This window comes from Carcharhinus amblyrhynchos, chromosome 16 (assembly GCF_965287045.1).
Source record: "Carcharhinus amblyrhynchos chromosome 16, sCarAmb.v2.hapA, whole genome shotgun sequence".
Taxonomy (NCBI): Eukaryota; Metazoa; Chordata; class Chondrichthyes; order Carcharhiniformes; family Carcharhinidae; genus Carcharhinus; species Carcharhinus amblyrhynchos.
In genome coordinates this window covers 23,295,791-23,356,738 of record NC_137339.1, presented here as the reverse complement: position 1 = coordinate 23,356,738, position 60,948 = coordinate 23,295,791, and the positions used below count along the sequence as shown (strand labels likewise).

At 40.6% G+C, this 60,948-nt stretch overlaps 1 protein-coding gene across 2 annotated transcripts; it reads right to left on the bottom strand.

The window, feature by feature from the left end:
* Window positions 1–219: 219 nt before the first annotated feature.
* On the bottom strand, window positions 220–56,730 carry LOC145353891 (transcription elongation factor A protein 1-like). Of its 2 annotated transcripts, none has more exons than XR_013888770.1 (10): window positions 56,488–56,730; window positions 55,109–55,171; window positions 47,571–47,676; window positions 35,750–35,837; window positions 34,345–34,475; window positions 20,414–20,470; window positions 17,991–18,145; window positions 9,928–12,457; window positions 9,757–9,828; window positions 220–2,967 (listed from the first exon to the last, which is right to left on the bottom strand). XR_013888770.1 is itself a non-coding variant. In XM_080204833.1 (10 exons), exons 1-10 carry the CDS (start codon window positions 56,554–56,556, stop codon window positions 2,959–2,961), a joined length of 897 nt encoding a protein of 298 aa, XP_080060959.1. In that variant the 5' UTR covers window positions 56,557–56,730; the 3' UTR covers window positions 220–2,958. The 2 variants fall into 2 exon arrangements, 1 of the variants encoding a protein (XP_080060959.1); XM_080204833.1 differs by having other exon boundaries at window positions 12,311–12,457.
* Window positions 56,731–60,948: the final 4,218 nt, after the last annotated feature.

The following is a 60,948-nucleotide window of genomic DNA, read 5'->3' as shown; positions in this document are numbered from 1 at the left end:
GATATTCATCTCTGGGAAGTCAGTATTATTTCTTGTATGTTGAGACTAACAGCTCAAATGGCTTCTTGCCACATTTGGGAACTCCTGATGCCCTCAGAAAAAACATCCTCACAAAGAACACAACCAACAGACAGCCAGCAAACCATTCCCATTGTCAAAGAGCCTCAAAAGAAGAGGTTGCATTTCATTGACGGTGTTGTAAAGTTGAAATAATCTTTATTCACAACAATTTAACAGAGAATTGTCATTTTGGGAAGATCAAGACGATACATAGTTTTCTGCCTTATCATGTCTCACACACAGCTTTAAATGTTTCATTAAAAAGATATGAATAATTGAAACTTCATTCAAAAAGGAATGCATCTACAGAGCAATTTGCTCTTAGTTACCTTCACATACACACCAAGTTTCATAATCCTAGGAGAGCATTCCAGGAGAACAGATTCACAGCTGGAGCAGGTGTTAAACGGTCAAACACCAAGCCACTTTAATCGCTATCTCAAAACAAATGTTTGTTTATCTGGCTGCTTTTACAAATAGGTTTTAAGATTACAATCCACAGATGTACTTGCCTTTAAATTTTAGCAAGAGCATTTCCAATTATCTGGTAACACCACCAAATCCATTCTACTGTTTTTTGTAAGTTTAGGGTATTTGCATAGGTTGGAGTCTGCTTGCAATCTCTCCCAAATTGTCATATGTTCATATTCCTGCATTTTTTTTCTTTCCATGGACACAATTTTAGGTGCATGATGAGTTGTTCATCTTTTGGAAACCACAAACCATTGGCCTTGCAACAGATTGGATATATAACAGTCTCAGCTTCTTGCTAGTAAGTTGTCTTCTCAGTATTAGGAACCTTTGGATAAATCCTCACAGATGCTAGTAGTCAGCATGGTCTTTGTTCGAAAGCACTAAGGGTCATCCAGACTTGAAGCGTTGGCTCTATTCTCTCCACACAGATGCTGTCAGATGTGCTGAGATTTTCCAGCAAGTTCTATTTCAGATTCCAGCATCTGCAGTTTTTTTTTATTATAATGGCCTTTGTTCATTAGTCTCCAAACCAGATTAGTTACTATCTTTTGTGGAATAGTAAAAATATTGGCACAAGTGGATTGCATGCAATCCCATATCAGAAAACTGCCAGTTATACTCTGGTGAGAATAGCTTTTTCAGTTAAAAGCAGAAACTTTGAACAGGATGAATAATAAAAAGTTGCTTCTACTGATTGCACGATCAGTAACAAATTGCTATAAAGATTTTCCTTTGGAAGATGGATGTTAGAAGAAATCTTTTTACACAAGGGGGCTCTCAGAACATGGAGTGCTTTACCACAAACTGACAACTGAAGGTCAGAATATTACTTAAAATGAAATTCAGTAAGTAGCTGAAAATATGAAAGAATACCAAGAAAGGGAAGTAAGTAGGGCCAGGTGAAAAGTTAGCACTGGTACAACCAGCCAAATCTTTTATGCTTTCATTTGTAATTTTATAAGATCTTTATGAATTTGAGGCAGCATCCTTGCTAATTAGGGTAGCAGTGGTTAGCACTGCTGCTTCATAGCACCAGAGACCCAAATTCAACTCTGGCCTTGGGTGACTCTGGAGTTTGCATGTTTTCCCCATGTCCATGTTGAGTTTCTTCTGGGTGCTCTGGTTTTCTCTAACAGTCCACAGGTTAGGTGGATTGGCCATGCTAAATGTGTGGAGTTATGGGGATGGGGCTTGGGTAAGATCCTCTTTTGGAGAATTAGTGCATAGTCAATGGGTAAAATGGCCTTGTTCTGCACTGCAGGGATTCTATGGGTTTTACGTATGTAACCAAATGGAATGCTTTCACAATCAGCTCTTAATCAAAGTAGCAAAGGATTCTTTTTCACCAAAGAGCACTCAGTTTGGCTTCCTCATGGAAGGACATCAGAGACACTAAGGTAGGAACTTGTATCATCCACCCCCCACCAATACAATCAACCTCTCTCAATGCACCAGTCTCATTAGTGCTCAGGAATGAAAGAATTCAGATTGTATCATATATATTTTAAAAATTTATAAATCTCAATCATCTGCAGACTTGAATATGGGATTGCATGCAACCATCAAGAGGTTGTGCAGATATTCTGTAGTAGAGATAATTCATTTCTATGCCACTTGATCTACTCTCCTGTTTGATCATTCCAAACTTTATAGATTGCAACAAAATCATTCAGTTGCAGTTTTTGGAATCAACAATTGTAATCGCCAAAGGAAACGTCTCAATAAAAAGGGAAGACTTGGACATATGAATTCAAAGTCAAAAGCCAAAAATACAGTTCTGACAGTAATGCCTTTTGCACAAGAATTAATTGCAAATATTTAATAATGTGATCAGTTCAGGCTTTGGAATACATGGAGGCAACCCATCATATATCAAATATTCTTGCTGAAAGATAGTTTTAATAATTATGGCATATGGAGAACTGAAGAAAATTAAACAGTTTCAACTACACTAAAGGCGACTGTGGCGACTACTGATTTTCTGAAACAAAATATTTTTTATTTAGAGGTTTTCACAACTTTAGTACGAAATGTAAAAAGAAACAAAATTTTACACAAATGGAAGCAACGGGTTGCTGTGCACAAGTATTACACTTTAATTAAAAATGATCTCAATATATTCAATCCATATTAGCAATAGCATTTTATTGTCGAAACCTAAATTATATAAAGAGGTCTTAAAATACATTGAAGTAAAATGTAACCTATCGTACCAGACAATGCATTAATTAATAGACTCTTAATTAGGATATGATTTTAGATTACCTCAACTGAGTTTTAGAGGAGAGTACTTGCAAAGATTATTTACTTTACAATAAGATGTGTAACAAAATGTGAGATTTAATATACATGATGATCCTTTATAATTTAGATACTTCATATTGGTCCAGCTGCATCTACGAACAGTGGTTGTCTGAGTATTTATTAACAGAACTGAAAAAAAAACAAGATCTTTGTTAGGTACTGCTTCGCACAATCAATAACTTTAATAAACTGATTACATGCAAAACCAGATTAACCTATTTAGGTTGATGTAGTCTTGTACACAATGCAGATTTCTTGTAACGTATCAGTTTAACTCTTCTCCATCATGCTTCACTAGACTTAAATTTATTCTACTGCACACTGTTTTTTTTGCTTAGCTGATCCTAACAATCAAACCTCCAGATCCAAATCCCACTTGGTCCCACTCAATGAAACAATCTCATATTTTGAATAATAAATGCTATGCCCTTCAGTGCTGTTTTCATTTCCAAGAGCTGGTTAAAAATAATGAAATGGAGTGCTCAAATAAACGAGTAAATATTCAGTCTGACTACTCACCTCTATTCTAAGTATTTGTCTCAATATAAAATCAGCCTTATTCAGAGATCCCCACGTTGACCTGAAAGCTGGCTTCCAGCTCTTTAATGCACTTATTTCAACTTTTCGTTGTGAATCAAATCCAGCTGCCACCAAAAGCAGGGTCTTCTGGTGTGGGGAAGTCAGAGTTGCAGGCCGGTGCATGGTATTAGACGGGAGTTCTGGTTCAAATGGAAGAGTAAAAAGTCTCACAACACCAGGTTTAAGTCCAACAGGTTTATTTGGTAGTAAATGCCACTAGCTTTCGGAACGCTGTTCCTCCATCAGGTGAGCGGAGAGTTCTGATCACAAACAGGGCATAAAAAGGCACATACAGTTCACAGAATACTGATTAGAATGTGAATCTTTACAGCTAATTTGCTATTCAAGTCTTAAAAGGTGCAGACAATGTGAGTGGAGATAGCATTAAGCATGGGTTAAAGAGATGTGTATTATCTCCACACAGGGAAGTAAGTGAGATGTTGCAAGTTCAGGCAAGTCACGGGGGTTACAGATACTGTGACATGAACCCAAGATCCCAAGATCCCAGTTAAGGCCATCCTCTTGTGTGCGGAACTTGACTAACAGTTTCTCCTCAGCGACTCTGCACTATTGTATGTCCTGAAAGCTGCCTTGCAGAATGTTTACCCAAAGATTAGAGGCCAAAAGTCCGTGACCGCTGAAGTGTTCGCCAACAGGAATTTTACAACTCATCCGCTTCATCCTGAACCACAATGTCTTCACCTTCAACAACCAGTTCTTCATCCAGATACACGGAACAGCCATGGGGACCAAACTCGCACCTCAATATGCCAACATCTTCATGCACAGGCTCAAACAAGACTTCTTCACCGCACAGGACCATCAACCACTGCTATACACTAGATACATCAATGACATTTTCTTCTTTTGGACTCATGGTGAACAATCACTGAAACAACTATATGATGACATCAACAAGGTCCATCCCACCATTAGACTCACCATTGACTATTCTCCGGAATCGGTTGCATTCTTGGACACACGCATCCCCATTAAGGACGGTCACCTCAGCACCTCACTGTACCACAAGCCCACAGATAACCTCACAATGCTCCACTTCTCCAGCTTCCACCCTAAACACATTAAAGAAGCCATCCTCTACGGACAAACCCTCTGTATACACAGGATCTGCTCAGATGAGGAGGATCGCAACAGACACCTCCAGATGCTGAAAGATGCCCTCATAAGAACAGGATATGGCGCTCGACTCATCGATCGACAGTTCCGACACCACAGCAAAAACTGTACCGACCTCCTCAGAAGACAAACATGGGACATGGTGGACAGAGAGCCCTTCTTTGTCCAGTACTTCCCCGGAGCGGAGAAGCTACGACATTTTTCCAGAGTCTTCATTGAAGATGAACATCTCGCCAGGGCCATCTCCATACTTCCACTTCTTGCCTTCAAACAATCGCACAACCTCAAACAGACCACTGTCTGCAGCAAACTATCCAGTCTTCAGGAGAACAGTGACCACAACATCACTCAACCCTGCCACAGCAACCTCTGCAAGACATGCCAGCTCATCAACATGGATGCCATCATCTCACGTGAGAACACTATTCACCTGGTACACGGCACATACTCTTGCAACTCGGCCAGTGTTGTCTACCTAATACACTGCAGGAAAGTACGCCCCAAGGCATGGTACATTGGGGAACCATGCAGATGCTATAACAATGGATGAATGAACACTGCTCAACAATCACAGGCAAGACTGTTCCCTTCCCGTTGGCGAACACTTCAGCGGTCATGGACATTTGGCCTCTAATCTTTCGGGTAAACGTTCTCCAAGGTGGCCTTCATGACATACGACAGCGCAGAGTCGCTGAGCAGAAATTGATAGCCAAGTTCCGCACACGAGGATGGCATCAACTGGGATCTTGGGTTCATGTCACATTATCTATAATCCCCATGACTTGCCTGAACTTACAACATCTCACTTACTGTCCTGTCTGGAGACAATACACATCTCTTTAATCTATGCTTAATGCTATCTCCACTCACATTGTCTGCACCTTTAAGACTTGAATAGCAGATTCAAGTCTCACAGTAAAGACTCGCATTCTAATCAGTATTCTATAAACTGTATGTGCCTTTATATGCCCTGTTTGTGATCAGAACTCTCCACTCACCTGACGAAGGAACGGCATTCCGAAAGCTAGTGGCATTTACTACCAAATAAACCTGTTGGACTTTAACCTGATGTTGTGAGACTTCTTACTGTGTTTATCCCAGTCCAACGTGGCATCTCCACATCAGATGGAAGAATATCAGCGAAATATCACTCAAGCATAGCATTAGAAATAATACTGATGCCAAACTTTTGCTTGTGACCTGACAGCCATTTTAAAAATACTTCTCACACTCTCTATCCTTCCCAGTGACAAAACCCAAAATCAGTTCTTATCACAATCACATTTCTATGGCTACATTCAAATTGCCAGTTTTCTCTGTTGCTTTTTGACCTGTCACTGGCCTCTTGCACTTCTAACTTCTAGCCAACACCAAAATGCGTCTCTCTCCCTGCGAGGTTGGGTGGATTAGCCATTCTAAATTGCCCCTTGGTGTCATGGGGATTAATGGGGTAAATACCTACAGAGATAGGGCGTGGGTGGGATTGTTGTTAGTGCAGATTTGATGGGCTGAATGGTCTCCTTCCGTGCTGTAGGAATTCTTTGATTCATTCCTGCTTTCCCCACAGGCCTTAGCACTTTTTGTCATTCATTGCTAAATGGCCAACAGCCTTACCAAGAACCCTAGCTGATCATACAATTAAAAATAAATCCTACGACATGATCTCAGCCTGCATCACTGTGCTAGCCACTGCTAGCCCACAGTTACAAAGGAAACTGTTCAGTTCTAATCCCACCACACTGCTGCCCACTGTACTCTCCCCACACTACTACACCTCAAATCTGTCCCCGAACTCCAAAATGATTTCAGTCCTCAACATTAATCTATCAATTTTGTAAACATTCAAATAATATTCCCCAAATTTAAAGTAAAGCTGCAATGACTTCTTTCTTCACCAAGTGCACATTTAACAAACTTCAAGCCTCCAATATTTATGACAATATAGGGAGTTTGTAGAGAAAGTGGGGAAGCCAGGAACACTGAAAACATATTGAATTTAACGATGAGAGCTGACCATAACACTTATGAACACTTTGTTTCTGATTTCAGTCCAGCAGCCAGCTAAACCAGCTGGCAAGTGAGAAAGCCAAAGATAGGGTGTGGGGAACCTTGGAGATGGGGTTATTGATCACAGGTGAGAATAATAGGGATTGAATTTGCCAACAAGGCGGTAGGTCATGATCAGCAGCAGATGGAGCAGAAGATTCCCAAGTACCTTCCTGAGCCTGCAGTTCTCAGTCCTTATCAACTACACGGCATATCTAAAATCAGGCTCCTAAACACATGGCGTTCTGCTTGTCGAGGGTGGGACACTGACAACGCAAAATCCATCTTTGTGAAAATGGTTACAAGTGCTACATTGGTGGGGATACAATCATGGTTTTAAAATTTTTTCTCTGTGCCCCCACTCCTCTTCCATCCATTGTGGGAGAATTAAAAAGGGGGCAAAAGCTGTGAAAATTGTACAACCCATCTGCATCCTAACATTCAAGTTCCATAATTTAAACTATTCATAAAGATGTCACAGCCAAGAATGGGAGCATCCAATATTTGGCATTCAGGGTTGAATCTCTTCCCCATCCTCCCACTGCTTTTTGGTCCTCACCCCAGTTCTTATCTGGCTGACTGTGTGAAATCGCTGCCCAAATTTACATGGCAGCATGAGCTACAGCCACAAAACTCACAGCTCAATGTCCAAATATTGATGAAGCCTGAATTAGGCTTTGAATATCTCCTCAGCCCTCTCAAATTCCACATTGGGTTGATATCATACCCAACCCCAACACATCCCCCACCCCAGCACAACTAGTGAAGCTGGAATATTAGAGGCATCTCAACAGACCCTGGTGCAAAGCCCACTAACTTTATTTCCTGGATGTTATAACCTTAAAAGGACAACATTGACACTTCAGCAGCAATAATAACTTGTATTTATATAGTGTCTTTCAACATAAAACATTCCAAGATATTTCTTGGGATCACTGTAAAACAAACCTCAAACTACATAAAGATATCTGAGGTCAGTTGGCCAAAGTGGTAGTTTTTAAGGTGTGTCTTAAGAGGAGAAAGATGCAATCAAGGGGAAGGGAGATATTCCAGAGCTCAACGCCCAGACAACTGGAGGCACAGCAATCAATGATGGAGCAGTTTGAGAAGCAGAGATATCTTGGAGGGTTGTAGGGTTCTAGAATATTCTAAAGATAGGAAGGTTCAAAGCCACAAAAGGATTTGAAAACAAGGAGGACCAAAATGTTGCTTGTCCAGGAGCTGATGTAAGCACAGGATTAACAGGTGACTGGAACTTGTTGAGAATTACGATATGGACAGCAGAGTTTTGGATACCCTCAAGTTTATGGAGGTTAGAATGTGGGAGATCAGCAAGGAACATGTTGGAATAGTTAGATCTAGAGGTAACAAAGGCATGAATAAGGGCTTCAGCAGTAAGTGAATGGAGATAGGGATGAAATCAGGCAACGTTATGGAGTTGGAAATGGCCATTTTAGAGATGGCACAAATAGATCAGAAGCTCATCTCAGAATCAAATGTGACACCAATAGTATGAACAGACTGACTTCGTCTCAGGCTGTCGTCAGAGAGATGGATGGCATTAGTAGCTAGGGGGCAAAGTTTGGAACAGGATTGAGAACAATGGCCCGAGTCTTTCGAATATTTAATCGGAGGAAATGTCTGCTCTTCTAGACCTGGATGTCTGATAAGCAATCTGACAATTTAGCAACAATGGGCATGGTGAAGTAGAGCTGGAAATTGTCAATATACATGTGAAACTGATGCTGTGCCTTTGGGTTACATAACTGAGGAGAAGTGTGTAGATGAGAAATTGGACAGGGACAGCGATCAGTCCTTTGGGGCAGGATCATATATACATATATAGCTCAGCCTTAATTGCCGAATATCTTCACTGTATATTACATTCCATACTTCGTGAGAAACACTATGGGAAGGTTTGTTTCATTTTTCGTAATGTTGTAAGCAGTCCACATCCAAAACATTTTCTAAATCTAAGAATATCGCTCATTAATAAGAGTCACCAAACAACACAAATGGTATGAGAACATTGTTTGGGGTCACCTTGATCTGAACCGAAAGTAGCATAAATGGCTTTACACTTGCAAAATATGCCAACATCATCTTCCATACTTTCTTTGAAAATTCTGGGGGTGATTTTCAGATCGAGCTGAGCCAGGCTGACCCTGGAAAACAGCTTGCTGGCCCAAAGATCGGCTCTGTGCTCAGTGCCAAACAGTTTGAGATTGCCCCGGTCCCTTTCTAATGGCACAAGCCAGATTGTGCCCTTATTAGTATATTTAAAGTAGCATCTAAATATGCTTAGCCTGTTCGACACCAGATTCTCCCAGCTCCAGAGATCTTCTGATCTCCGTGAGACTGGCGAGAATCACTACAGGTGTTGACCAGTGGAGACCAGGTGCAATAGCCACGCCACAAGGCTGAGGCCATTGAAGCTCCAGGATGGTCAGAGATATGGCCAAATATTGTTCATTAGGCAGCACCCACCTGGTACCTAGGGGTCAGTGTTAATGGGGGCCATGAAGGGGGATCCATCTGCAGGGCCCCAATGCCACTGACCCGTGTTAGCGAGACGATGGGCAAACATGCTGCTGATGATAGGAAAGATCCAGATATATGTAGGGGGGATGCAGTGGGTCTCCCAACACACCAAGAGATTGTGGTGCCCTTGCAAAACTGCACCTGATACCTCTGCAGCCGGGCTTACCAGGGTATTTGGTTGTCCTCTTTCTCCCTCTCCACCACCCCATCTCATTTCTCACCTCTTGATAACAGCAGCATTTGTTTAAGGTACAAAACCATGGGGCATCATCAGACCTCTGGTACCCATCCAAATAACTTAATCTTCAGCTTGAAGAGTAACTGTGTGCCAGCAGCTACTCCGCTCAGAAGGACAACAAAACTCTATGTAGTCAGCACTTACTAAATGTGTGCTTTCCTTGGATAGCAGGCATTTTCAGTGAACTTTTTAGCTCGCGATTCTAAAATCAATTTTAGTGTCCAGCCAGCTGAGATCAGCTAATTCAGTGAATATAGTCTTTGAGTCCTTCTCAGTATGGTGTAATAGGTGTAAATCAATTACTCATAGGGCCCTAATAAAATGTTAATTACTGTACCACATAGTTTACAAAATTACTTGACAACATGAAAACATACCTTCCATCTGTTACCACACTCATTGCAAAAGACAAATGTTGTCATGGGCTCATCAGCACTCCGTGTTTGAACCTGGAGAAAGATGAGAGATGGTTACATCGTAAAATGGTCTACTGGGCAACACTTCAATTCTTGTAAGCTGTAATACTCAACAATCAAGTCAGTTGTTACTTGCTAAAGGTGTGAATTGCAATCCCTGCATGTTACTTCTACATCATTGGAAAGAAAACATAAAAGCAATGCTCTGTTGGGACCTTGCCTTCTTCACAGCAAGGCCTGCCCTACATAGACAAGAACGAACTGAAAGAGAGAATACATGTTGAAACGTATCAAAGAATGGCAGCTTATTTATGGGGTGTTATCTACAAAAGCCAACTGAGAATAAACTAGTAAATCTACCACTGCTTCTCCATAAAAACATTTCAATATGTTTGTTTCTTCTTTAAATATTTTAATAGTAAGATATTGGTTTTGTTTAAGATATTGATTAGAACGTATTTAAAATAAATTACAAACTAAATAAAGCATGGCTCACGTGATCGGTCAAGGATTTACTAAGTGTCATTGTTTAGTCTCCATTGTCCAAATTGTATTTACTCACGCTGGTCTTAACATTCTTTCATGTTGAGTGCCATGCTGAAGTTTTGGTTACAACTGAAACAATATTAGGGCATAATTACCTTTGATATGTATGGAATTGGATCAGTAAGTTTTCAATTGTGTAACAGGTATAGAAAACTGTAAAAAAAATACATATTCGAATATACTGGACATCAATGCCACCACTCCTGTTATTACAGTTACATACTCACTTGATTCATTCAGTCGGGAAGGTATTTTTGTGTTGATTTAGTGATCCCAGCTAAAAATCACTGGAACCACTATATAAGTCTTACCCTGAGTAATGACGCAAAGCCAGCTTGAGGATCTTGTTTAAATGTACTTCTGGAAAGCTTGGCGCTTGCACAGGATATACAAGGAAGCAGGCCGCAAAGAGCACTGGAAGCTCACTGTCCACAAAGACTTATTGCTCAAAATTAAAGGCAAGCAGCTAAATTTAAATACATAACTACATCCACAAGGATAAAGTGTTGACAGGTTCAGACTTTTCAAAGGCATGGTGCAAGAAATGCAGAATACGGCCAAAATGGTGGTTGACAAGAAAGTACAAGAAGACTGGACGAATGTCAGAGCAAAGTCACTGATGAATCCATTCGATGGCTGGCAAAATGAATGTGCTGCAGAAAGAGGCAGCTCTGGTTTTTTGATATTCCGCCAGGACAACAACTCACCTGCTGGCAGCTAGCACCCCATCTCAGTACTAGCAACAGTATCTGGGATGCACGAGACGAGGAAATGCTTAGTGTCTTCCTGGAAACTAACTCTATTACTAACACATGAACACAACTCCAAGGCTGCAGTTTTGTTACAATCTTCTCTTTCATGTGCTATCTGAACTTTGACCCCCAGGTTCAGTGACCCCATAAAGTACAATGTGTACTAATGCAGAAGTTTACTACTGCAGTTACCCTATTATCATGACACTTAGCAAAGATAAACCAATCAAACATACTGTATAACAGATAAATGACCCGAAACTTCAAGCCACATCTATGTTAAGTCCTTACAGAACTCTAGAATTCTCTCAGTTGCCTCAGTAAAGCACAAAGTGAAACACATAGTTGAAAGCTTTGTCATAGCTTCCAATGGCTTCATGTTTATAATGCAGTGCATGGTCATTAACACCTAGGCTGAACATATGACAACTATCACTAACGCACCTTACTTAGGAAATACATCAGTGCAGTGCCACTAGATAGTTGAACTACATTATTCAAGAAATGCAATGGAATTGTTGGCTTTGATGAACAACAATAGATGACATTGGTCATCTATTCAATCTTTGTCAATACTTAATATTGTAGTGCTGACCGAATGCAACAGTCCACATCCTTGCTGAACTCGTTATTTCTTACACTGCAAGTTGACTGAAGGTATATATGAAACAGTAATAATGCACTGCCTGCTGATTCAATGAGGCAAGCTAAGGCAATTGTTGAAGGTATTTAGTCAGCAGGTCAGGAGCCTGTTTATCCTTTGATTTCCTTCATCATGCGCTCTCTCAAATGTGAAATAACGCATGAAAATGTTTCAACAAGCTAAACAAAATGTCAAATTGTTGGTGGGGGAATAATACAAAATGTAGCTAACAAAGAAAATTGCTTGACAAAAAAAAACTCTGCTAAAAGACAATGCAAAAACTTACAGAAGTAAACTAACTTTCTTCATCAAGTTTCAGTTAGTTCTGATATAAACGAACAATACGAAGGGAGAAGGCAAACTTAGCAAAGAGACCACAAAATTGTTTGCGTTACCAAAATTATTAAATCAAAAGGTGCCAATTAAGTTTGTGTGCTATTATAGCTCACAAAAAAACAGTAGTTGTCCGAAATAAATTGGTTTCAGTTCTACTCTGCCGATTTAATAGTCCCTCTGTGCAACTTCTGCAACAGGACTAACTAATTGATCTTCATTATGCCAACATTACTCTTACCTGTGTATATGTACAGTTCTTCTTCTTGCATTTCCCACAAGTGAACAGCGCAGTTTCAGTGCCACCAGTCTTGGCCATTTGGTGTTCCCTGATGGCTTCATTTGTTAAGGCCTTCCGAATCTCTCTCAGTTCATCACTTGCCATTTCCTTTAGTTTTATTGAAAAAAATCATCAGAAGATGAAATATATTGCATAAAAACCTTTGACCCCAGGTTACATGGATTTCAAATATCTCAAAAGACGACTCAAATTGAGTTTTCTTTTAAAACATTCTTCCAATATAAAAGCTCATATCAGAATTCTCCCAAAAAAATTCTGAGTGTCGAATTCGCATGAAAATGGAGTTAATTCACGCTGTTTTTTTTTAAGTGGTAATTCAGAGAAGAATCTCCCACACTTGTGCACTGCAGAGGCCACCAGCGTGAATATCATTAAATTTCAGGAGGTGGGGTCTATTCCCACTGGAGGCGCTGAAATCAACGCACTGAGCAGACTACTGCGCATGCGGCGATTTATCAATGCTGAGATCGGCACACGCGCAGTGGGCCCACACTGCCGGTCTCCTGACTGCTGACAAGCCCCGCGATCCCTGCAATGCCAGCTCTCCGCCACTCCCACGTCCCAATCGCTGGCCCCCCGACCTGACCACACACGCCCCAACCCGTGATCTACAGTTTCCCCTCCCCGCCTGACAGTAACCCACCCCACCCGCATGCAGGGCAGAAGCCCCCCCCCCCCCCCCCGCCCCAGCTCACCTCAATTACTGGCCTCCCTCCCAATCCCTATGCAGAGCGACAGCAGGATTCCTCCACCCAACACCCCCTAGACCCTGCCCAATGGGGAGAGTGCCAAGATGCCCCCCAGGCAGTGCCAGGGTCACAGGCTGGCACTGCCAGAGTGCCAATGCCCAGGCATCAAACCCCACTGTCCAACCCTCTGGGGCCCCAAATTACTCCCCCTTCATTCCAGAGGGGTTAAGTTGCTAGTTCCCCTTTAATGGGGAGCTATAGTGTAATCTCCACTGGAGTGAGACTTGCTGGCAGACCCAGAGACTTCAGTCCCAGCCCCGCTAATCGTATTTAAATTGTATTACAATGACCACGTAAACGGTCTTTGTGCCTCCCTGCCGATTTCCAGCATGGAGCAGATGCCACCAGAAATCCGGAACTGGGAGACGGAAGCGGGCACGAATACTCGCGTGAACCTCATGAATCGGCCAACATGAGAATCTCCTGGATGGGAGAATTGTGGCCTTTACATCCCTCCAATAGACAAGACACCAAAATGTGCTTTTGTTAAAATTCCTGGTAAAAACGTCTTAATTTCACTGCCGATTTTCTGCCCTGCTGAGACCTACCAATTCAGGTGTCTGTTCATACTAAGAAGAATGTTGGTTAAAAGCACATCAAGGAGCAATTCTGTGTGGTTCAGCTTCCAGCCGATCCAAGAACTGCAACTATTGTCCATCTCCTGCTGTTAATGATCAAGAAATGCTTCCCTTCAATACTGCTAGGTAATTGCCATTTCATACATGAGCACGCACTGTAAACTGGCCAGCACATATATAACTTTAAAACAGCTGCCAAGTTACACTATTCCAAAATAATTAACAGGTTTTCAGGCTCATCGCATTTCAGATGTGAGATGACCCAGTACATTTTATCCATTTTGATAAGGTTGTAAAAGCCAGGGTGATGATGATCAGAGATAAGTCATTTTGAAGGGAGATATGCTGCTAGTACAACTGGCTGAATAAATGGAGATTTAACCTGCAGCTTTGAGATGCAGAAAGGGAGGAAAATGAATTTCTGGTCAGATTTTCACAAGATGTGATCAGTATACAAATTGTATCATCAAATCCTAGCAAGATCCAAACCGCTTAAAGATTTCAATACTTTTAACCATCCCCCCCAACTCAATGTGAGCTCACTGAAATTAAATTTACATATTAGTATAGAACAAGAAACACTTTTCCAAACTGTATCCCCTTCTATTCTAATTCCCACATGAAATTTACCAAAATGAAAACAAATTCCTGTAAAGAATTCCACTGTCTTGGAAGAGCAGGGATATAATTTAACCTTTCTATACCTATTCAAGATAAATTAAATCTTAATTATATTTCTACTTCACCTTAATCACACGGCAGCCACCTTTTAAACCACAATGAGGTCAGGGATGCAAAATTCAAAATGGTGTCACCTCCAACATGCGTAGTGGGATCACTATATCTTTTGATTGTCACAGCCGATTTTCGAAGGAAAAACACATAGAAGAATTGAAATATTGGTTAAGTATTTAGTGTATTGCAAATTTCTTGCAGCAAGTGTTTTCAATCCCAAATCATCCTTTATGTATGTCATTTCCCGTTTAGATGTGACAGCCATCTAGATCCATAATTTAGAACGCAATGGTTAGATTCATCCTAGTTGGCAATAATGAAGTAATCAGGACCCCCCCACACCCCCCGGCCCCACGACCCTGTCCAAAGGGCAAAGTTCCAATGCCCAGGCATGGGGCAGGACCCTACAGTCACTCTGTAATCAGGATCAGTGGGGAAGGGGGGAGTCCCATGATCGGGGTGGGCTGAGAGGTTGTGATACAGGGGTCATAAGGCTAGCCAGCAATCAGGAGGTCACCAGACAGGGACTACTGCGCATGTGCCGATTTCAGCGCTGACAAATTGACACATGTGCAGTGATCTGCTCAGTGCTACGCTGCTGGTCTCCTGGATGGAAAGAGGCTCTGCCCATTTTTCTTTAGTGATATACACACTAGTGATCTCTGCAGTACACAGAGTGTGGGAGATTCTTTGCTGAAAAAAAAAAGCGCAAATTACTCTAGCTTACACGCGAATTTAACACTTCGAATTTTTCTGGGAGAATTCTGGCCGACATCAGAAATAACTCCAAAATGTTTGTTTCGGGTACAGGACAGAACCATATGAAAATGGTGGTTTTTGCTCCAACTACTTCCTCCACCTTGACACTAACTGCCTCACATTCAGCACCTGAAAAAAGGGTATGACAAATATTGCTTGCATGTGGCAATGGATTAATCTGCAAACAAATATAGCTTGCAAGGAGCGAACAGGCTAAATAGTTGGAATATGGACAAATTCAACACTTCAAATCACATCTAAGGAACAAGCAGCATGGTGAACTATAATAAAAGTGATGTGATAACACAAAAGGGCACAAAATAGGGAAACTCAGTAGGAACTAAAAATATAGAAAACAAGGTAGAGAGGGTGGACTGTAATACATGGAACAGATTCAGGATGGGAGCATTGAAGTCTCATTCTTAATGAGAAAAATAATTTTTGCGCACATTTTGGGGGCGGGGGGGAAAACAAGGAAGTTTATTTAACTGTAATTGCAAATAAAGTACAAAAAAAAAGGAAAGGACTTGAATTTATAATTCATCCCAAAGGGCTTTACAGCCTGTAACATGTTTTGCAGCATGGATAATTGTTGTAAAATGAGGAAACGTAGCAGCCAATTAGCGGACAATAACGTTCCAAAGCAGCAAGGAGATACATGCCCAGCTAAGTGTAGCGAGGGATAAATATTGGCTGGGACAATTGGGAGATCTCCCTCTCAACCTTTCTGAATAGCGTCGTGGGATCTTCTACGTCAACTCTGAGGGGGAAAACAGGACTTCTGTTTTACGTCTCATTTAAAAAATGGTATCTCCAACAGTAGTCATGATGTGGATGTGCCGGCATTGGACTGGGGTAAACACAGTAAAAAGTCTGACAACACCAGGTTTTAGTCCAACCGATTTATTTGATAGTAAACTCACAAGGTTGAGGGGACTCCCTCTTCGTCAGGTGAATGGAGAGTTCTGGCCTCGGACAGAGCATATAAAGCACAGACAGTTTAGAGATTACTGATCAGAATGCGAATCTTTACACCTAACCTGCTGTTCGAGTCCTAAAGTGGCTGACAATGTGTGTGGAAGGAGCACTGATCCCAGGTTAAAGAGATGTGTATTGTCTCCACGGAGTAAAGATTCGCATTCTGATCAGTAATCTCTAAACTGTCTGTGCTTTATATGCTCTGTCCGAGGCCAGAACTCTCCATTCACCTGACGAAGAGGGAGTCCCCTCGAAAGCTTGTGAGTTTACTATCAAATAAATCGGTTGGACTAAAACCTGGTGTTGTCAGACTTTTTACTGTATCTCCAACAGCACAGTCCTTCCGCAATGCTGCATTGTAAGCTTGCAGTTGTGCTCAAAAACTTGGAGTGGAGGGCTTAGTGACTTAGACTCGGGTGTAGACCATTCAGCCCTTCAAACCTGCTCCACTGTTCAATAAGATCACGGCTGATCTGATGGCCGACTTAGTTCTACTTTCCTGTCCGCACCCCATAACGCACAGGAACTCAACTATTTTACTATCAAAAATATTTCAGATGACACCAAGTTATTATGAATATCTAATAATGTAGGCTGTGATCTCTGTGGATTTGGATGCCTGACAAGTTACATCTAAAAACTTTTCAATGGTGTAATACATAATCACCAATATTGTTCTTTGTTTAAGAATGGTTTAGGAGAGTTTAATTATGCATGTTTATCCAATGACAAAGTATTTAAAAAAAACTCCAATTTGTAAAAGGTCTATCCCATTCTAGTAAATTTAGCTACATAAAAGGCAACACTACATGTCAATATGAAAACATTAGAAGGTATTTTAGTACATCATTTATAATGTGACAGCAAATTTTATTGGCAGACGATTCACAGAGGATTAAATTCTAATTCATCTGGTTTCCACAAATTAGTTGAATGGCATCTTTTATTATCTGATATTTGATGATTAGAAAAGCAAATTCATTAAAAATGTCTTTGACTATATTATGGTTCATGAACTGTCAACTCTTTCAATATCTTCTATAATAAGAAAAACTGTTTGGTATTTTCAGTAAAACTTATATTGGTAGTTGTTTTTGCATTATTATAAGGAATGGGCCTAATTTTTTTTTGCCTGTTGGGCATATGCATTCAGTGGGCCCCGAATTGGATGCGAATGCTCTTCTGTCCATGACTGGCTCCAGAGCGCAATTTCACACTGGCTAGCCAATTAACAAAAAGACTGAGCACTGCCTGCTAGGTTGGCACCAAGTCAGGAGACGATGCAGGCGATCATTTCCTACGAGCTCCCTGAAGGCTAACAGCTGCCACAGGGAGCTGCAGTGTTGATCCAATTACATTTGCACAAACCAAATGCTGTAAACTCTCTCTTTATAACATAAATTCGAGCTTTTATTACTTTGCATTACTTTGATTCAACTGGCAGTATAACTCAAAACACCTCAAAATGCAAAAATTTATTTTATTTCATCCTGCTTTGGATAGGGAATGGTGAAAACCGAGAACGCTGCCTGGCCCATGCAACAAGTGTAAAAGTGCATGGCTAATGTAAAATTACAGATAATTACACATTCAATAGGCTTCGTTGCTCTTTCAAATATTGGCGGGTGCACTTCAACTGTCATGCATGCCCACCAACCAAAAATATTGCACGAGGACACCATGACATCAGGACACATATCCGATGTCTTCTCACACAATTTCACTTGAGTTCAGGTTGAGTGCACACCCCCTAAAGCTCCATAAAATACTGGGTATGATCTTAATGGGAAAGAAAACATTACAGTAATATCACTGCCTTACCTCAGCAGTCATTCTTGCAATCTGTTCTGCTGAAATATTTCCACAAAGAACATTCTTCCTCAAGTTGGGGTTCTTTGTATCTTTTAGGTTAGCTATCCTGCTTCTCACTCGGTTTTTATATTTCATATCTGTATTGCCCATCTCTTGGAATACAAGTACCAATTAAATTAAGGAGTCATAGCCAAAGTCCAGACGCGACAACTATTGAATGAATATATTCATTTTAATTTAACTTGACAGCAAACATGTCAAATTCCAAAGAACATTGGCCCATGATGGAATCAGTCACAGAAACCATTAAATCTCAGTTTATTCAATTTTTTTTGGCTTACTAGATAACCCACGTGTGACAATTCTTTCTGCTCTCTTTGCAGCTATCCCTTTATGAGATCCTCCGGTGTTAACAAAGTTAATGTTTTCAGAGGGGATAAAAGCTAGAAATCAGTATTTCTCCAAATAAAAAGATTTATAATATCTGTGGGCCAAATCTTTGCATTCAACATATTTCCTGTAAATTTCTAATGTTACATTACCATTCTCATCTACAACACTCACCTCTAACTTTGCAAAGGTGAACATAAAAGGCTGTTTTTCTACTATTGATCTTGAATTTGCATAGCAATCAAATTAAAGGATCTGATCTATAATCCTTACATTTGCAGACGAGAGACTACTATCAACAGTCTGTTAGGAGTTTCTATAGTGTATGGGCTGGAGTTCACATGTCTATGCTGGATGCTTTCTCGAAAGCGTGCCATTAAAATAGATTAGGTGGTCAGTCCACCACCTTCCTGCGCATCTTTATAACAGGCTAGGTGGGCAAGCTGCTCCCTGCCAAATGTAAATAGATCAGGGTCATAGAACATAGAACATAGAACACTACAGCACAAACAGGCCCTTCGGCCCACAAGTTGCGCCGACCACATCACCTACCAACCTACAGACCTATCTATAACCCTCAATCTCATTAAACCCCATATACTCATCCAGAAGTCTTTTAAAAGACCCCAGCGAGTTCACCTCCACCACCACTGACGGCAGCCGATTCCATTCACTCACCACCCTCTGAGTGAAAAACTTACCCCTAACATCACTTCTGAACCTCCCTCCCCGCACCTTAAATCTGTGTCCTCTCGTAGCGACCATTTCAAACCGGGGAAATAGCCTCTGAGAGTCCACCCTATCTATTCCTCTCAACATTTTGTAAACTTCTATCAGGTCGCCTCTCAACCTTCGTCTCTCCAGGGAAAAGAGTCCCAGCTCCCTCAACCTAACTTCATAAGGCATGCCTCCCAGTCCAGGCAACATCCTTGTAAATAATTGTCATATAATTTTGTTACAAACTTACTAATTTAATAAACAAACAAAACAAAGAACAACCCAGCACGGGAAACAGGCCCTTCGGCCCAACGAGCCCGGGCCGCCACATCCTCCTACACCTACCCTGCCCTGTGTGTATGCGAGTGGAACCCCTAACTTAGCCAGATAATAGTACAATTGGCGTGGGCAGTCAGACAGGACATTTTAAAGGCCTACCTGAACAAAGGTGGGAAGTGGGGAGGGTGGTCCTAATTTTGAAGATGTAGGTGGGGGTGCCCTGCTCTCATCAGGAGTATCCGTACCACCAGGATGTCACCTCGTCACTTACTTCTGGCTCCCATATCCTTCTCTGCCTAGACTGGTATCCTTCTTAGCCCTATAATTACAGGACTTACCTGTCCGGACAGCCATATTCCTCTTCATCCTTCTTCCTGAAGTCCCAACCGTACTCACTACTTGAGCTCTGATGCCGCCAACCAGTAACAATTGTTGGCAGTTCCCAAGAGTGGGACTTCCTCCCAAGCGAGAGGCTGATCAGTATATTATGACTGCCTGATGGGCAGCACAGAGTCATTTCTGGTTAAACTTTACATCCAGGGTCATCCCCTGCAAAATGCAGCCCTATAGCTCTGTTGAATGAACACATTATCGCTGCTAAAGAAACGAAAATCTCTCATCATTAGTTTTAACACAAATTTCCGTTAGGTATATAATTTTATATTTGTGTTTATTAAGAGGAGCAAAACTAGCACTGGGAATGGAGAAATGTTACACTTTGAACTCCCAATATTAACTCCCAAGGTCAAGTACACAATGGCAATACAGAAAAGCCCTCTCTTGTACTTTAACAAAGTAATTTAGTCATCACTTCAAAAAACAAATTCACTTCATCGCTCCACTTCCTACACCAGTGACCTTACTAGTTTGTTGAATGAGATTGTGTATGTATTTCAACTCATGCTGAATTATGGCGAATTCGGAACTGTGATTCCATGGTAGCTACAGAAAGAACAGAGTGTTATCCTACATCACTGAAACATCTAGCAAATGATTGGGCAGTTTATGAACATCTGTACAGAAGCTATACGTATAAAAAAGGATATTTTCTTCAATTTGCGCTGCCAAATGGTCACAATCGGTTCCTATTGCAACATAATCATCTGCAATCAAGATGCAATTAAAGTCAGAGGGAACGTCTGGATTTGTCCTGTTCAGCAGTAAATACAGAATCAAGCAGTACAAGCAAGACAAATTAGTAATTTCAAATGGTCCTGCATCCAGATTAGATAATATGCTCACGTTGAGAGAAGATACCGGCTTATTTCATGCTCAGTAATCCTCTCAGTTAACATCTCTAACCAAAATATTCTTAAAAATGATATAACTGCTTTTTAATACTAGACTATTTCACTACAATAATACACTTTGTTGTTGCAAGCCATATTGCTAATAGGAGTATTGATTCAGAATATCTGTTTTCAATTCAATTCGTGTTCCAGTCTTTCTGGGAAGCAGTGGGGCCTAGTTAAAATTTCCAGCAGCTAACAAAGATTTCATGGCCTTGGAAAGGAATTTGCATATATGATTCTCAAAGCTCTATCAACAAATTATATAAATGACATTATTTCAGATTTTTAGCATCTGCAGTATTTTGCCTTTGCTTCCCAAAGTGGAATATTTTAATATTAAATCCCCTTTCAATATATTTTCAATTTCAGTTTCAAATATTTCAAAATTTGTAAAATACTGGTTTCCATCAAAATTCCGTTAACAGTATTTTTACATACAAATCATTTTGCTAGAATGCAGAACTACTAATAATAAATACATTTTGCTTTCTTCCAAATTCAAATAGAATAATTGCTTTTTTGGGGTTCTAACCTGTTATATTATCTGCACCAAGTAAAACAATTGTAATGTTATGTTCAGAACAAAAACTTCTATTTGTTCTTTTCCTCTACTTTATGCTAACTTCAATTGGAAGGGGATGTACAATGCTAGGTTTACAGAATTTCCCAACAATATGAAAGAAAACAATATCAAAAGAACGGCTTTCAGCTTGTATCTCTGTATTCAGATACAAGGAATGTAAAGGTATTCTCACAAACATATTGTCACTGAAACGCAATGCAGATGGAGAAGGTAGTCAAGATGACATATAGCATGCTTGCCTTCATTGGCCAGAGCACTGAGTTTAAAAATTGGCAAGTCATATTGCAGTTTTATAGAACCTAAGTTAGGCTGCCCATGGAATACAGTATTCAATTCTGCTCTCCACACTACCAAAAGGATGAGGACGCTGTGGAGAGGATATAAAAAACATTTACCAGGATGTTGCCTGGTATGGAGGGCATCAGTTATGAGGAGAGGTTGGAGAAACTTGGTTTGTTCTCACTGGAACGACGGAGGTTGAGGAGCGACCTGATAGAAGTCTACAAGATTATGAGGGGCATGAACAGAGTGGATAGTCAGAAGCGTTTTCCCAGGGTGGAAGAGTCAATTACTAGGTGGCATAGCTTTAGGGTGTAAGGGGCAAGGTTTAAAGGAGATGTACGAGGCAAGTTTTTTTTAAACACAGAGGGCAATGGGTACCTGGAACTCATTGCTGGGGAAGTAGTGGAAGCAGATACAATAGTGACTTTTAAGGGCATCTTGACAAATACATGAATAGGATGGAAATAGAGGGATATAGTCCCCGGAGGGGTAGGGGCTTTTAGTTCAGTCGGGCAGCATGGTCAGTGCACGCTTGGCGGACCAAAGGTCCTGTTCCTGTGCTGTAATTTTCTTTGTTTAGTAACTGAAACTTCATTTTCCTGGTTTCTATCGAACATTGCAGTAATCTATAAATAACTGGTACTTAATGGTTTCGAGAGCCTACGTAAACATCAGATCCCAGGGTGGAACCCGGCTTGATACAGTCTAACTTTTGATAAAAGAAGAGTGTCCAGATTTAAAGGAAAACAAAGAATATTGAATCCAGTTTATCAGATGCATTAGACGAGAGAATTCCTTTGATACACACCTTCCAGTACAGGAATAGTCAAGTCTTTAACATGAATGAGAGGTTAGAAGCAGTAGAGGCAAGGTGAAGTTGGGAGCAAGAAGAATGTGATGGAATGTGATGGAAAAAAAAACAGATCAGAACTTCTGCTCAGGCTCAAATAAAATGCTGAGGTTGTGAGCATTCCATAGCCAGGGGTGCAGGAAAATGAAACTGGTGGCTAGGGAATAGACTGAAGGATCAGCCTTCTCAATGTTTAATGGGAGAAAACTGCAGCTTATCAAGGATTTGATACTGGACAAATTGCTTGACAACAGGGAAGTAGTGGAGGAGCTCTAAAAGGTGTTGAGGGGTTACAGCTGGATGCCATCATCATACTTGTGGACATGATACCATTTTTTGGATGAGATCAAGCAACTTGCAGACGACGCATTGGAGGGAGTCATGAATAGAATGTTGGGATATTTCAGCGGTAACAACTGTGGGACAAACAGAGAAGTGATTGTAGAAGATTCTTTGGCTATAAATGGATAGGTAAGAAGGGAACCAGGCAAGGACAGTTCCTTTCAGCTGAACAACCCGGGAGAATGATTGGAGAAGGAACATTCTGGTCAACTATGTCAGTAACTCATTAAACATTTCTGGATCTGACATTGTCTTATCCACAGCTGCAATAAGTTATGAGTTAGTTGTGTTTTTGTACAGGTTGAAATCTATTACAGTACCATCTCTGGGAATCAAAACAGAAATGAGAAATGAAAATCAAGAAGTTACATAAGCTGGGAACTGTTGAGGCAACAGTGCAGTTCTGGTCATCACACTACCAGGAAGCTTTGCAGAGAGTGCAAACAATGACTGTCCATTGATAATTCAATTGATTACCCTACTTGATGACAACACTGTTACTGGCTGCCTAGAGGTCTCTTTGACTTAACGCTAGATTCAAATTAACAGCAGGAAAGATGAAATCCACATGACATAAATCACTTGATCTTTGTAGGAAGCTTTAAGATTAGCAGCAAGAGCCTTCGCTCCATCACTGACCACAAATCTGGGCCATTAACTTGTTTGTTCTGTACTCAGATTCTGCCTGCCTGACCTGTTGTGCTATTTTAAAAAATAATCAATTTTGTTTGAGAATACAGCGCCATTTTGTGGAGAAACTAAGGATAGCAGGCATTGCAGCGTTATCCATTTGACTCAATATACTGAGAATATTAGCATTATTAACTCAAGAATCTGTAAGTTATACATACACATTACCCAACATATTGCAGGTTACTAACCCTCAGCCTAACTGCTATCCCAATTCATGGGGCTTAAAGGGTAAGAGCCCAGGAAACATGAAAAGTGGAACCAGAACAAATAGACTGAATGTGTTTAAGATTTGATACTGGGAAAGGAGATAATTACAGCAGTGATGGAAATCCATGGAAAACCTGGCTTACTTTAAACATCTCTTACATTAAGAAAGCAACTATTCTGGAGTGGGCCCTGCACAAAATCTGTTTAATTCATTTGTTTTAGCTAATCTCAAGATATCTAAAAAACCTTGCACCTGCACACACTTACACTTTTGGCACTTTTTTCCTCCCAAATTTCTTCCACTAATTTCTCATGCCCACATTTAACATCTTCACCTGTACAGACTGGTCACATTGATAGCATGGACCGAGTTCTGCCCATATCCATTTTCAAAATGTTGAATTTTCCCCAATTGCTTTTTTTAAGCCTTATAAATTTTATAGATTTATTGAACATATATCTTGATATTTTACATTCCTATCCTTCTCATTGTTTTATCCGGTGAAAAGTATAGAAGTCACCACTCTTCCTTCCATTCTACGTTCACTGAGTGCCCTCTCATTTCCCCCTGCTCCCCAAAACTATGCCAAACTCATACCCTCACTTTCCCAGATCAACTTAACAACTAATTCACAGCTACTTCTGGGCCATTATTTACTCCAAATGTGGAGTCTTGACACCATCCATTGCTCAAAGCCATTATCCTTTAATACTGGCCTGCTGGCTGAAAATAAAATGGCAACTACGGTCAAGAAGTCCATTCTAGCCTGTTCTTCAACTCGGTGGTCAATTTGTGTGTCTGCGCATCCAATGTTCAGAGTTCTGGTTCTCACTGATCAATTCTCAGGACACACAATGCAAATACATATGTATTAGCCAATCCAGCCTCTCTACAGGCTATGATATGGAAGTTCCTGATAGGGTGATGGAAACATTCAGTAGATGCTTCCAAAAAATACTGGCTAAACACTTGAAAAGAATGAAGAATTGGAGACAAACTGGACTTCCCTTCAAAAAGGGCCATTACAGACTTGATGAATCTCCCTTTGTGCTGTACTATTAATTTTGGTAGGAATAACAGCAAAATGGACTATTATTTAAACGGTAAAAGATTGCAGAATGCTGCTGTGCAGAAGAACCTGGGTGTCCTTGTGTAGGAATCGCAAGGAGTTGGCTTGCAGATGCAGCAAGTAAGTAGGAAGGCAAATGGAATTTTGTACTTCATTGCTAGAGATATGGAGCTTAAAAACAGCTAGGTTATGTTGCAGCTGTGTAAGGTGTGGTGAGGCAACACCTGGAACACCGTACAGTTTTGGTCTCCTTACTGGAGAAAGAATATATTGGCATTGGAAGGGGTGCAGAGGAGATTGACAAGGTTGATTGCGGAGTTGAGGAAAGGCTGATTAGACTGAGGCTATACTCATTGGAATTCAGAAGAATGAGGGGAGATCTTATAGAAACATAAGATTATAAAAGGGAATAGATAATATAGAAGCAGGGAAGTTGTTTCCACTGGCGGGCGAAACTAGAACTAGGGGCCATAGCCTCAAAATAAGTGGAAGCAGATTTAGGATTGTGTTGAGGAGGAACTTCTTCACACAAAGGGCTGTGAATCTGTGGAATTCCCTGCCCAGTGAAGCAGTTGAGTCCACCTCATTGAATGTTTTTAAAGCAAGGATACATAAATTCCTGAACAGTAAAGGAATTAAGGGTTATGGTGAACGGGTGGGTAAGTGGAGCTGAGTCTACAAAAAGATTAGCCGTGATCTTATTGAATGGTGGAGCAGGCTCAAAGGGGCCAGATGGCCAACTCCTGCTCCTAGTTCTTGAGTTCTTATTCAATATCAACACAATTTCGAAAATCCAACACTCAGGTAAAATATGCTTATTGATGTAACTCTGGAAGTATTAAAATGAAATGGAATAACAACATAATATTTATTCTCTTATACTTTGTAAATAAGCGAAAGTAGGGGAACATTTCTAGGCAATAGTGATGTCATAGTAACTATAATATAGTTTGCTTTGATGAAAACAAAATTAATAGTTTGAAGAGAAACTGATTTTGTGAGCTGAGAACAGAATTTGGTAAATAAACAGCGCATCTCTATTGGCAAATAACAATGCAAAAGAGAAATATTTAAAACGGGGTGTTCGGAGTGCAGGGAAAGTATATTTCACTGAAATGAAAGAGGAAACAAATCTCAAGTAGGCCTCGGTGGGTGAATAAAAATATAAAGGATTAACTGAGGGTTCGGAAGAGACATATATCAAGTACATCAGCAGCAGAGTAGCACATGTTAAGCAGAATTTTTAAAACAGAGTAGCTTTGAGACTAAATTAACAGGGATCATAAAGCAAAGCTAAAATATTTTGCAGACACATCAATTAAAAAGACTGTTGGAAATGAATTTTTTGAGTAGGTAATAAAGAGTGCAGAAAACGATAATCCACTAGAAGTGATTTTTCTGGATCTTCATAACAGACTGATAAGACCAGAAAATGCTGAGCCAGGAGATAAGTGTCAGAATGGATTGCTAGTTGGTTTCAGGAGAACAGAGGGAGGAAATAAAGGTAAATTATTCAGAGCGATAGAAGTTGGGAAGTTGTGTGCCACAAAAAACTATGTGGGGACCACTGCTGTTCACAACTTCCAACAACAATTTAAACTTTGGAATCAGAAACATAATTTTGAAATATGCACCTGACAATTTTTTGGGGGTGATAGAAAGAGTCAATATTGAGGGGGACAGCAACAAATAGGCAAGTCAAGTTCAAGAGAAAAATGTGAGGTAGTACATTTTATTAGGAAGGGCAGGGAGATTACATTACATAGAAAGTGCAAATCTAGATGAGGTGAAGAAGCAAACTGATACGAGAATACAAATATACCAATTGCTAAATTTAAAATAACAAGCACGAGGCTTTATTTGTAGAGGGATACAATTAAAACGTAGGAAAATTATGATAAATTTGTATAGAATCAGACCACACAAAGGACTGTCTGTAGTTCTGATTGCCATATTATATTAAAGAAACAGATGAAGATTTACAAATCTTATACCAGAAAATTGTGGCCATCAGGAAAGGTCTAACAAGTTGGGAATCTTTCAAAAAAAATGGCTTGGGTGATCTGGTCGAGGTCTTTAAAAATTATGAAAGGTTTTAATAACGTGGACACAAAGAATGTTTACAGGGAAGAGTATAACCAGAGACCAGAAATCTTTATATAGTCATCAAGAAATCCGACAGGGAATTCAGAGGAAATACTTTTACCCCCAAAAATAGTAAGAATGTAGAACTTGTTACAACAGAGAATGATTGAATGAACTGGACTGACATTTATTAACCAGAAGCTGGAGAATCATTTGAGGGAGAAGAGAACAAACAGTCAAAATGTGGATTTAGAGAAGAAGGGAGGAATGTCAAGTGAAACATAAACAATGCCATGGGCTGGTCAGGCTAAATAAAGGCTGTTTGAGTGCTGTAAATCCTACGTAACGTTTGCATTTTTTAAGCAGATGCCAAAGCCAAAAATTATTTAGGTGCTGACTGTGATTCATTTCATTACAAGCTCATATATTTGGGGTTTGCATCTGCATTGTCAACCTCCAGTGACATTTCAGGTGGCGGGGTGGTGTGTGTCTGGAGAAACCCTCAGGAGTGACTGTGCAACAGCAGGGCTGCATTTCCCTGTCATGATTTGGGCACTTTTCTCCCAGTGTGTTGGGTTAATATATTAGCATGGAATAAAGGATTGGCTAACTAATAGAACAGAGCATTGAGATAACAAGAGCATCAGGGTGGCAACTCCAACTAGTGGAGTGCCACAAGGATCAGTGGTGAGGCCACAATTATTTACAATATACATGAATTACTTGGACAAGGGAAGTGAATGTGTGATTTCCAAGTTTGTGGATCACAAAAATAAGCAGGAAGGCAAATGGATGACACAAAGGATTTGGACAGGTTAAGTGAACTTAGCAGATTGAATATAAATGTAGAAAAATGTGAAATTATGCACTTTGCTAGGAAGGATAAAGGAGCTGAACATTATTTAAATGGAGAAAGGCTGCAGAGAAGTTTTATGGTCCTTGTTCATAAATCACAAAATGCTAGTTTGCAAGTTCAGCAAGTAATAAGGAAGGCAAATGGAATGGAGTACAAAAATTGGGAAGTTTTGCTTAAATAGATCACACTTGGAATTCTGTGAACAAGTTTTGGTCCCCTTAACTAAGGAAAGATATCCTAGCATTGGAGGGAAGAAGGTTCACTAGGTTGGTCCAGGTATGGAAGGGTCTTCTGAAAAGGAGAGGTTGGGCCTTGACACAATGGAGTTCAGGAGAGGTGACCTTATTGAGACGTATAGGATTCTCAGGTAGCTGCTGAGAGTTTGCTTCCCCTTGTGGGAGAGTCTAGGGTCAGAGGGCATAATCTCAGAGTAAGGGTTGGCCAATTTAAGACAGAGATGAGGAGAAATTTCTTTGAGATAGTAGTGAATCAGTGGAATTCTTTACTAGAGGGCTGGGTCGTTAAGTATGTTCAAGGTGGAAATAGAGATTTTTTAAAATCTGAATGGGAATCAGGAGGTATAGGGCTAAGGCAGGAAAGTGAAGTTGAGGATTATATCAGATCAATCATGATCTTATTGAATGGCAGAGCAGGTCTAAGGGGCCAAATGGCCTTTTGCTGCATCTACGTGTTACAGTCTAGTGAATAAACACTCAAAGGAGTTGGAATTCTACCCAAGGCTCATATTTGTGCCATAAATGCTGAGTGGCCTGTCTAGTAAATTTGGGAGATCGATTTTTTTTTAACGTTATTTGATCTATAACTTACAGTTTACATTGCCTGTTTAATCTTTGATACATGTTGACCCTGGTTTGATTTTTAAAGTAAAAGTTGTAAAGTGAAATCTTGTTCCTTGGTTTCTCATTGGGGTTGAACAGTAAATTTGGTTTGTTTGTCTCCATGGGGAACAAAAAAAGCTTCAAAAACGGGGGCTAAATTATGTCCAAATGCTAGATCCAATTATCATTCACCCTGCAGTTGTGCTTCACTGGAAGTTCATGTTTTGCCTTTACTCACCCTATGCAATGCCAAGGATGAACAATTCTATCTAGTCAAAATCTGAATCTTCCAGCATACTATTAACCTTTGTTATTATAAATTCCTATGTCCAAAACTGTAGAGAATGCAAACCTGTTGGGCTTTAACTAAATCCCCCTGGCAATAGGGGAACTGAAAATGATATCACTGACAGGTGGAGCAAATGCATGGTGATAAACAGTTTTCATTATAAATGCTAACATGAGAATTTATATCAACGTAAAATAAGGACAGAATGATGGACTTTAAAATCACATCAGTGGATCCAGTCCAATCACAGTCTATCCTCACTAGTGTTACTTAACCTGAAGATTACACTTGGTTTGGAGTTGCAGTTTGCAATGCCAGAGGGGATGATCTAATTCTAACATTAAATATATTTAGATGTGCATAGTTGAGCTGAATAATAGATGATTTTAGCAGATGTTTGATCAATATAAAGGAAAAGGAATAGAAAGCTATTGAGATGGTTTGGGAAACAAGGGAAGCCTCAAGCACCAGCATGGACCAATCGGGCTTGTTTCTATTTAATTTTTTGTAACATTACTCCATTCACGTAACTATTACTATCTGTTACATTTGGAAAAACATAAGAATTTGTACCAGAAGTAATGTTAAAATATACTTCAGAAGGTCAGACAACAGAATGACACCAGTATAGAATTATTGAATAAATTCTGGCAAAGTATCTATAGGCCAAGTTATTTGTTCCTCACTGCTGAGTTGCTTATGACAGCAGTGGCACCATTTGACACTTGCTAATTTAAGCAAATGCAATTGAAAATACATTCACAACAAGTCCTATAAATGGAAATGAGTAGGATGTCCAGTTTGTGCGTTTTAGGCATTTTGAGGGAAGAACATTGACAGAACACCAAGAGCACTGCTGCTCCTCTTTTTTGGAGGAAAAGAAATTGCATTTATATAGCACTTTTCACATCCTCAAAATTTTCCAAGTATTTCTCAAAAAATAAGTACTTTTGAAATGCAATCATGTTATAACGCAAGGAAAGACAAATAGCCAATTGGTATTTAGTGAGATCTTGCGAACAGAAATGAGATAAGTGACTACCGCTTTTTTATAAGCGGAGTTAAATGTTTGGCAGGATACAGAACTTTCCTGCCTTTTTTTTTGAATAGTGACGTAGAACATCATGGATGGGATTCTCCTGCTTTTAGACGGAAGTGCCCCTGCTAGCAGGAGAACCGAAGTGTTTCCTGCTGGCACTGCAATGTCTGTCAGATGGGATTCACCTATCTGATGGATGTAAATTTAGACATCCTGTGAAATACACTGACCAGCCCAACTTTTCAGAGAAAGTAGTGCCCTTTTTAAATGGCAGGTCCCCCTCCCCACCAAAACAGAATTCAATTCTATAAGGACTGTAGTGAAATTGAATTGGGTCAAAGATTTTTAAAGGAATAGAGAGGGTTTCAAAGGATTTCAGCTTTCTAGGAAGGCTCAGACTTCAACTGAAAGCTGTCTGAATAGAACGGGACTGAGCGAACAACTGCAGAGAGAACCCTTCTTATGGTGAGGGTTACATCTCTCTGTCAAAGGACTTCAAAGGGGGCTGCTCACAGCTGCAACTTTAGAGAGGAGGGAAAATTGCTGATTCAGAATGGAGTTCCACTGCAATTTAAAAGCCTGCCAGATGATCAAGAAGCATTGAGATTAAAGTGACCAGGCTACAACAAAAAAAGTTTTCACAGATGACAAGCAGGAATGAAGTTGTTGAGCAGACAGCTGCCTGAAATCACCATGCCAGGAGCGATCTTCAGATCTGCCAGGGTAGAAGGGGCATTTCAGCCATGGAATCCCCCACCCTAAGAGACATGCTGAGATCAACCCCTTGACCCAGCCTGAGCCCATCCAACCCCAGGACTCTTGGGGGGACCCTCTCTCTACAGTCTGGCATAGGGCAAATAACCACTGCACCAATCTCTTTGGCCTGTTCAGGGTCCAGCATGCCAGGTTCACACTGTCATTACCAGCAGCAAAGCCCGCCCACTGGGGAGACAGGTGCTTGGCGGGAGGCCACTGAATGGGCTATTCAGCCCACTAATAGTCTTACAATCAGATTTGCATAATGCGGTCCTATGAATCCTGATTGCCTTTACGCCTGGCAGGAATTCTAATTTTTGACCGATGTCCTACTCAGCAGGACACTGGGATTCCTGCAAGCTGTTGGACAAGGCTGGAGAATCCTCCCCCACATGTCCACATGGGAAAAGGATACGGGCCCTTGGTTTAACTTCCCATTTAAAAGACATTTCAGATAGCACAGTACTCCCTTGGTGCTAAAATGATTATGTTGTTACAGACAGAGAGAGAGGGAGCACTGCTGAAATCCCAGTTTCTTTTCTAACTCTCTGCAATCAACAAGTTTATGAGAGAGAGATTTGTATTTTTTAACCATGGAGTGTGTAGACAATTTCAGTAACCAGCAAAAAAGCCTATGTAGATTTAAATAAAGAGAATTGTTTATTTATGCACTCACCCCAAAATCTAATGCTGAGGCATTCAGAGTCTCTCCCACAAACACACTCAAAGGAAGTATAGTTGAAGAGAATAGTATCCATTTACAGGTGATGAGCAAAAAAAAGTTCCTGATTCAGGTGATTATCTTGTTCTGGAAAACACATGTAGCAGGCCTGGTGAAGATGTCTTCAATCTTGAAGGGTAATTTACATGAATTCCAGGGTCAAAGTCATTTCAGGATTTTCTCTAAGGGGTGGACTTTCTGCAGGTCACAAAGTTAGTTGCCTATAGTCTCATTATGAGGAGGTCAGCTTGCTGTATTAATGGACCTACATAAGAACATAAGAAATAGGAGCAGGAGTAGGCCATCTAGCCCTTCAAGCCTGACCCGCCATTCAATAAGATCATGGCTGATCTGTCATGGCTCAGTTCCACTTTCCCGCCCTCTCCCCATAACCCTTAATCCCCTCGCTTATCAAAAACCCATCAACCCGCATCTTAAAAATATTTAGCGAGGCAGCCTCCACCACATCAACAGGCAGAGAATTCCAGAGATTCACCACCCTTTGAGTGAAGAAGTTCCTCCTCAACTCCGTTCTAAACCCCCCCCCCCCCCTTTATCTTGAGGCTGTGCCCCCTAGTCCTACTGTCCTTTCTGAGCGGGAAGAGTCTCTCCACCTCTATCCTATCCATCCCATTCATCATCTTATATGTCTCAATGAGATCTCCCCTCATTCTTCTAAACTCTAACGAGTACAAGCCTAGTTTATTCAGCCTCTCCTCATAGCTCAACCCCCTCAACTCCGGTATCAGCCTAGTAAACCTCCTCTGCACTCCCTCCAAGGCCAAAATATCCTTGCGTAAGTGCGGCGACCAAAACTGCACACAGTACTCCAGCTGCGGCCTCACCAATGCCCTATACAGCTGCAGCAAGACCTCCCTACTTTTATATTCAATCCCCCTCGCTATGAAGGCCAGCATCCCATTAGCCTTCCTGACTACCTGCTGCACCTGCAGGCTGGGTTTTTGCGACTCATGCACAAGGACCCCGAGGTCCTTCTGCACCGTCGCATGCTGCAGTTTTTCGCCACGTAAGTAATAGTCCTTCCTACCAAAGTGGACCACCTCGCACTTGCCAACATTAAATTCCATTTGCCAGTTCCTGGCCCATTTGCCCAGCCTATCTAGATTCCTCTGCAGACTCTCCACACCCTGCACGCAATTTGCCGTTCCACCAATCTTGGTGTCATCAGCAAATTTCGACACCATACACTCGGTTCCCTCCTCCAGATCATCTGGCATCATAAATCATAAATCGTAAATAGCTGAGGCCCCAGCACCGATCCCCACTCTCTGCCTCCTATTTGACAACCAATCCTCTATCCACGCTAACACCCTACCCCCAACTCCATGCCCCCTTACCTTCTGCAATAACCTCTTGTGAGGTACCTTGTCAAACGCCTTCTGAAAATCAAGACGGACCACGTCCACCGGCTCTCCTCTATCCACCGCCCTAGACACAACCTCATAGAACTCCAATAAATTTGTCAGACACGACTTCCCCTGAACGAAACCGTGCTGCGTCTGCCCTATCAAGCAATTCCCCTCAAGATGCCTCGCTATTTCCTCCTTGATGACGGATTCTAACATTTTACCTACAACAGACGTTAAACTAACCGGCCTATAATTCCCTGCCTTTTGCCTGCCACCCTTCTTAAACAAAGGCGTAACATTAGCCGTTTTCCAATCTTCTGGCACTTTCCCGGAATCCAGCGACGTTTGGAAAATAACCACCAAGGCATCCACTATCACCTCCGCCATTTCTTTCAGAACCCTCGGATGCATTCCATCCGGTCCTGGGGACTTGTCCACAATCAGTCCCTCCAGTCTGTTGAGCACCGCCTCTCTAGTAACAATGTCATTGAGACCCTCCAGACCTACCACCTGAATAAGAAAACACTTGGAGACCTTACGTTGTTACAGCTTCTGGTTCTTTTAAGGCAAAAAGTGTTACTGCCTTTCCTACTGCTGTGTGACTTCTTTCTGCATTCAGTATTTAAAATTACAAATAGACAAACATGGCTTTATTATCATGTGATTTCTTACAACTGTAGTTCCTTTTGTCAATATAAGTTGCCGCTGCTGCTAGCCCTGTATCCCTCTTACACACTGCCCCCTCTCTCTGGCTGAGTAGCCATGTCCTGATTTATTGCTAGAAGACATTTATCCTGAAGGGGTGAAGACTTCTTTGTTCCAAAAAAAAAACATTCAATTTCGCAATGTAGGTGGTGTATAATGAACACTTTTTAGTTTGGAATAAAAGCAAATACTGCGGTTGCTGGAAATCTGAGAGAGTCAAACTGACTCTGAAGAAGAGTGATACGAACTTGAAATATTAATTGTATTGCTCCTCAAAGATACTACCAGACCATATTCTGTTTTTATTTCAATTTGAACTACCAGCTTGTCAGTCTTTAAAATATAGCTGCACTGAGACAGTTGTGAATGTATAGATTATCTGGCTTCTGGCAACCAATCTTTGCCACACATATTGTTCATTTTAAAAGAAAGATCAGTTTCAAAAGATTCTAGACTGAGTAAAGTTTATGTTGTAAAATTAATATTTTAAAAGATAGGAATAGGACATGCCTTTACTGGATGTGACAATGTTCTCAAGTCTCTGGACTGGAGTTCAACTCTTAGATGAGAGTGCTACTGCTGAGCCATACTGACACCTAGCCTGAGCCAGTAGAAACGGAAGACAGTGGGGAGGAAAGTAATTTCATTGTTTTAAGGTTGAGGGACTGAATGATTTAGAAAACTGCAATCTTTTAATTTCAAAGTAGCTGAGACATTAAAAGCTATATTCATAATAAAGACAGGATGGTTCAATAGAATAAGAGGTAAGAAAAAGCTTTTGTTGGAAAAAATGATTGGACCAGAATGGGACTTTTTTTTTTTAATCATTTGACAACATTTTTTCTATATCCTTGCCAAGATCTTGAACAGCCTCCTCAATTACAGGAACATTTGAGGACAAAAGAAATGTTGAAACAACAGCTTTACTAATGAAGGAGACTGTAATAACTTCATTTGAAGTATTAGAACAACAGATTATTATCGTGCATTTCACTCACTGTCGGTTTGGAGAGCAGCCGACAACATTTCTCTACACTTATTGCGGACAGTATCACTTGTAACAGGAATTGGTGGAAATGTGGTCATCTTTGGAGTAGTGGGTGTCCTCGGTTCTTGCCTCTTACTAGAGCTAGAAGAAATGGAGGTTTCATTAATTGTGTTGTTTATGCAGTAAAAGCATTCATCTTCAAAGGATGTGTCATCGGTACTGATCTGATTTATAGGATACCATCGTCTTTCCATGCAAATATCTAAAACAAAAATATTAAGAATTTTCATATTTACTAACATAATCTATAAAACAGAGTATTCATATTACTGCAGGTACAAGTTTAACTAATCCCCTTCATAATCACATCTAAATTATTAAATACTAAGTTTCAGTAACTGCCAATGGTTTGCTATTCTAACCAAAAATAAATTCCAACTTGTCTATTTTTTCTTGTACAAAGTCACCACTGGCATGAACTACCAAATGACAACCATTATTTCAGTTCATTAATTTAAATTAGCTCCAATTTTTTTCAAATATGCTTAGTTAAATGTATTACTTAGTCTCATTGCTCAACATCACCAAGAGGCAATGCATTAATGTTTTTTGCATCTCAAAATTTCTCAATAATCAATTAAAATTATTCTGAATGTAAAAACCTGGTATTTGGATTTTTTTTAAAAAAAGCTTACAGATGAGACAAGACCGCTATTATCAACACCTGCACCGTCACCACTAATATCACCAATCCCTCCACTTCTACCAATCACTCCAGCACCACTGCCACCAACTCCACTATTAAGTTTACATAGTGCCTTTATTGCAGTAATAAGTACCAAAGCACTTAAAATCAGAATCAACAAAATTAGACATCAATTTATTTCAATTTCAGAAAATATTAGAGCATGTGATTAAAAGCTTGGACAAAGAGGTAGATTTAAAAAACACCTGAAAGGAGCACAATTAGGGAAAGGTTGGGGGAAGTAATATCAAATCCTAGAACCCAGACAGCTGACGATGAAGTGGTCAAAATCCAGGATCTTCAAGAGGCCAGAATCAGAGCAGCATTGATATTTCCGAGGGTTAAAGGGCTGGAAGGGATTACAGAGCTGGTAGGTGTGAGTGCAAGACCAGATCTGACAACAAGGATGCGAATTTTAAAATGAGGCATTGCTTAATTGGGAGCCAAACGTAGGTCCAGCAGCATTGCTTTGATAGGTAACAGAACCTAATGCAAATTAGAGCATGGCAAGCAGAATTTTGGGTGATGTCAAGTTTACACAGGATAAGCAAGTCAGGGAACTTATCTGGAGGGAGTCAGAAGTAAGATAGATAAGTAAATGTTCCATCTAAATGAAACTGCATATATTATAGAAAGTAATTAATGCAATGTTAAAAAGCTCCAAAATGACCTTTGCTCTGTTGAATCTAAACTGTTCTTGGAGGAAGTTGAACATTCCTTTTTCTTGTCTTCTGTGTCTTTGTCTCCTGCTGGGCTATCTGCAAAGAATTAGTTTAGACAACATTAATTAAAATGCTTTAAAATTAACATAATATCTGCTTAAAACAGTTATTACTACTAAGCTCAGATGATCACAGTCATGTATTCGAAGTGTCAAAAAGTTAAATCTTCTTCAACGACATCTGTGCCCTTATCATATGTAAATCAAAGTTGACAACTAAAGCCATAAAATTCAAAGACATCTGCTGCCTATTAATCTCTAAATAATTTTAGTGTGTCGATTTCTGTTACAGAAGAAAACCTAGGGAATGGATTTGTTTTCAAACATATAGCAATTCCCATGTGTCTTAATTAAAAACTTAGATATATTGTCAGCCAAATAAATAATTACTTCTGTCTCATGTATTTGCAGATCAAAACTCAAGCTAGCACAAGTTATTGGAGTTCCAAATTAATGAAAACGCACACAAACCAGGCCCATATTTTCTATAAAAATAGCAGCTTTGATTGTAAAAGCCCACAAAATTACATGCCTTACTGATAAATTGAAACTGTCAAATTCCTTTATTAAATTATATAAGCACAAAATTATACAGAGTTATTCAAAATCGTGAGGAGTCTAGCAAAATAGAGAGAGAAAAACGGTTTCAATTGGTGGAAAAATCGAGAACCACAGGACCACATTAAAAGGTGCTTAACAAAAGAGGCAACAACAACATGACGAAAAACTTCTTCACGCAACAGGTCATGAGGATCTGGATTGCGCGTGTTGGGAGTTGGATCATTATTTGAAAAGGAAAAAATTCCAGGGCTACGGCAAAAAGATAATGAATTGTTCTTGCAATGGGCATGACTTGCTAAATGGAAATCCTTAGTGCCATAACCATACCATGAGAGGGTTATTTAACACTGTAGTGACTTGAGACCACAAATAAGGTCAACAAATGTGTTGTTTAAAAAGGACTTCTTTTTATAAATAAGAGTTTAACACTAATAGGAACTTAGCAGAACAGAAAAAGCGATGAAAACAGAGGCACTGGTAAAAAAGATCTTCCTCTTGCAGGTGTCAGGGACCAGAGCAGAAACTCCAAGGTATATTACGATGTTGGCCTAGATACCAACTATTTTTGAGTTTTGCATTACTGTGAGCGTAAGGTGTGTAATTCCACTGACCCACTGGGAAGCTTTTATTAAAACAATTTTATTTAACACAGTTAAAATGCAGTAAAACGAATTAACATAACTTTTACCAATTGAAATACTTAAAACATGAACATAAGAACATAAGAAATAGGAGTAGGAGTAGGCCATCTAGCCCTTCGAGCCTGCCCCGCCATTCAATAAGATCACGGCTGATCTGTCGTGGCTCAGTTCCACTTTCCCGCCCTCTCCCCATAACCCTTAATCCCCTCTCTTATCAAGAACCCATCAACCCGCTTCTTAAAAATATTTAGCGAGGCAGCCTCCACCACTTCAACGGGCAGAGAATTCCAGAGATTCACCACCCTTTGAGTGAAGAAGTTCCTCCTCAACTCCGTTCTAAACCGCCTCCCCTTTATCTTGAGGCTGTGCCCCCTAGTCCTACTGTCTTTTTTGAGCGGGAAGAGTCTCTCCACCTCTATCCTATCCATCCCATTCATCATCTTATACGTCTCAATGAGATCTCTCAATGACAAGATATAATTCTTACTTCTATTGGTTCCAATCTAAGCAATATTCCCATATACATAAATTCCTCTTCAAAATCAGTTAGCAAGACAGAGGTTTATGTGAATTCCCACTCTTCTAGCCTTTTGACCTGTGGGCTGAGACAGAGAGATACCCATCATCTGATAGAGATGGCTAGCTATTAAGAATTACTTTGTCATGTTTTGTATTTTAATAGGTAAAAGTTTTGCTAATTCCCTTTGTTATATTCTACCTGTGTTCTTAAAAAGTTTGTTTTGGTGAAACCTTCCTAGTGGGTTACTTGAATCATACCTGGAGTGTAAAAGTCTTAATCTCACCCAAATGCCAAAATCAAATGTAAAAGTTCAGGCCTAGACTAACATTGTAAAATACCATGGGAGTTTCCGATCTGGTTCTTAACAATTCTCATTTAATCATTTCTTTAAAGGTTCTAATACCACAATATGGAGATGCCGGTGTGGGACTGGGGTAAGCACAGTAAGAAGTCTCACAACACCAGGTTAAAGTCCAACAGGTTTATTTGGCAGCACTAGCTTTTGGAGTCTCAAGCTCCTTCATCAAGTGAGTGAGGACTTGTGTTCACAAACAGGACATGTAAAGACGCAAATTTAATTTACAGGATAATGGTTGGAATGCGAGTCTTTAGAGGTAATCAAGTCTTAAAGGCACAGACAATGTGAGATTTCGCAAGCCCAGGCACGTCGTAGGAGTTACAGATAGTGTGACATGAACCCAAAATCTCTTTTGAGGCCGTCCTCACGTGTGTGGAACTTGGCAATCAGTTTCTGCTCAGCAATTCTGCGTTGTCGTGCGTCATGAAGGCCGCCCTGGAGAACGCTTGGAAATCTCACTAACTGTCCTGGCTGAAGAGAATACACACTTCTTTAACCTGTGCTTGGCCCTCTCTCCACTCACATTATCTGTATCTGTAAATCTTGATTACCTGTAAAGACTTGCATTCCAACCATTATCTTGTAAATTGAGTTTCTGTCTTCGTATGCCCTGTTTGTGAACACAAGTCCTCACTCACTTGATGAAGGAGCTTGAGACTCCAAAAGCTGGTGCTGCCAAATAAACCAGTTGGACTTTAACCTGGTGTTGAGAGACTTCTTACTGTGTCTAATATCACACACACACAGAAGGCTGAAAGTAAAACAACGTTACCATTTTACGCATTTTGAATATCAGTATTATTGAATATTATACAAACGTCAGCAGAATGACCAAACATTTACTCAGTTTTGGTTAATAATCTACTTTTCTTTTGTAGTTTAGTGCTCATAAAAAAGAAAATTTAAAATAACTGATTCACTTATTTTTGAAATGTTTCAACTGGTCAATCAGAAATCAAACATGCAATTTAACTACAGTGAAGGAGAGTACAAGGACTGTGCATTCTAATTAGAAAGGTGGGGAAGTACGAAGTATAACTATCAAGAGATAATATCAAGGTTGACACACCAGATGGGGAAATATATGGTCCTTGTCACCAATCTTAGCACTGCATGAAAGTCTGAGCCAAATGTTCTAAAGTATTTAGTTTTTATGGCTTAATTCACATTCACAGTTAAAGGTGACCTGTCAATAACATATTTTAGTAAAAGCCATCCCCATACATAAACCAAGTTCAATTCCGGTATCTAGAAGGCATACTGGAAGGATACAAGCTGCTTTAAGGATAGCTGTAAACGTAGTGATAACGATAATACACGCACATCAAGTGAAGGGGAACAAATTTGGTTATACATTTTTTTTTAACCTCTGACTTTGGTTTCATTCCGGTTCGTAGAAGGACTTTTATGCCATCTGCTAACTTCAACAGTGATATAAACTAACTTTTGGCAATCCGTGTGCAGGCAATACTGAGCATTGGCACTGAGCTCTGAAGAAACTATACAGACTTGAAAAGTTAACTGTTTCTCTCTCCAAGGATGTTGCCAGACTTAGACTTTTTCCAACATTACCTTTTTATTTCAGATTTCCAGAATCCACAGTAATTTGCTTTCATTATACTGAGCATCATAACCCATTGATTTGACAACTGCCAATGTCCATCACAACGGAAGATAAAACTTTAAATGTCTGTCAGTCAGTAAAACACTGCAGATATTCTAATTCTAAGACAAAAACACCTTGAAGCATTAGGTTGGTCAGCGTCAGCGAAATGAGGTGTAGCCTTCTTCAGAAAGTGAATAAATTGCAAATGGATAGTACTGATAAAAGGACCTCAAAAGGATACAAGAAATATGGCATACGGTTCGTTCCTGTTTTTGTGTTGCTTTTACAAATGTTATCTGTAATTTCTGATGTAAGCTCTTATCTTTTCTGATCTTTCCACAGATTCCAGCTGTCCAACTAAGTGCTACAAGCATTATACTTTTATCCTCAATACAGTGGGTAGTGTCCTTGCCTCAGACAGAAGCATCAGGTTCAAATCCCATCCCAAGGCTTGAAGGTGCATTCATAACACAGCCAAAAACATTGAGGATCAACCTGCAACTTTTTCCAACACAGACCGATAGCAGACTACAAGAGGAGAGATTTCTGGTCAACCAAGTTTTGGAAAGAAGAACTCTGACTCAATGAATGCAACACAACACCAAATCCTCAATACTGTACAATGGAGATGCCACAAGTATCATTTTGCGGCCTCCCAGCACAACATCCAGTAAAAATTGCTCCACAAGGGAATTCTACATGTGGTTACATTAAAAAAAAAGACAAAATTTCTTATCAAGTCTGCCATACAGCCTGTGACAGGTCCAACCACTTTCAGAGTTCCCAAAAAAACATAGAGAGTTATTCTCTAGTCACAATGGCAGTACCAACATGGCTCGTAAAAATACACCAAGATTTTCTAGTGGTAATGATGGCAAAACTGTCAAAGTTCATCATTACACCAATGAAAATCAAAGCAACTTACCAAGGCACCACTCAGGTTGCAAATCAATGGGCAAGTCTATAAATTGATAGGAACTTCCACTGTCTACACTGCTAGTTCCCTGTGAAAATCCTTGAAGTTATACTACGTTAATTAGGGACTTTTAAAAAATGTATTAGTGTAACAAGTTGGCTTACATTAACACTAATGAAGTTACTGTGAAAAGCCCCTGGTTGCCACATTCCAGCACCTGTTCGGGTACACCAAGGGAGAATTCAGAATGGCCAATGCACTATAACCAGCACATCTTTTAGGCTATTTTTTGAATTATGTACTGACTTCCTAAGTACTATGAAATACCTCAACTGGCCTGAAAAACTAGTTTTACATTAATGTAATGTCAAATTTCTCCATTATGATTTTTACACTAGCTTTGATCTTTATTTTGATTTCAGAAATTTTAATTGAAAAGTGAAAGATGTTTGTTAGACTGTTTGCCATGTGAATACTTCAATGTCATTGTTTCCTTACCTTCTTGCTGACTAGGAAAAAGATTCTCTTGGCTCTCACCTCATTTAAAAGAGATAACACCACAGAGATCATTAGATCTTTGTGGACAGCTTGCTTTGAGGTCAACGATGAATGCTGACTGTAAACTCCAGCCCATAAACACTGCAAACAGTAGTGCCAACCCAGTCTTTCCCAGTATGGCAGCCAAAAGCCAAAATGAAAATCACATGGTCGGTTATAACTAATGTTGTTGAATTCATTCACCCAATGTAAATAGGGCAGAGTCCAAATCACTGCAATACCCAGGATACCATGGACATGTTTCTACTTGAGGTGGCTCTGTAACACAAAAGGGTGCGAGATTAGGAAAGTTATTTGTGCTCTTAACCTGTTTCTACCTTTCTGTCCAATATAATGTTCAGAAATAAAACTCTTATAGTAGAGTTCTGTAGAGCTGCAGAATTCATTAAAAAGGATCAACAGCTTTATAGCAGATCTTACTATGTTACCTATCTACATTTTTTCTGATTGGCAGCAATTAACAATTATTGTGTTGTTAAAGGGGCATTGATGCTCAAAATTATAAGGCTTAATTTTCTGTGGCAAGTGTAGTTCCTTCTACTACAGCACTTCATGCCATTCAATGCATGCAAATGAGACAAAATAGTAAAGTGCAATTTGTTCAAAGCTTACAGCAGAATGGAGCAACTCGGACAGCAACATTTGAATATTGAACATTAAACTATGCACTTACTCACCACCTGAAGTTGAACCTGCATTACTATTTATTCAAAAACAACAACAAACTACAAATGCTTGGACAACAAAGTCTGTCCCAAATTTTTTTAAATGTTACGTCTGCCATGATTCTGTTCATCAGATCATATTAGGCTCCACCCAAATGTAATTGATTTAGAAATTAACTTAAACACCAGCAAATCCAATACCTGTTTAATGAAACTGCTTAAGTTGTTAATTCCAAAGGCCAATGGATTATGGTTTGAGACTGACATTCCACTTACTTCAACAAGTACCACGTTCCAATTAACTGCTGAATCTACCTTTGGACTACACTTGCTTTACGAGACCACTGACACAAACTCTATTCATTGTTCCAAAAACACTAATTACCAGATGCCTTGCAGTTTTTTTGGAGGGGATTTAGACTAAAAGCTCTAAAGTCCTAAAAGTTTTGATCAGCAAACTGACCTGATTAGAACTTTGCACAACATTTAAATTCTATCAAGGACTTTTTAAAAAATTAAGTCTGAATTTAAAAATCTTCTGCACATTCACAGAAATGTTCACAAGGAGGCCATTTAGCCCATCATATCAACACTGGTTCTCAAAATAATCAATTCACCTAATGCTATTATCTTGCTTCTCCTTGTAATCCTGCACATTCTTCCCTTTCAGTTAACAATACAATCTTAAATTAGTTATATAAAACATAATATCCATATGTTTCAATAGATTCAGAATCATTGAATCCCTATACTGCAGAAGGAGACCATTTGGCCCATCGAGTGCACTTACTTTCTGAAAGAGCATCTTACCCAGCCCAACCTGTCCCTGTAACTTCACACATTTTCCATGGCTAATCCACCTAACCTGCACATCTTGGACTGTGGGAGGAAACCAGAGTACCCAGAGGAAACCCATGTAGACACAGGGAAAACATGCAAACTCTACACAGGAAGTTACCTAACGTTGGAATCAAATCTAGGTCCCTTGTGCTGTAAGGCAGCTGTGCTAACCTGTGCCACTGCCGATCTGACCATCTCTTGGCAATTTAACAAGTTGATGGTAATTAAAAATTATGTGAGCACCTGAGTTTGCTGATGATTGCCACTGGGAATGATCCAGTGATTTTTAAGATGCCATTTTTGGAAGCAAGATTGGCCTTACCCACTCTATCCATAACAAACATCACATAGCTGCTGGAGTTTGATAGCATCTGAAATCAGTCCAAGGAAATGTCAAGCCTTCCCACAAAATGAAAAATAAAAAAGATGGGTCCAACTTCCAAGCAGAATGTAGTGCAATTTGTTCTTCGCACCCCCATCAGTCATCCTCTTCTGAAAGGCATCAACTTATGTTGCAGCACCAGGAGTAACAGTACTCCAATCCTAGCCACATTGGGCCATTATTCATGTCAGAGACTGGGCAAGTATCTGGAGACTATTAAATGAGAAGTCATCATAGGCACACTTATTATCTGCCCCATCATAGGTGTTAATGGTTAGCAATCTGTAGAGGGAGCGCTGGCTTAATTTTTTCACCCAAAACCAATTTTATATCTTCAGAGTTCAGAAACTGAAAGTAGAATTAGCAGCTCAACAGGAAAGGCACATCCAATTTATTTGTTAAAAAAAACTAGACCGCCTAATTGCAGAGATGAGCCAAATGTGCAACCTTTACTTCAATGTTCAATTAATAAACTTGTTTCCAAAGAAATACAAAATATACAATTTACTAAACTATAAAATGATCACTAAATGAAATTCAATGTTAATAAATGTGCTTACAAAAGCAATGATGCAGAAAGATTTGGGCATCAGGAAAAGAATAACATTTTTATAACAGTTCCAAATACTGGCCCAAATTTTGAGCAAATGATTGAACTGATAGGCAAATCCACTCATCGCAGAAATTTGTGTCATTGATGCTTCTGTTCTCCATTGGGTATGCTGTTGAATTTGCTGCAGACTAGAATCAAATATTGCAACACAACTGGCTTGGTGAGGAGGCTGCCATTTGGCTCATCTTGTCTGCATCAGCTCTCCAAATGAACATCATGAGTTTGGGACATTGCCCTGCCCTTTCCTTTACTCCAAGCAATTCAAGCAATCTAATGCCCTCCTGAATGTCTCATTGAACCTGCCTCCACCATTCCCAGGCCGTACATTCCAGACTCAAATTGGTATGCTTACATCAGGTTTTGCAGAACACTTTAAATCAGTGTTACCTTGTTCTTTTCTCTTTTATGACCAGGAACAGTTTCACCCTATCTCCTCTTGTCCAGTCCCCTCATGATTTTGAAAATCTCTATCAAGCCTCCTCTTACCCTTCTTCTCTGCGAGGAGAACAGTCCCAATCTCTTCATAACTGAAGTTTCTCATTCCTGGAAGCATTCTTGTAAACCTCATCTGTTCACTCTCCAATAGTGCAGCGCTCAGAATTATACACAATATTGCACCTGAGGTCTAATTGGTGTTGTTTACAAGTTCAGCATAACCTTCTTGTGCTTGTATGCTATGTTCCGTTAGTGCAACTCAAAATACTAAGTGCTTTATTAACTGCTCTCTCTACCTGTCCTGCCACTTTCAATGATCTATATGCTTGTCATGAACCACACTGATGTTAGCTGCAAATGTTCCAACTTGAAACACCAGTTCGTGCTGGTCTATAGTTGTTTTTGGCATGGTGCAAGTCACATGAAACACCAGTGAGAAGAACTAGTCCAGTTGTTATAAAACTACTGTTCAAGACTACTTACTAAATTAAAGATAAATACATACAGAGCTACGGCACTCAATGACAATTAATTATATGGATCTCTGAACTCTTCCCAATTTCTAAATAAAATAAATCTAAGTCAAATCCAGCTTATAGTTACACAATGCAAGTCTGAGAAATGTCTTACCTATAATCAGCAAAGCTATTTAGAACATAACAGCACAAACAGGCCCTTCAGCCCAGAAGTTGCGCCGATCATATCCATACCTACCAGGCCATAGAACTATCTGTAACTCCCGATCCCATTAAATTCCATGTACTCATCCATAAGTCTTTTAAAAGACCGCAGCGAGTTCGCCTCTACCACCACCAACGCCAGCCGATTCCACTCATTCACCACCCTCTGAGTAAAAAACTTACCCCTAATATCTCCTCTGTACTTGCTTCCCAGCACCTTAAACCTGTGTAAACTGCCTTTACGAAGGTTTCTGCATGCCTTGGCTCTAAGCCTTGGAAGTGGGCCTGGCCTCCTGGCTGTGAATTGTGGACTGGCCGCTCAGGTTGTTAGAAGTGAACTAACCTGTCGACTGTAGATGTAAACTAGCCTGCTGCTTTGAAGGTTGTTGACAATTACATCATTTTCCCTCTGATTCTGTAGCTAGAATTTAGCTTGTGCATACCTCCGCTGATCACAAGTCATCTAGTTAAGCTGTTTCCTACTAATAGGGCGATTTATACTTGGTTCTGTTTAGATACTTACTAATCTTGTTATTCGAAATAACACATCTTTTGAATGCTAGCTACTGCTGTCACTAGGCAGATTTCTACTTGTTACTGGAGCAGATCACACATCATCATGTTTTGTTAAATTCTCGTTACTGATGTTACAAGGCACATATATACACCCAGGTACATCTGGTCTTGCACTCCTTCAAGAATTTTACTCATTGTGTTTTATATTTTGTCTCCACATTTGCCCTACAAAAATGTGTAACTTCACACTTCTCTGCACTGAACTTCATCTGCCACCCATCTGACCACTCCACCAACTTGTGTATGTCCTTTTGAAGTTCTACACCATCTCTTCAGAGTTTACAATGCTGCAAAATTTGAGATTGTCCCCTGCGCACCAAGATCCAAGTCCAAAGGTGTGCAGGTTAGGTAATTTAGCCATGGTAAACGTGTAGGGTTACAGGGATTATGGAAATAAGGAAGGGAGGGGTGCAGGATGCTCTTTCAGAGATTCAGTGCAGACACTAAGGGTCAAACGTGAAAGGATTAATAATCGCAAGTTTAAAAAACCTTTTCAAATAGCACCCTTCAGCATTTTAGGGATTCGGTGATTCATCTAGACCATTAATATACAATCAGGAAAAGCAACGTTCCCAATACCAACCCTTGGGGAACACCACTATAAACGTTCATCCAGCCCAAAAAAAATCCATTAACCACTATTCTCTGCTTCCTGTTATTCAATGAATTTTGTATTCACATTGCTATTCTCCTTTTATTACCTGAGCTGCAACTTTCTCACAAGTCTGTTGTATGGCACTGTATTGAATATCTTCTAAAAGTTCATACCACATCAACAGCATAATCCTCATTGACCATTTGTCACCTCCTCAGTAACAAAATTCCTCTTTAAGACAGCCACACTGGCTCTCTTATCAGCCCACATTTTTTTCCATGCAATTACTAATTCTACCCTAACTAATTGTTTCTAGAAACTTGATCACCACTGATGTTAAAGTGACTAGTCTATAATTACTGGGGCTATGCTGACAACTTTTTTTGAATAATTATACTAAAAAACCAGACAAAAAACTTGTTTTTTAAACTATAAGGCTTATTATAAAAATCCTTTGGAAATTGCATCTTTTGGGATGAAGAGAACTAGGTTTTAAATGCCGTAGTAAGTTCATAAATGAATGCTGAACAATCTCAATAGCCTTGAAAATCTAACTGTACATTTGTGGAATGCCAAATTGTTTATTATGATAAAAATTCATACTTTCATAAAATTAAGTTTCTGCTTTTGTATAATCCATTTATTTTGTGTACAATTTAATTAAATATGAAGGATGATCAGTGAATTTTACTTCCCAAAGTGCTGTCTGTATGAATACTTCAATGTGATTAACTGCTTACCCTCATTGGTCACTAGTGCTGGATGTCTGGAGACTGCCTTGACCTGACACCAGATTCAAATTAACATTGGGAAAGGGAAAATCCATTCCACAGAGATCACCAAATCTTTGTGGCAGCTTTCAAGTCGACAGCTACCAACATTGACCCATTAGGATGCACGACATAACGTACAACATGTAAAATCTGGTACACGGAGTAAAGGAACAAGTTGTACTCAATGACATGATGAACTTAGAAATGGTACGATGAAAGGCAACTGAAATGCTTCTGGACTTAGTTTGTCATGTTCGGACAGCAAGTTCACTACAACTGTTTGTACAAGTTAGAAAAAAAAAAATAGGATGTGATTCAAAGAACTTAACTCTGTAAGGAATTGATGACACTAAAAATGTTATGTTCTTTTTGTAGTTCCAGAATATAAGCTTAGGAAACTGAAATTGTTCCTATTTTAAGAATCTCATTGTCCCTGTATGTCTAAAACAATGAACGTAGAACTCATATTTCTAAAAATAAAAAGACAAATTCCAGATTAAGATGACAGTGCAAAAGTACCCACTGCTGCTTGGGTAGGACAAAACAACAACAGTTTAACTGGAAGACGAGGTCTTGAACATTTACCACAGATAAGATGTGCCAAATAACCTCAAGTTTTTAAAAGAATTATTTATGTCTGAAGGTCAACACAGTAGAAATTTTGACTATACAATTGCAACTTAGAATCATAGAATAACTACAGCACAAACAGACCCTTTGGCCCACAAGCTGCGCCGATCTTATCTTTACCTAACTTTTTAAAAATATTTAATTTTACTTTTGATTATCTTTTTGCAATGGATAAAGTTCATTTTATAACATACTCCTTTGGTCTCTAATGCCACTCAACAAGTTTGATGCCCCGCCACAAAACCTTGCAATGTCTATTGAGACTGCATATTATGTTGGCTAAATACACAATCTTTCAGAAGCTACATTCAAATTTAAAAATAATCTGGAGTTCCTTTAAATATATATCAATTACAGTTTACTATTAAAATAGATTCTGTTAGTGTCAACCTAGCTTACAATGAGTACAGCACAACGTTACCTAGCAGTTTTTTCCATGATTTGATGAGTGACTTAGCAAGTGTAGTGACTTCTTCATCTGTGCTTTGTTTTCGAACAGCGTTCACAGACATCCCAACCCGCGTGGACTACAAGAATAAAAGGAACAGATATTATTAATAGTCCTTGAATTTGCAAAAACAAATTGATTATTTCAACTGGTATCTTCCAAGCCATATTAGAAGTAAATCCCTCTTGCAATCAAGTGAGCAAAAGATCTTGAAGTTGCCAGATATCAAAAGCTCCATTCTTCAGCAATACAACCTGGTTATATTTACTCAATATGTCATTAATAAATTATTCCAGTCTGCCAAACAAAAACTCATCACCATTAAAATAGTTAATTTACCACACATTTGTTGAACTATTGTCTCAATAACTTGAACTAAACATTTTCCAACATAACTGTATATAAAACCAAAATGCCTTTATTCCGACACAGTTAAGATACAAAGGTTGAATTATCATCCAGCTCATGCACCTTAGAGCAGCTGTAGCAGAGGCGCAGTGAATTGCCCACAAACTTCCTGACACAGATCATGAAGGCGCTCTAGATTCAGCCAGCACTGCAGGACCCTGTGTCCATGGCAAATGTTCTCTCTTCCACATTTTCATGAAGAGCTGCAACAGGTTTTCAGTTTCATCACATGGAAAGGGGTAAAGTTTTGTAAGGTTCAGTTTTGCAGATCGCACATGGAAGAGTAACACGTCTGATATAACAGCCTGGCACTGTTGCTAAAGGGGCATTTTGTTTTGATTTGGCATTTGTGCCTTGAATGAGCAAACAAATGCACCATTATTGTTCCACTGATTAGGTTTTAGATTATAGGTGGCATTGCCTACATCAACGGGGAAGCATCATAGTAATGGCACTGGATTATAAATCTAGACGCCCAGCTTAATGCTCTGGAGGCACAGGATCAAATCCCATCAAGTCAACTGATGGAATTTAAACTCAATTAATAAATTTGAAGTTAGTCTCAGTAATGGTAACCATGAAGTCACTGTTGATCGTCAGTAAAAGCCTGTTTCGCTAATGGGAAAAGGAAATCTGCCATCCTCATCTTGTCTAGCCTTCACATAACTTTACAACAGAATGGCTGACTCTTAAACGCCTTAGCAAACCACCCAATTGAATCAAACCACTACAGTAATAAAAGAAACCAGTAACACCATCCAGCACCAACCCAAGCAACGGAAAACACGATGACACACCCAGCTCTTTCAACACTGCAAAGTCCTCCTTATAACATCTGGAGCTTGTGCCAAGACCGGGAGAGTTGTCTGACAGGCTAGTCACAGTGACAGCAACACGCATCATCTAGATAATATGCTGTGGTAATTCATGGAGCATCTTTCAACATATTCCAAACAAGTGACCTCTGTCCCCAGAAGGACAAAGATAGATGCAATGGGAACATCACCAATTGCAAGTTTCCCCTCCAAGCCATACACCATCCTGATTTGGAACTACATCTGTCACTGGGTCAAAACCCCCTTCATAATAGCACTGTAGGTGTACCCACAGCATATGGACTGCATGCTGAAGAATGCAACTTATCATCATCTACTCAAGGGAAATCAGCAATGGCAATAAATTGACCTAGGCTGTGACACCAACATCCCATGAAAGAATAAATTTTAAAAATTGTCACCAGCACACAATCAACTGGATTATCTCACTGGTTTGCGTAGGGCATAGGATGCATTTGACAGAAACCACATGGGTCGGCAGATCACAAAGCTGAAGTGTTCTCATGTGAATCATGGGAGATACAATTCAAAGTGGAGTTAAGACTGCTTTCACAACTTGTCATAGTTCTCTCCACGTGCTCTTCCAAGACAAAGTATATTCCTTCAAGCAGCTAGTGACATTAATTATTGCATCCCTTAAAATGACTACCAAGAGCAAATTAGCCCCAGAAAGACATCAGTGTGCAGAATGATGGCGCCAAAGGAAATGACCCCAGGAAAATTGGTCCTATTATTTTCTGGCAAAGCCCATGTACACTTAAACTGTTTTTACATAACTGAACTCTAAATTCATTTTAGCAGTATTATTTCTATATATACCACTGTTCTTCAAAAGAAATTCAGAGAATGCAACATTTTAGAGATGTTTCAGCAATGCAGCTTTTATAAACACGCAATTTCACTCAATTGCCCTGCACGGAAAGGCATTAAGCCACACATAAGAAACAGTAGCAGGAGTAGGCCATCTAGCCCTTCAAGCCTGCCCTGCCATTCAATAAGATCATGGCTGATCTGAAGTGGATCAGTTCCACTTTCTCCCCATAACCCTTAATTCCTCTATCAAAAACCTACCTACCCATGACTTAAATATATTTAGTCAGGTAGCCTCCACCACTTCAACAGGCAGAGAATTCCAGAGATTCACCACCCTTTGAGCGAAGAAGTTCCTCCTCAACTCCAATCTAAACTGCCCCCCCCTTACCTTGAGGCTGTGTCCTCTAGTCCTGCTATCCTTTCTAAGCAGGAAGGATCTCTCTACCTCTACCCTATCCATCCCCTTCATTATCTTATAAGTCTCTATAAAATCCCCCCCTCAGCCCTCTAAACTCCAACGAGTACAGACCCAGTCTGTTTAGTCTCTCTTCATAGTCCAACCCCCTCATCTCTGGTATCAGCCTAGTGAACCTCCTCTGCACTCCCTCCAAGGCCAATACATCCTTGCGCAAGTGCGGCGACCAAAACTGCACACAGTACTCCAGTTGCAGCCTCACCAGTACCCTGTACAGTTGCAGCAAGACCTCCCTGCTTTTATATTCTATCCCCCTTGCTATAAAGGCCAACATTCCATTCGCCTTCTTGATCACCTGCTGCATCTGCAGACTGGGTTTTTGCAACTCGTGCACAAGGACCCCCAGGTCCCTCTGCACCGTAGCATGCTGCAGCTTTTCGCTTTTTAAATAATAATCCCTCCTACTATTATTTCTGCCAAAGTGGATAACCTCACACTTGCTAACATTATACTCCATCTGCCAGGTCCTCACCCACTCGCTCAACCTACCAGATCTCTCTGCAGACTTTCCACACCCTCCACGCAACTTGCTTTTCCACTCATCTTCGTGTCATCAGCAAATTTCGTCACCCTACACTCAGCCTCTTCCTCCAGATCATCTATATAAATGGTAAACAGTTGAGGCCCCAGCACTGATCCCTGCGGCACTCCACTAGACACCAACCGCCAACCAGAATAGCACCCATTGATAAGGCTCAAAGGGCTAGTTGGCCTACTCCTGCTCCTATTTCTTATGTTCTTATACCAACTCTCTACTTCCTATTAGACAGCCAATCCTCTTTCCACGCTAACACCTTACCCCCAACTCCGTGCACCCTAACCTTCTGTAGCAACTTTTGAGGCACCTTATCAAAATCTAAAAACACCACATCCGCCAGTTCCCCTCTGTCTACTGCACTAGTCACATCCTCAGAAATGCAATAAATTCGTCAAACACGACTTCCCCTTAACGAATCCGTGCGCGTCTGCTCGATCAAACCATTCTTTTCTAGGTGCCTCACTATTTCTTCTTTGATGACGGATTCTAGAATTTTTCCAACTACAGACGTTAAACTAACCGGCCTATAATTCCCTGCCTTTTGTCTGCTACCTTTTTTAAACAGCGGCGTAACATTAGCCGTTTTCCAATCTTCTGGCACTTCCCCGGAGTCCTGCGAATTTTGATAAATAATTACTAAGGCATCTACTATCACCTCTGCCATTTCTTTCAGAACCCTGGGATGCATTCCACCCGGTCCTGGGGACTTGTCCATCTTCAGTCCCATTAGTCTGTCAAGCACTACCTCTCTAGTAACAGTAATCGCATTTAGGCCCTCAACTCCTACCATCCTTCTATCTTTAATATCTGGCAAACTATTCGTGTCCTCCTCCATGAAGACTGAGGCAAAAAACTTATTTAAAGCCTCAGCCATTTCCTCATCGCTTACTGCTAAATCCCCCCTCTCATCCTCCAAGGGTCCAACATTCACTCCAGCCAGCCTCCTCCTCTTTATATATTCGTAAAAACTTTAACTGTCATTTTTTATATTTAGTGCTAGTTTAGCTTCATAGTCTATCTTTCCTTTAACACCTTCTTAGTCATTCTTTGTTGATTTTTAACTCTTTCCCAATCTTCTAATCACCCACTATTTTTAGCCACTCTGAACGCATCAGCTTTTAATTTAATACTCTCCTTTATTTCCTTCGATAACCACGGCTGGTTATCGCTTCTCCTACAGTCCTTCTTTACCATTGGAATATACTTCTGCTGAGTAAGAACATAAGAAATAGGAGCAGGAGTAGGCCATCTACCCCTTCGAGCCTGCCCTGCCATTCAATAAGATCATGGGTGATCTGTCATGGCTCAGTTCCACTTTCCCGCCTTCTCCCCATAACCCTTAATCCCCTTGCCTATCAAAAACCTATCTACCCGCGTCTTAAATATATTTAGCGAGGCAGCCTCCACCACTTCAACGGGCAGAGAATTCCAGAGATTCACCACCCTTTGAGTGAAGAAGTTCCTCCTCAACTCTGTTCTAAACTGCGCCCCCCCCCCTCCCTTATCTTGAGGCTGTGCCCTCTAGTCCTACTGTCCTTTGAGCGGGAAGAGCCTCTCCACCTCTATCCTATCCATCCCATTCATCATCTTATATGTCTCAATGAGATCTCCCCTCATTCTTCTAAACTCTAACGAGTACAAGCCTATTATTCAGCCTCTCCTCATAGACCAACCCCCTCAACTCCAGTATCAGCCTAGTAAACCTCCTCTGCACTCCCTCCAAGGCCAAAATATCCTTGCGTAAGTGCGGCGACCAAAGCTGCACACAGTACTCCAGCTGCAGCCTCACCAGTGCCCTGTACAGTTGCAGCAAGACCTCCCTAATTTTATATTCAATCCCCCTCGCTATGAAGGCCAGCATCCCATTCGCCTTCCTGACCACCTGCTGCACCTGCAGGCTGGGTTTTTGCGACTCATGCACAAGGACTCCGAGGTCCCTCTGCACCGTTGCATGCTGCAGTTTTTCGCCACGTAAGTAATAGTCCTTCCTACCAAAGTGGACAACTTCACACTTGCCAACATTAAATTCCAATTGCCAGTTCCTGGCCCATTTGCCCAGCTTATCTAGATCCTTCTGCAGACTTTCCACACCCTCTGCACAATTTGCCGTTCCACCAATCTTGGTGTCATCAGCAAATTTCGACACCATACACTCGGTTCCCTCCTCCAGATCATCTATATAAATGGTAAATAGCTGAGGCCCCAGCACCGATCCCTGGGGCACTCCACTAGTCACCAACTGCCAATCCGAATAGCACCCATTGACCCCCACTCTCTGCCTCCTATTTAACAGCCAACCCCCTATCCACGCTAACACCCTACCCCCAACTCCATGCCCCCTAACCTTCTGTAATAACCTCTTGTGCGGCACCTTATCAAACGCCTTCTGAAAATCAAGAAACACCACATCTACCGGCTCTCCTCTATCCACCACCCTAGACACATCCTCATAGAACGCCAATAAATTCGTCAGACACGACTTCCTCTTAACGAAACCGAGTATCGAAAAAGATCTCCTTAAAAATCCTCCACTGTTCCTCAGCTGTTCTACCAACCAATCTGTGCCCCCAATCCACATTCGCCAATTCTGCTCTCATCCTATCATACTCCCTTCTGTTCAAAGAGGACACAAACCAACATGTCACAGTACTGATTTCTGGCCTGTGCCTAGTTAACTCTTCTTTTCCAGTGATCTCTGTTGATGATAACTGATGATTTGGAGATGCTGGCGTTGGACTGGGGTAAACACAGTAAGAAGTCTCACAATACCAGGTTAAAGTCCAACAGGTTTATTTGGTAGCAAAAGCTACTAGCTTTCGGAGTGTTGCTTTTTCATCAGGCAAGTGGGAGTTCTATATACAAAAAACAGCACAGCGCAGGAAACAGGCCCTTCGGCCCTACAAGCCAGGCCGCCCATTTTAACACACTCAATGAGTGCCTTATTTGAGTCTTAAGTCACTCGTCGACGTTTCTGCCTACCTCTAGTGGAACCCACAATAAAGGGGGTGGAAATTTAGGGAATTGTATGTACGCCAGATTAAGGGCAATCCAATTAAGGGACAATTTACTGACACCAATCAGCCTAAAAAGCACGTTTTTGGGATGTGGGAGGAAACTGGTGTACCCGGAGAAAACCCATGCAAGTACGGAGAGAACGTGCAAACTCCCACAGACATTGATCCAAGCCAGAGATCCAACCCAGGTCCCTGGAGCTGTACAGCAGACAGTGATAGTCACTGAGCTGACGTGTTGCCCATGAATTGGTAGAGAGTAAGCGTACACTAACGGACGTGAAGCACTAGGCAACTCTCGAAGCAACATCCAAGAGCAACCCTCGCACAACCCACCGTGTGTGCGCACCTTGTTGGTCAACAAGGTGGACCAAACTGCCTGTGGATGTAAAAGGAGACAGCAATTAACATAAATAGACATACAACAGGCTATACAGACAGTGATGGAAGATCCCTAATAGCTCCAACGTAAGCCTCGAAATTTGTTGGATGACTGACAGGAATCTATTAATCCCCAGGAACGTCATGAGGCTCTTGACAATACAAACAGGGCATATAAAGACACAAACTCAATTTACAAAATAATGGTTGGAGTCTTTATGGGTAATCAAGTCTTAAAAGGGACAATGTGAGCAGAGAGAGGGTTTGGCACAGGTTAAAGAGATGTGAATTGTCTCCAGCCAGGACAGTTAGTGACATTTTGCAAGCCCAGGCAAGTCATGGGGGTTACAGATAGTGTGATATGAACCCAAGAACTAGGTTGAGGCCGTCCTCATGTGCAGGAATTTGGCTATCAGTCTCTGCTCAGCGACTCTGCGCTGTCATGTAGGCTGCCTTTAGGTAAGCGTTCTCCAAGGCGGCTTCATGGCACACGACAGCGCAGAGTCGCCAGAGACACACTATCCATAACCCCCACGACTTGCCTGAGCTTGCAAAATCTCACTAATTGTTCTGGTTGGAGACAATACACATCTCTTTAACCTGTGCTTAACCCTCTAACCACTCACATTGTCTGTACCTTTAAGACTTGATTACCTGTAAAGACTCGCATTCCAACCATTATTTTGTAAATTGAGTTTGTGTCTTTATACGCCCTGTTTGTGAATAGAATTCCCACTTACCTGATGAAGGGGCAGTGCTCCAAAAGCTAGTGGCTTTTGCTATCAAATAAACCTGTTGGACTTTAACCTGATGTTGTGAGACTTCTTACGATGATAAGTGAGGCAAAGATTAGGCTTTGCTGTGATTCTGTCACAGCCAACATTCACTGCCCAAGCTCAAAAATCACACCATATGGGCAAGAGTTGCCAGTCATGAAATTATATCCAGAACAACCTTCATGTGTGTCATAAACATGTTTTTACGTAAAGGCAGTCTAGAAGAGGAGGGATGAAACAAAGATACTCCAGAATAAGCTAATTTCTGTTTACCTGCAACAGATCCAAGGTCATGGGAATGCTTTTAAGTTCCTTCAGTAAATCGATAGCACCATTCTGCAAAATTAACAGAAAAGCAGAGCAATAACTTGTTGTATTATACGCTGAAAGGTTTTGAGGAGCCACACGCACGTAAGGAACCTAAGACACCACTTCTTTGAATTATAGTATCAAGACTAAATCTGTTAACCAAGCAGGTATTAAAAAAAAGTAAAATAATATCAATACTTGTGATCAAACAAACACAGATTACAGTCAAGTGTAGACAGATAGATACAAAACCTGCTGGTTCTCCCAGATTTTGAACAACCTGGACATTGTCTGCATGTGGTTGCATCCCAGTGACTCCCAACTCAGAACCAAGCAGTGAAGAATAAATCCTAAGGATTAAAAAGCGCGCATAACAATAGGCTTCAAAATAGTTACACACATTATTAACTAAGTGTTTCCCATTCGCTCCATACCTTTTACATTATTTTTGTATTATCAGACCATGGTTTTAATCCTTAACTATGGATATAGTTTAAATACATTGTCAAGTGCAAAGTCAGTGACTGCCATCTCCCATGGAACATTTTTGATTTCTTTAAAAGCAGAATACATTAATTAAGATATAAATTGAACTTGAGTTAGAACAAAATGTAATTAATTTAACTACTGCAAATCTTATAAATAAAACAAAAGTCAACAAACACTGGAAATCTGAACTAAGGAAAAAAAAAGGTATGGGAATACTCATCAAGTCAGTCAATCAGCTGTAAAAAGTGGTGGGGGGGATCTTTCAATGAAATATTCATGTAAAGTACTGGGTTAATCCTTATCAGAATATACAGCACCTTCAAATAACCTTGTCGCTCCCCAAAATACTTCATTAAATGAGGTATCAACGAAAGCATTTGGGGCAGGGGTCAAAATTAAAACCATAACAAATCACTCTGCAGCGTTGATTGATAATCATGTCCCGTGAGGTAGGAATTAAGTACAACATTTATGTAGTCTTCTGCATGGAGTTTCACTGAGCAAGGCTGACCTCAATAGGACCAAAGACTGGGACTAATAAATCTGAATATTGTATTGCCGTTCTCTTTAAGGATTTCAGACAATATAAATTTTACACAGACACACAAGAGGGACTACTCCCCCCATCGTTTATTTACATTATAAACAGAGTAGGCATGTCGCTAGGAGCCTCAACATTTTGCCCATGTAGTGAGTGGACGTTTACTGCCCTGAGGAGGTCCTCTCAGGTTCTAAAGAGCCTGATCATTCTCTGCGTTTGGCTGCCTGCGGCTGCTCAGAGCTTAGGAAGCCACGGCGAGGAAGCATCAGTTGGGCCGTGCGGCATCGACAGCCCGCCTGGCCTCTTTACCCACCGTGTTTTTCTTGGACACCATCTTATCCATCTTCTTGGCGATGCGAACGATTTCCTCCAACTTTCCCATTACGGCCTTCAGATTGTGTTTTTTTTTCCTTCTCTTCCCCCCTCTGTCGTTTTGCCTTGTCAAAAGGGAAAGGAGACAATGACCGCAGTCATCGGTGCCCAAAAGAGGCCAACCTCCCGGTCAGTCTCTCTGTGCGCTCTCGCTCGGCTTGGCTTCTTGTATATGGCGCTTGCCCCAGCCGTTGAGAGCTGGGGCGCCGCGGCAGCAAGCGCTGCTGGGAATTGTAGTCCTCACGCTGGCCGCGGATGCTAGCTTCCATCCCGGCCGCCACCGCCGGAAAGACTACAACTCCCAGCAGGCACCTGACGGCCCGAAGAAGGTTCTGGGTGACTCGGTTGGGCTGTGTTTTTGAACTCAACCGTCGTCGTGGCGCCCAGTCTCCTGCAAGCTTGGATCATTTCCCGAGAGCTGCAGAAGTCTTCCCCAAAAACCTTTTCTGCGTGGAAAGGAAGAGAATCGAGGCTGCATCCATTCCGCCAGCTCTCTGAATCTCGGGATTTTGCGAAGGGCTCGGACCTGAAATGTTATTCGTTCCGTTTGAAGTTTTCATCACCTGCCGAGTGGGTGAAGAAACTGAACTCATTACTTGAATCCTGAGGCTTTCTTCGCTGGCGGTAAATTCGCCGTAAGACCTTTCGTTACAACGGGATTGATTGACGTTTGTTTTGAAACACTTTTCGTGGCAGGTTTAGATTTTTTCCTATATCTGAAAAAGCCCACTCAATGATGAACAACGATCTAACTTAGTGGGTATTTAATTGGGATATCGCCTTTTTCTTAAAGCTGCAATACCTGCCCAATATTTTAATTGAGTTCAGCTTTGCAGAAATTGCTTCCTGCAATGTTTAAAAATAAAGTTGAATCTGATACTCGAATGAGAGTCTGAAAAAGATTCATTTATTTGAAACACTTGCTTTATTTTTCGAGTTGAAAATCAAAGGATTAAGAAAGTTCTCATGGGACATTTAACTCCAACACAATCTAAACTCGTCACTGAAATTTGTTATCTCAAATCCAATGTGATTAAATGTTAATTACTAATTAACTGGCAATTAAAATTGATTGCCAGTGTGAAGACTTATTGCTTCAGGCTTTAATTGTTGTTGGAGTTTTATTAAAAATGTAAATTTAGAATAGTTTTATTTTTCCTCTGAAGTCTCATTGCTTCAGATTTTAATTGTTTGAACTTATAAAAATGTAAATTTAAATTTTATTTTTCCTCTGATTACCTAGTATATCAGCTCATCGTCTATAACAACTACTAAAGTGTTTGTGTGAGTATATTATTGTATTTCATTCCTTTTCCATTGAAAGGAAAGCCAATCTAGCATTCTAATATTTAACATTCAACCTCTGTCAGGCCACTATTTAATAGCTGCCTGCATCTTTGTTCATTGAGTGATATAGCATAGTATCTCTGGTTCTTTAGTAGATCCATTAGACATCCCCCTGCACCTTCCTCCTAGGCCCCTCTTTCCCCTCTAAAACTACTTATCCAATAATCTTTAGAATGCCTCTACCAGCCTTCAGACATTGCATTCCAGCTCAATATCTCACTCAACATAAAAATGTTGCCTCTGGTTCTTTTGCTAATCATTGAAGTTGTTGTCCTTTGATTATCAACTTGGAAACAGTTTCTCATTTGCTTTATTAAAGCTATTCCATGATTTTGAACACTTCCATCAAATCTGATTTGGAACATGTGCCCTAACAGCAGATTCCCAAACCTGGCAATTCTCATCAACCATGAGCTGGATGTCTGTGTCAATATGCGCAATCTTCTTGGAGATGCTCTCCACTTGGATCCGGCAGTCGTCTTACTGTGTTTACTTTCTTAATGTACTTAGACTTCTTACTGTGTTTACCTCAGTCCAACGCCAGCATCTCCACACCACAGATGATAGAGGCAGGGAGTGCACAGTGTTTGGATAATTGGATAACTAGAGACAAGGGCTTTGCTGAGTTGAAGGAAGATGAGGAGCCTCTGAAGTCATCCATAAGATGGCAAATGCGGGATGTGTTGGGGGCTCTGGTGGAATCCCTGAGGGTCTTTGCCATGGAGGAGTCCCTGCAGAGCATGAAAGCTGCAGTGACCCTGAGATCCAAGCACAAGGACGGCCTCATCCATTGAGAAAGTGGTGATTTTCAGAGGCAGCTTCAGGAGTGCAATAATGCATTACTGGGCTTGTGCTCAGATCTGCAAACCCTCACGCAGGGACTGACCTCAAGAGGTAAATGCCTCTATGGGAAGTAGTGGCATCAACCAAAATCAGCAGCATCCACTACCAAGCTATTCTAATTTTGTAACAATGCAAATAACCATCTAGCATTGCTGTTTTAAATCTTGCTCATCTAATTCTGCTACCTTCAAAAGTATGTATTCATTCAGCCAGGTTCTTTCTGTTTCTTCATTCTTTTTAAAATTGTGTTTATATTGCCTCTTTAATTTTCCTGCCAAAATGTATCAGATGTATCAATGAGTAAAGTTTTACTGTGTCAGAACTCTGAAAAAAACATTGGCTGTGAAATTGATACCAGCACAAAGCCTCAGAGGGAAAATGATAACTGGAACACTTTCTTATATGGTGCACCTGACTGATGTTGCTACCACACTGAGCACCAGAAACATGTAGAATGGGCTAAACATGAGGTCAATTAGCCTCAGTAGCTGATTTGACACCTGTGAATTTAGAAGCTGCACATCCTCAGTCCTTGCAGTCGCTCGAAGCTGAACATGCATTTAATTTTAGAAGGAAACCCCCACTGGCATTAATTGGCCAGCCACCCAAATGTCAGACTTTTGTTGGTGAAGAAGTTTGGAAATACTGTGTTGTGCAGGAGGTATTGTGGAAGCATGCCTATCTCTGGGCCAGAAGCTCTATGTTCAAGTCTGATGTCAGATCCTGTTGATCATTGAATAATGTTCATGGTGTGATTAACAGACTGAATCCTGGAGGACTTTTGCTCGCTCATAGGTTTTCAAGGTGGTGGTGCTGTAGCCTGACAGGTTAGAGCCCTGTCAAGACAAATTCTGCCTGAGTTATGGAGCTATGGTTGCAATCTCTTGGGCTGCAAAATGACATTGCTTCCAATCTCTGCTGTCTCTTCCATTTCAATGTACAAAGGAGGAAGCCCTTCAACAGATGCCCTGCCCAACAAGAGAGTGCTCCTACCTCCAGCTGAACAAAGAGCGCGTGAGGTTTCAACAGAGAGATGGTCACTAAACTATGCCACATTCTTCAACTTGATCTGCACCCTCAAAGCTAGTAGCCATTGTTGTCCTCAATTTCTATGCCAGTGAATCCTTGCACAATGGCAGCAGATGATATTGGTAATATCTTACAGTATATAGTCCATAACTGCATCAAGGTGGGTACAGAATCACTGTACTCCAGAAAAGGGGACTTCATTATTTTCTCAGTGACCAGATATAAGCAGCAAGAGAGAGTAAGTGGATTTGTAGGATTGACAATGTGGCAGCGTGCAACCAACTGCATACACAGGCTTTAGGGGTTGTAAATGTTAACACTAACATGTTCCATGATCACAAAGGATTCAACCCGTATCATTTCCAGTTGGTATAGTAACAACCAGATGATTCTCTTGACCAGTGTCTGCAGATGTTCATCGTGCAGTTGTCAGCAATAAGTACTATATTTGGGCCAGCACAACAAACTAGAGGCTGGTTGGTGAGCGGCAAGAGAATATTCTCTGTATATCTGGTTAATGACAGCCTTCTGCCATCAATCTACTTAAGGAGATGGCTCATAATGAGACCAGAGTAGCCAAAATGGAAATCGCGGAGCAAACTCTGTGCTGCAGCCAGAGTTCCACTGCCTGCACTGCTCGAGGTGCGTGTGTGTGTGGCGGGGGGTGATTGGCACTCGTCAGTGTGCGACATAATGCGTTTCAAAGTGCCTGTGCTGCTGTGTCCCACATAAGCTCAGTATTATGAGGGTGCAAACCCTTGCCACCAAGTATCCAGAGGCCACCTTGGGAGGAATAGGAGGCAGGGAGAAGACACATGGAGCTCCTTTAATCTGAACTTGTTTAGGAACCGATGTTAAGATTCTGGTATCCAAATGATGTCATTACATCAAAGTCAGGCAACAATTCCCCATGCACCAAGATATATTCTTGACCAGCAAAAAAAAATCATTCCATGGCAACTTTTCTTCCTTCTATATACTTCCAGTCATACATGTGACTACTCCCCCATGGCATCCCCCTAGTGCCTGACTTATGGGTGTCTTTTCCTGCCTTAGTGCTGCTATATTGTACTACCTCAATGGCTGCAGCGTAACTGATGGGAGGCAGTTGACTATAGAGGGTGGGAGATTAGGGAGGGATCTGACTAGGTGGCCTTGCAAGATGACTGAGCAACTCTGGGCC

What these genes read in the sequence shown, in the direction of transcription:
- LOC145353891 (XM_080204833.1), bottom strand. Translation starts at nt 56,556, where the DNA reads ATGGGAAAGTTGGAGGAAATCGTTCGCATCGCCAAGAAGATGGATAAG. An exon ending in TGGTGTCCAAGAAAAACACG is followed by an intron (nt 55,172 to 56,487) that starts GTGGGTAAAGAG and finishes TTAATTTTGCAG; the next exon opens with AATGGTGCTATCGATTTACT. An exon ending in GGCAGCGCAAATTGAAGAAA is followed by an intron (nt 18,146 to 20,413) that starts ATATCCTTTTTT and finishes TTTAATTGGTAC; the next exon opens with TTGTATTCCAAGAGATGGGC.